Source organism: Bos javanicus, chromosome 15 (assembly GCF_032452875.1).
Source record: "Bos javanicus breed banteng chromosome 15, ARS-OSU_banteng_1.0, whole genome shotgun sequence".
Lineage (NCBI taxonomy): Eukaryota > Metazoa > Chordata > Mammalia > Artiodactyla > Bovidae > Bos > Bos javanicus.
This window is the reverse complement of record NC_083882.1, coordinates 48,901,248-48,973,336: the sequence shown is the minus strand read 5'-3', so window position 1 is coordinate 48,973,336 and position 72,089 is coordinate 48,901,248. Positions and strand designations below refer to the sequence as shown.

The 72,089-nt window shown below is 37.3% G+C and overlaps 4 protein-coding genes and 4 pseudogenes across 4 annotated transcripts; all 8 read left to right on the top strand.

Moving 5' to 3' along the window:
• Nucleotides 1-3,892: 3,892 nt before the first annotated feature.
• On the top strand, nucleotides 3,893-4,971 carry LOC133260995 (olfactory receptor 52Z1P-like). Its single transcript, XM_061439605.1, has one exon. The coding sequence runs from the start codon at nucleotides 4,012-4,014 to the stop codon at nucleotides 4,969-4,971; it is 960 nt and encodes a 319-aa protein (XP_061295589.1). The 5' UTR covers nucleotides 3,893-4,011.
• Nucleotides 4,972-7,986: 3,015 nt separating this feature from the next.
• LOC133260994 (olfactory receptor 51I2-like) lies at nucleotides 7,987-10,687 on the top strand. The gene is made up of 3 exons (XM_061439604.1): nucleotides 7,987-7,990; nucleotides 9,302-9,568; nucleotides 9,981-10,687. The coding sequence occupies exons 1-3, from the start codon at nucleotides 7,987-7,989 to the stop codon at nucleotides 10,685-10,687; spliced, it is 978 nt and encodes a 325-aa protein (XP_061295588.1).
• Nucleotides 10,688-16,156: 5,469 nt separating this feature from the next.
• On the top strand, nucleotides 16,157-17,151 carry LOC133261298 (olfactory receptor 52A1-like). The gene has a single exon (XM_061439800.1). The coding sequence runs from the start codon at nucleotides 16,157-16,159 to the stop codon at nucleotides 17,093-17,095; it is 939 nt and encodes a 312-aa protein (XP_061295784.1). The 3' UTR covers nucleotides 17,096-17,151.
• A 3,611-nt stretch (nucleotides 17,152-20,762) lies between these two features.
• On the top strand, nucleotides 20,763-24,283 carry LOC133260993 (olfactory receptor 52A5-like; annotated as a pseudogene).
• Nucleotides 24,284-34,681: 10,398 nt separating this feature from the next.
• On the top strand, nucleotides 34,682-35,636 carry LOC133260992 (olfactory receptor 52A5-like; annotated as a pseudogene).
• A 6,912-nt stretch (nucleotides 35,637-42,548) lies between these two features.
• Nucleotides 42,549-46,707, top strand: LOC133260991 (olfactory receptor 52A1-like; annotated as a pseudogene).
• Nucleotides 46,708-56,906: 10,199 nt separating this feature from the next.
• On the top strand, nucleotides 56,907-57,989 carry LOC133260989 (olfactory receptor 52A5-like). The gene has a single exon (XM_061439602.1). It carries the CDS (start codon nucleotides 57,033-57,035, stop codon nucleotides 57,987-57,989), a length of 957 nt encoding a protein of 318 aa, XP_061295586.1. The 5' UTR covers nucleotides 56,907-57,032.
• A 5,760-nt stretch (nucleotides 57,990-63,749) lies between these two features.
• LOC133261297 (olfactory receptor 52A1-like) lies at nucleotides 63,750-66,022 on the top strand (annotated as a pseudogene).
• The last annotated feature ends 6,067 nt before the right edge of the window (nucleotides 66,023-72,089 follow it).

Sequence of the window (72,089 nt, the reverse complement as noted above, 5' to 3'; positions counted from 1 at the left end):
AGATTCTCTGTGATGCTGACAAGTCCTACCATGCGACCAATGAGAGAGGGGTGAAGCCAAAGAGCCTTCAATTTTCAAGGTAAACAAGATGACAAAATCCAATTTTAAATGCCTTCTCCAAAGTGTATAGTTCTTCAATATGTGGCATTGACAACTCAAATTTTCAGATGCCTCCATGGAGACAAGATATCATTGCTGTGGTCTGAGTCTCTGATACATAAAGGAAACTTGGATATTTAACAGTATGTATTAACTAGGGTGTCCAGGAGTTCTTGCCAGAGCAAAAGCCACACAAATTGTAAAGCAAGAGAAAATAAGAGTGCTTCTCCCTGAGGGTTATGTACCAGAGCCAGCTCCAAATAATCTCTGTGACAGGAGTTAAATTCAGTCCCCCGGGGGTGATGATCTTGGGTCTGAGATATGCTTAGAAGGAGATATAAATAGACAGTTCCAGATTTCCTATTTAGATTTGGGGCAACTCAACTAGTTAAATATCTTCAGGAGCTTAGAAAGTATAGGTAAGTAAACTGAGTAATGTTTAGTTAAAACACGTAGAAAAAGATAGCAGGAAAAAAAAGCCAGCAAACTGCAAAAACAGCTCATTCTTTCCAGAACTTAAATATCTTGCATTTCTTTCAACTCTGACCTATGAAATATTAGACATTAATTGTATGTGACCTGCAATTGCAGTTTCTTTGTGTGTGTGTGTGTGTGTGTGTGTGTGTGTGTTTTATTAAATGGGCACTCTGCAAAGAGCAGAAATATATATTTTTTCTTTTAAAATCTGTTGATGTCATTTTTCTTTGATATGAAGATTTGAATGTTGTGTTTAGAAGATTAAGCTTATATTCCAAAAGTTAAAAACAAGGTTCACTAGTTAAACAAGCTTAGTAATTAAATATAATGTATATATGCACATGCATGTAAATATATGCATGGATTTTTCCATAGAATTTAGTGAATATGTAATATATGTCAGGTTCTGGACTAGGCAGATTAATAAACTGAAACAGAGATTGTAACTGCCTTCTGTATGTAACAAAGATGTTGCATCAGCGATGGAACAAGAATAAGACTCCATTTCTAAGCCCAAGTGTTCATGACTATGCTGAACCACCTTCACCTTACAAAAGTAAAATGCCAGATTTGGAGTGAAATTATCAATTGAGACCATATGTCCAATAAGTCTTGGTCTTTCTGGGTACCTTAAACCAGTTCAGTAGCTGTTTAGTAGATCATAAGACTGAAGTCTAGAAAATTAAGCTTCTTCAAAGTAACAATTGTCTTGGTCTTAATGATGATCATTTTGCATGTGCCCTAGTTTCATATTTTGAGGATAAAAATATATCTGAGTTATATATCAACCACCATAAAATACTAACTACAGAATTTATTCACATTTTTAAAATTGAAGTATAGTTGACTTACAATGCTGTATTCTTTTCAAATGGACTGTGAAGTGATTGAGTTTTATATACATATACATATATATTTCATATTCTTTTCCATCATAGGTTATTACAAAATGTTGAGTATAGTTCCCTGTCCTACACAGTAGGTCTTTTTGGTTTATCTATTTTATATATAGTATTCTGTATATGTTATTCCCAAACTATTAATTTATCTCTCCCCACTCCCCCTCCCCCCACCCCTGCCCTTCATTCCCCTTAGGTAATCATAAATTTTCTGAGTCTGTGATTGATTCATATTTTAATTGATGTTTATTTGTAGATATCTTACTAAACTTCAAATTAAGTAACTTGTTTAATAGTCATGTAGTTAGAATATGACTTCACCAGTACTTGAATACAATTCTATGTGGCCCTAGAACTACACTGTTTCTATTAACCACATGCTGTCTGTGTGCACATGTTCAGGCCCAGTCAGATTATGCCATCAGTAATATTACAGAGTAATACCCTGATCCCCAGACCTACAAATTAATAACTGCAGGTTATAAGACTACAGTTAAAGCAGGTCATGGATGTCCCCAAAGATCACCAGGGCAGTTAGAAGAAAGATAGGAAAATTTGTTTTCCTTCCTTCCCATCTTCATTTCAGTGTTTCCTTCAATCACATTCCTCTTCTCTCCCCCATCTCTAATGTCCTGATGAGGCCCAACTCTAAGTCCCCACCCTATAACTATACTTCACTCATATACAGGGCTCTGGCATAGATATGTGCCAGACACACTTCAAAATTAACCTTTACTCTCATTCTCTGAAATATAAAAATCTATCTTAAAAGAAATTTCAAGCAGTTAATTTGGGCTATATGTTAAATGGTTGAATAATTGGTTTATTAAATTAAAAAGTAGATCAATAGACATAAGAATCTCAATTTTATTCCAGCATTTTTAAAGAATCACATATCAGTTAAGAAAAGGCCTAATGGGATGACTATTTGAGTATTTTATATTCTAAATTGTAACTCAAGAAACAGGGGTCTGAACATTCTAATCAGTCAGTCACAAAGTTGCTCAATCATGTCTGACTCTTTGTGACCCCATGGATTGTAGCCGGCTAGGCTCCTCTGTCCATGGGATTCTCCAGGCAAGAATACTGGAGTGGGTTACCATTTCCTTCTCCAGGGGATCTTCCCAACCCAGGGATTGAACCGAGGTCTCCCACATTGCAGGCGGATTCTTTACCATCTGAGCCACCAGGGAAGTCCAATAGTTTAAATTGGAACATTCCAATAGTATAAAGCAATAGGTCAGGATATGCAACACTTAATGAAAAATAAACATAGTAAAGTATACTGTTCAATGATTAATATACTGAACTGCAGTAGAATCAAGGAGTGAAGAGGAATCTGTTTCTAAAGCTCACATGCCTTCTCGGAAAATAAGAAATTTAACTAATTTGATTTGAGAATAGGGACTAGGGAAGAAAGTAATCCACTTATTTTATACATGTGTCTATAACTGTACTTGCAGCTATAGGTTTATGTGTATACACACACAAACACACACACATACTGTGTCTCCCAGCCTGCCTTTTGACTCAGCATCTTCCTTGTTTCTATCCGCCCTCCTTTGGAACTAAAGAAAATTTTGGTGAACAAATAACACCCTTCTCTTTTTCTGAAGAACTGTGGACCCTTGCTTTATAATGTGAAATCATTGTGGTTTGCTGCTGTGGTGATATTTAGAAATACAAAATATATAGTCTAATTTTCAGTCAGTGATAGAAGTGAGATAGAATATATTTTTTCCTTTACCAAATGCTAGGCAAGTCTGTCTAAGAAGCCAACTCAGTCTAGCATTGTACATAGTTTGAGTTTTCAATGTGCATCCTACAATTTTAAAAAATGTATTGAAGGATCAGGATCACTCTGATTCACTTGTGTATCCTCAGTGCCTGGCATAGGGCTTAGCATCAAGCTGTTGGTTCATTAATGTTGAAGAGGGCATATACCTTGAAACCTATTTTGTCAACCTCTAGTTCCTTCCCTCTTCCATAAGCTGTATACTTCAATTTAACATCTGTCTATTTTACTCAGGGACATGATCAGTGAACATTTTGATAACATGTTTTTGTAACTAATTTTATTTTGATAGATTGTGTTAGATGGTGGTTTAGTTCAAAGCTTTCAAATTCACTTTGGCTGATTTTGAATCCAGTGGGACCTAGAGCAAGAGTCTAAAAGCTTTGGAAATTTTTTTTTTCCATCTTATAGGCATAACAACAACAGCCATGTTATGGATTATCATAAAGGTATTTTCAACAGGTTAAGGTGAAAACTTAATAAGTTAATATATGTAAAGTATTATGACACATATTATACTTTTACTAAATATTAACTGATATCTTTTTCAAGATACAAGATTCAGTTATTCCATGGAGGGAATCAAGAGTGCAATTTTAGGCTAGTTAATTATCTTTCATAATAACAGATCAGAAAAGAAATCTGATCAGACATCACAGGGACTAAGGTGGTGCACCTGAACCTGAGCTCAGCCCTATGGTCTTTCCCTGAAGGTCCTGGGTCTGGAATAAGCAGTCACAGATGGCTCCTTCCTCTTACAATTACACCAGTCCTCAGGATATGTGGTACTTCCTAATTGGAATCCCAGGACTAGAAGATGTGCACACCTGGATCTCCATCCCCATCTGTGTTATGTACATTGTTGCTCTTGCAGGTAACCTCTTCTTAATCTTCCTAATTGTGACCGAGCAGCATCTCCATGAGCCCATGTATCTCTTCCTTTCCATGTTGGCTTTAGCAGATGTCCTGCTCGCCACATCCACAGCCCCCAAGATGCTGGCCATCTTCTGGTTCCACTCCACGAATATATCCTTTGGTAGCTGTGTATCCCAGATGTTCTTCATACATTTCATCTTTGTGGCAGAATCTGCTATTCTCCTGGCCATGGCATTTGACCGCTATGTGGCCATCTGTTATCCACTGAGATACACTGCGATCTTAACCTCCTCAGCCATTGGGAAGATTGGCATAGCAGCTGTGGTCAGGAGCTTTATTGTATGTTTTCCATTCATCTTTCTGGTACATGGACTTTTATACTGTGGGAGAAACATCATTCCCCATTCCTACTGTGAGCACATGGGCATTGCCAGATTGGCTTGTGACAATATCAATATCAACGTCATTTATGGCTTGACTGTGGCCCTGCTGTCTACAGGACTGGATATAATGCTCATCATTATGTCCTACACAATGATCCTTTGCACAGTGTTTCAGATACCTTCCTGGACTGCGAGATTTAAGGCCCTTAGCACATGTGGTTCCCACATCTGTGTCATACTTATGTTCTATGCTCCAGCATTCTTTTCATTTATTGCCCATCGCTTTGGGGGTAAAACCATTCCTCATCACATCCATATATTAGTAGCAAACCTCTACATGGTGGTGCCCCCAATGCTCAACCCCATTATCTATGGAGTAAGGACCAAACAGATTCAGGACCGAGTGATTTTATTTTTCTCCCCCATCATCATATGTCGTTAAAAAAAAAAAAAAAGGCTAAATATTGGGTATTTCTGAATAGAACACTCACTGCCTAAAAGTCTGTTTCAGTGAGGAATGGGAATAAACGAAATTCACAAAAACATTAAAACACACCAAAAACTGTTAGGATCTGCCCCAAAATGCCAATGCCAGTGCATTTTTCCTAAAGTTCTTAAAGAGTTTAAAAAAACAATATTTTAAATTAATGTCATTTTCAATTCTCCAAGCTAAACATTCTATTATCATGTCTTTTAACTTATTCTTAAGGACACATAAAGATAACAGTGAACAAGAGAAACATATTTTAGGACTCAACCCAGACGGGCTTTTACTGTATAGATCAGGGGAGTAGGAGTGGTGAGAGGCTGTACACTTTTTATAAACATTCTGCTGAAATTCTGATAAAATAAATTCAGCTGAAATACAAAACTTTCCTGCTAAAGTCAGCAAATACTTGGATGAGTAGCATGAAGCCACCATATTATAGTTATTTTTGTCTGTACCCATTTCTTAAGCTAAAACATGAGTTCTGAAATCAGATATTTTCTAATTCACTAATATCCTATAAAGTCCATTATAAAAAGTAGGTACATGGTATATTTGGATTCAATTTTTCTACATATTGGGGATTTTAGGCCCAAATCATCAATGAAGATTTCATGGAAGGACTAGAAGATTGGAAAGGTTTATACCCAGGACAAAAACAAAAACAAAAAACACAAAGGCAATTAAAGATCAAAATATTTACCCAGAATCTTGTATAAAAAAGGCTTTAAACACACCAAATGTAATTATCTATAAATTGTGTCTGAGTGAGTGAGTGAAGTCACTCAGTTGTGTCTGACTCTTTGTGACCCTGTGGACTGTAGTCTACCAGGCTTCTCCATCCATGGGATTCTCCAGGCAAGAATACTGGAGTGGGTTACCATTTCCTTCTCCAGGGGATCTTCCCAACCCAGGGATTGAACCCAGGTCTCCCGCATTGGAGGCAGACGCTTGTGTCTAGATTTCACCTAATTCTTTCTATTTTATTAAACATTTTTATAGTCTCTGCTTTTTCAAGACCTAATATCCTGTCATGAGAATATGAAATTTGACATTACTTGGGGATTCCCTTGTGGCTCAGACAGTAAAGAATCTGCCTGCAATGCAGGATACCTGGGTTCCTTCCCTGGATAGGGAAGATCCCCTGGAGAAGGGAATGGCTACTCACTCCAGTATTCTTGCCTGGAGAAGCCCATGGACAGAGGAGCCTGGTAGGCTACAGTCCATGGGGTCAAAAAGAGTCAGAGATGACTAACCAACTAACACTTTCACACTTTTTTCAATTTTACACTTAAATAACTAAATAAGAGCTTTGAGGCATTCTTTTGAATATTTGCAAATTTTCCAGTTATTTTCCTCTTTTTCTATAACACACCTATATATAGTAGTCAACATAAGAAATGAAAGGATGTTTCCTTGACCTTTGAAGTCCTGAATTATGATTTGACATATATTATATTCACTTTAATTTCAGCAAGGGAGTACATTTTAGAGATGATATTTTAGTATCTTTCTTATTGGTTTGATAATTAAATAAATACATCATATAAGGGATTTAACATTTAAATTTTAATTTGGAGCATGATAATAACTGTTATGAATATAGACACTAAAAACCCAAGTCACCAAACTGAATCTAGCCCTACTGCCAATAATCTATAGAAAAATGACTTCACAGAAAATGACATTAAATAAAATCTTGACAAGAGTTGCACAAAGACACTTCTGGTTCAGTGGAAAGCTCTTCAAGGAATGAAGGGCAGGAAGAGAATAAACAGATTTGAGCATGATGACAAAATATTTGTTTAAGTGGCATAAATCTTAAAACACAAGGTTTCTTTATACTTGATTACAGCAGTGGAGAAATAAGAAAATGTCAATTTCACATCTAGAATGTATGAAATATGATAAGAATTAAAAAAAAAAAAAAAAACACTTGAATCAACATTTCAACGTTAAAGAAACTTTCAGCTTGAGGGTTAGGGTGTTTGTAGATGCTAGAAAGGAATTGGCAATGGCACCCCACTCCAGTACTCCTGCCTGGAAAATCCCATGGATGGAGGAGCCTGGTAGGCTGCAATCCATGGGGTCACACATGACTGAGTGACTTCACTTTCACTTTTCACTTTCATGCATTGGAGAAGGAAATGGCAACCCACTCCAGTGTTCTTGCCTGGAGAATCCCAGGGATGGGGGAGCCTCATGGGCTGCCATCTATGGGGTCACACAGAGTAGGACACGACTGAAGTGACTTAGCAGCAGCAGTAGCAGCAGCAGAAAGGAATTAGGATATTGTTGTCTGTACTTCTCTCCTAAATTCATCTCTGAACTGTTGTCTTGGAATTTTTGAAGGGGCCTGTGCTCATTGTATATTGTTCATTATTAGGTTAATAATTCTTGAAATTATAATGTATAACCTGTAAATTCAATGTAATGTAAGCCTAATTAAATACATATTGAAATACATATCTGATGTTTCTGAGAATAGTCATGTTTGGCTAATTGCTCCTGGAAGAGTCCTGACTCATCTTGCCTCCCCTGCCAATCAGTTAAGCACATATAAGGAGAGGTAGCAACTATACCCACGGAGAAGGCAAAGGGAGACCACTCCAGTACTCTTGCCTGGAAAAATCCCATGGACGGAGGAGCCTGATGGGCTGCAGTCCATGGGGTCGCACAGAGTCGGACACATCTGAAGTGACTTAGCAGCAGCAGCAGCAGCAATGGTATCTACAGCCCAGTGGGAAGGAAACAGCGGGAGAGACATGCGTGAATTGATGTGCCTGCTCTCAGTTCCACCTGAGTAAGTTCCTGATATGTAGGACCAGCTGTAGTTAAGCCCAATGTTGTGCTGGTTCTGGTTTGTACCAGTTTGAGGAAGCTGGTTACAAACATATCACATATCGGCTCTGCAGTATCATGTTGGTTGCTTGAAATTGCTCAGCATGGGAGTATTCAAAGAAGTTGGCAATGGGTACAGGTCAAGGCATTTTTATTCAGAGAACTGATTGGTAAACATTTACCATCAATCGAGTGGTTATACTTTACAAAAAGTGCTAGCTCAATAGGAGAGGAAGACTTCATCCTCACTCACCACACCCATCCTTGAGCCAATCCTGAAATCTATCTTTGACCGCTATCTTAATACACAAGGCTCTGTTACAAGTGAGTAGAATTTTAGTGTGTTATAAACTGGTCCTGAGCCCTAGTACCACCATCACACTCAGCTTGTGATATCCTGATAGCTTTGGTGATATTCTCAACTTGGATCCCAGATTTCAACAAGAGACACTGACCCTCCTGCAAAATACAGAGAATGGTTCCCCATTGTCCATGGATAGCAGGTGGAGAAAGAGTGAACTGGTAAGTTTAAAAAAAGACATTGGAAAATATTAAGAACTGGACGAAACTGTCCCTCTTTTCTAATATATTAAATTGTTTTTATTTCATGTGTTGAATATTTGAAAACTGAAAGTGTTACTCACTCAGTTGTGTCCAACTCTTTGCGACCCCATGGACTGTCCATGGAATTCTCCAGGCAAGAATATTGGGATGGGTAACCATTCCCTTCTCCAAGGGATCTTCTTGACCCAGGTATCAAACCCAGGTCTCCTGCATCGCAGGCAGATTCTTTATCATCTGAATCATTTACTATGTTCCAAATATAATCCAAATCTAATAGTAAACAGCATATATTATGTTGTATTATTATTATTACAGTGTTTATATCACAATGTTGGATCTCAGATAACTTAAGTGACTTTCCCAAGGCTATAAGTCTATTAAAAGAACTATGAATTATCTTTATTATTTTCTTGCATTAATTTTGCTACTAATTTAATCTTGCTCAAACTACAGAAACCTAACAGATCCTTCAGTTATCAATTTCCATGTAAAGCTGTCATCTCTATGCTTATTACCATTGCCTTTCACCGCTATAAATAATCCTGCTTGATATTTCTATTAATGCACAGATTTCTATTAAACAAAGAAATGTTTAGCTTGTAGTTCATGTAGGATCACACTTCCACACATCTAGTCAGATTTATCTTCCATATACTGTGGTTTGCATACGCTCTTGTTTTAGAAATAAGCTTTCCATCTCTTTTGTAAGAAAATACCCTCAGTATAACTGTCAGGAGCTCAGGATTTGATGTATAATAACTAACAACTTATTTTCCAGTGTCCATGTGCTTCTCAGTATCCTTGGATGAAGTCCCATCATGACATTTACAATAGTTCCATTGAGTTCACACCTGCAACATTCACTCCTGTTGGATCCCAGGGCTTGAAGCAGAGCACATCTGGATATCTATACCATTCTGCCTGATGTACACTATCATTTTCCTAGGAAATGGCATCATTCTTCACATCGTCCGGTTTGATCCTGCTTTGCACCAACCCGTGTACTTCGTTCTGGCCATGTTGGTCTTTGTGGAACTTGGTGTCTCTGTTTCCGGGCCCACTGTGTTGGGCATTTTCCTCTTTGGCATTAATAATATAAGTTTTGGTGGTTGTCTGCTACAGATGTTTTCCATGCATTCTTTTTTTTTTTAATTTTATTTTTAAACTTTGCAATATTGTATTGGTTTTGCCAAATATCAAAATGAATCCGCCACAGGTATACATGTGTTCCCCATCCTGAACCCTCCTCCCTCCTCCCTCCTCCCTCCCCATACCATCCCTCTGCGTCGTCCCAGTGCACCAGCCCCAAGCATCCAGTATTGTGCATCGAACCTGGACTGATGACTCGTTCCATATATGATAGTATACATATTTCAATGCCATTCTCCCAAATCATCCCACCCTCTCCCTCTCCCACAGAGTCCAAAAGACTGTTCTATACATCAGTATCTCTTTTGCTGTCTCGTATACAGGGTTATTGTTACCATCTTTCTAAATTCCATATATATGTGTTAGTATACTGTATTGGTGTTTTTCTTTCTGGCTTACTTCACTCTGTATAATGGAATCAGGCATCCTACTGGCCATGTCTGTAGACCACTTTGTGGCCATATACAGCCCACTGCGATATACCATCATTCTGACAATTCTCCGCATCAGCAGGATGGGTGTCACCATTGCCTTTCACAGTGTGGTGCTCGTGTTCCCACTGCTTCTTCTCCTGAAGCGTCTGTTCTTCTGCAGCCACAATACCCTCACACACTCTTACTGCCTCCACTCAGATCTGATCAAGTTGCCCTGTGGAGATACCCACCCCAATAGCATCTTGGGTCTCTTTGTCATTTTCTTTACATTTGGGCTAGACTCATTGCTGATAGTGATTTCTTGCATGCTGATTCTTCATACAGTACTGGGTATTGCTTCTGGGGCAGGACGGTGGAGGGCTCTGAACACCTGTGTGTCACACACCTCAGCTGTGCCTGTGTACTATGTGCCCATAATCATTCTTTCCCTGATACATCGCTTTGGGCACCATTTACCTCTATTCTTCCAGACCGTCATGGCCAGTGTCTACCTTTTCTTCCCACCTGTGGCCAACCGCATTGTTTATAGCATCAAAACCAAGGAAATTCTCAGGAGCATTGTTCGACACTGTCTGAAAAGAGGGGTGTGGTATCTCAGAGGATACTCTGAAAACACAGGAACTTGGATCAGAGCTATTGCCTGGATATTAGACTTTCAAATGGGAAAATTATATAGTGCATGATTTCTTGTGAGTGAACTATAAACTTTAGTAGATGAAGAGAAATAGCTCAACTCCTTCCTCCTGATAATAGAGAATACCATTACCCTGAAGTATACTACAGAAAGAAGTATGGCATCTGGGTATGTCTTTTTTTTTCTGTGAGGACATCATTTTACTGTTGAATCCTTGAATATTTTATTCATTTGTTTTTCTCCCTGGAAGTAGGTAGATAAGTACTAGGAATTTTGTTTGTTTGTTTGTTTCCTGGTACATGTAATTTAGTTACATGTTTTGTGAGTGAAAAGAATCAAGACACAAGAGTATGAATTGTATTATTTCATTTATATAAAGCTTTAGAATAAGTATAACACTTAATGTAAAGAAAATCAGAACAGTGGTTACTTCTGATGGATGTAGAGGTGAGAAAATGACTGGGGAAACATATGATGAAATCTCTGGGAAGATATACATGTTCTATTTTATATAAGTTACATGCATGTACCCATTTGTCAAAATGCTGGAGCTAAACTAAGCCTTGTGCACTTTAGTGTATGTCAAAATTACCTGCAAACCTCTAGTCAATAATGATAAAAAGATAATAACAATAATAATTGGGTTGCACGGTGGGTGAAATTATGGAAAGGTATGAGAATGGTATATTGTTAATATAACAATGAAAACTTGTTGAAGCTGGTTGATGGGTAGATGAAAGTTCATTATAATAGTCTGTTCACTCTCTATGTTGCAATTTTTATAATTTTTTTTTTAATATACTAATGGAGGATTCCTATCAAGATGGTGGAGTGGGAGAAAATAAAATTCACCTCTCTCCCACAAAGAAATCAGAGATATGTCTACATGTGACTGTTCTATACATCAGTGACTCTTCTGCTGTCTCGTATACAGGGTTATTGTTACCATCTTTCTAAATTCCATATATATGCGTTAGTATACTGTATTGGTGTTTTTCTTTCTGGCTTACTTCACTCTGTATAATAGGCTCCAGTTTAATCCACCTCATTAGAACTGATTCAAATGTATTCTTTTTAATGGCTGAGTAATACTCCATTGTGTATATGTACCATAGCTTTCTTAAAAATAAAAAAAATTTATATATATATATATATATATATACACATGTAGAGCAATTCTTGCTGAAAATTAACTGCAGACTGGTAGAAATACTCTTGTAGCTACTGAGGCTTTAAGAAAAATTGCATGGAAACATGGAAGTGGGTAATAAGAGAGGACACATGAGATCAAGTCAGAACCTGTGCCACTGTAAGGGACATGGAGGGGGATTAAATGGGTAGAAGCCCTCCCTGGGGAGTGAGTGGTTTGAGTCATATATTGGGCACTGCCAACTGCAGCCCTGAAGTCTGACACCAGGACAAAGACAAGTCCTTTTGGCTGGCTGGAGGGCTGGTGGGACTAACAGGATGGCTGTGGGAAGCCTGGACTCTGCTCTTGAGGAGCAAGTGCACACATGCTTGCTTACTCCTGAAGCATGGCAGAGAGAGTGGATTTGTTCACCTGAATTATGTAGTAGTAGGGTGTGTGTCCTCAGCCACCTCTGACTCTTCAGCACCCCATGGGCTGCAGGCCACCAGGCTCCCCAGTCCATGGAGTCTTCCAGGCCAGAATACTGGAGTGGGTTGCCCTTTCCTTCTCCAATTTAGTAGTAGACTGGCTCCTTATCAACAGGAAGGTACATAGAGAAGAAACAAGCTGATGCAGTCCCCTCAGGCAGGGCCTGTATGACTCAGCTTTTATATTTTTCCCTCTAGATGATTTTGACTTTCCACAAACTACAGTGAATACCCACATATATCATTCAGTCTTGAATGATAACCAGTCAGTTAAGAGGGGTTACTGTCTTAGAACAAAGTGAAGTGAAGTCGCTCAGTCGTGTCTGACTCTTTGCGACCCCATGGACTGTAGCCTACAATGCTCCTCCATCCATGGGTTTATCCAGGAAAGAGTACTGGAGTGGGTTGCCATTTCCTTCTCCAGAGGATCTTCCCAACCCAGGGATCGAACCTGGGTCTCCTGCATTGTAGCCAGATGCTTTACCATCTGAGCCACCAGGGACGTCCTTATAACAAAAGTTAAGTGTAAAAGGTGAAATGTGGCATCATTTATATATGTATATTTTCTGCTTTTGTATACTTTACTCAATGTATTTTTTTCCCATTTTTCAAATATCTGTCTTTAAAAGTACTCAATTCAGTGAAATCATAAAAATGGAATAGGATATTTTTAATAGCTTAGTCTTTAAATTTTCAACGTAGTTGAAACAACATTCCACAGTAGTAAATACTGGTAATCCCCATGATAATCCCATAAATTAGATACTATTATTAATCTCATTATACAAATTAAGAGTCTAAGAGAATTTATGTAAATTTTTCAAAGCCACACAATGAAAAATTGTTCTTGCCAAAACCAAGTCTGCAATTTTGTGTTAAACAGTTGAATCAGACTTAAGTCCAAAATCTAGTTTTTTCACTATTAATATCTATGGAATGTTGCTAGTGACTTGACCTGTTTGAATTTAGTTTTTTTCATTTGTAAACAGAATGTAAAACAGTTTAGCTTTGATGGTTTAAAGATTAAATGATTCATATAAAGCAGTAAGCATAATTTCTGGTAGAATTTGCTCAAAAAGTACTTTCCCACCAAATCTGATAAAAGTCTATGAATCACACAGCCAAAATTCAAAATGTCTATATATTCTGATTTTTAGGTTCAGTAATATCACAATGCTGCTGCTGCTGCTGCTGCTAAGTCGCTTCAGTCGTGTCTGACTCTGTGTGACCCCATAGACGGCAGCCCACCAGGCTCCCCCGTCCCTGGAATTTGCCAGGCAAGAACACTGGAGTGGGTTGCCATTTCCTTCTAGAAGTCATAAATTTGAAAAAAGCTCCATATAGTATACTATACTATGTGATTTACATAGATTAAGATAATTTAATCTATAGAAAAAGATATGAAGCCACTGCTAGTTTTTCTTACATGGTGCAGCTACAAAAATGGAAACATGGACAACAAATATCATGCCTCATACCACAGAAATAGTAAGTGGCAGAATCCAGATTAAAAACTAGGCAACTCAAAAACACATTCTTTAACCAATCGTATAATGAGGAATATCATAAAATAATTAAATATCATTAAATTCAAGTCCAGTTTAAATAATGAAATATGGAGAATATCAGGAAATTATATAGACCATTTTCTCCTTTGATATTCATAAGAACACCATTTATTGACCTCTGTTTCCTCTAATTATGGTCATGTAATGATCATATCTAAATGATTGTTTAAGAGGATCATTATAAAATGAGTCTCTGCTTAACACCAGTCTATCTGACCAGAAAGTAAGTCTAATTGGTTTTACTCTGCTGAAGACCAAGACTGCTAGACTGGTGTATGCTTCATAATGAATGCATATCTGTACTTTTGGTAAACAAATTAGAATTTATGATCCTTTAAAAAATATCCGGTAGCCTAATCACCCCTTAACCACCCCCAAAATCTAGATAGGTATAGACCTACGCATGAAGATATTTGCAAATATTACAGTAAAGTTGGAAATAAATCTTTTTTTTTTCTTTAACCCATCTTGGAGTTAAATGACATGCCCAGGAACAGTTTATCATAGTATGAACTAAAATTTCAATATGAAATTTTTGCCCTATGAACCTGGACTGAGTGAGAACATCTCAGCTAGAGAAATTGTTATATGAGTTGGCATAATGAAGGTGCTAAATAAATTATCTCAAGTAGATAGGATTGCAAACATGTTTGCATAGTTTGAGGCTGAAAAGGATCCAGGATAAAACTGTAGGGAGTATAAAATAGATAAGAGCGGAATAAGTGAAGGAGATGAAGAGGCACCAAGTACCAGATATAAAGTGAAAAAGCACAAGGACATAAATTACAGCACAGGATATATCATTAATATTTTATAAAACCTTTGGTGTATAATCTATAAGAATATCAACATGTCTACATTTAAGCGGACTTGAGGTTAATTTGCAGATGAGAACATAAGAAAGAAAGTCAACTAGCTGAAAGTAAACTTGTATATATAAATTTTTTTGTATTTAGCCTGTGAGAGAAAAGAGGGGAGCGAGAAGGTATCTTATCTGCAAGTTATAGAAATGATTTCAGGGAATATTACATGTGAATGAACCCAAGAGGAATTAATTGAAATCTCTTGGGTCCCTTGTGGTACTCTAGTGGCTAATAAATCCCTGATTCAAAGTTCCCAACTCTGCTTTCTCCAAACATGCATTAGGGGGTGTTAAAATTGGTGGCTAGCAATTTTCCTCCCCAATTTGAACCAATAAATTTACGCTGTACCCAAGAATAACTCAGACTTTGCTCAGAGTTTTGTTGGGCAATGAGCACACAAATATCATCTCAGGCAGAAATGGAGAAGAAGAGTGTCTGTATCCAGAGTGAAAATAAAATATGAAGAAATATTCCAGTTTTTCACATGTTACATATGGCCCCAGAACCAAATCGATTAGAACGCATGACACTGACTCTGTGCTGATGTAGAGGGGACAGATATAAGAGGCACTGCAGAACAGAACACGAGGGCATGAGACTGCAATCTCAGGTGGAAGAAAGAATGAGCAATGAGAAATCGTGGGTGAAGAACAAACAGTACTTCTCAGGTATCAGGCAAGAGCAGCAACAGCTTCCAATAGTTATTGACAAGTAAGTCCTCCTTTTCCTAAGTTAACTTCCATAATATTCCATTATCAGTTTTTCACAATAATCAGTGGATCCCATCAGTCCTGAACTCACTTATGTACACCCGCCTGTCATCCAGGATTGCCACAAATATGTGAATCTGAATGGTCTTTTCTAACTCGACATTCTTTTGAAAAATCATTCAGTCTTATACAGAACAGATAATATAAATAACCTAGTACATTATGCTCATTGATGTCAACTGTTTTTATCTCTATTTTTCTTTCATAAGGAGCCATTTAAAATAAAATACTAATCAGAGTCTGAGAATCTGTTCATGCAAACTGTTCCTGACTTAAAGACAATTGAGGATAATAGAGTGATTGAGCAGTAGCTAGAATGTACAGTATGGAGGGATTCATCAAACTGATTAAAATGCAATCTACAAACAAAATGAACAAGTCTATTATTTTTTCTTTGTCCGCAGGTCTGGAAAGAAAAAAACAAGTCAGCAATTTATTCCATTACTCATGTGATTTGGTTGGTGCTACTGAGGTTGGCTGGCCATGAACATAATGTCTTATTGTGGTATAGTGTTTGTGGATGGACTTCCTAAACAGTGATGTGGCTTGTGAATCTGTATTTTCCCTTCAGTTATATGAAGGAGATGGATGATATGATCTCAGAGTTCAGTTAAAATCAGAAAATCTGAAGACTTGGCATAAAAATAGATAGTACAATAGCACAGACTAATTTGTTTGCATCTGGAAATGCAAAGACACTATGTCCATTTCCAACATCACAGTCTTCATGCCTTCTGCGTTCATGCTAATAGGGATCCCAGGCCTGGAGTCTGTGCAGTGCTGGATTGGGATTCCATTCTGTGCCATGCATCTCACTGCTGTAATTGGAAATGCCTTGCTTCTGACCATCATCAAATCGGAGCCCAGCCTCCATGAACCCATGTACATTTTCTTGGGCATGCTAGGAGTCACAGATATTGCTCTTAGCACCAGCATTGTGCCCAAAATGCTTGGAATCTTCTGGTTTCATATACCAGAGATATATTTTGACTCTTGCCTGCTTCAAATGTGGCTCATTCACACATTTGAAGCCTTTGAGTCAGGCTTCCTCCTGGCCATGGCCCTGGACCGCTGTGTGGCCATCTGTTATCCACTGAGACATGCTTCCATCTTCACCCCCCAGCTAGTCACCCAAATAGCAGCTATGGTAACACTCAGGGCTACCATTTTTGTGACCCCCAGCCTAGTACTGATAAAATACCAGCTGCACTTTTTTCATACAAAAGTTATCTCCCACTGCTACTGTGAGCATATGGCCATTGTGAAACTGGCTGCAGAAGATGCCAGGGTCAACAAAATCTATGGTTTGTTTGTGGCTTTCACTGTTGCTGGGTTTGACCTCATATGCATCTCATTGTCCTATGTACAGATATTTACCACAGTTTTTCGTTTGCCCCAGAAGGAGGCTAGGTTGAAAGCATTCAATACTTGCATCGCTCACATCTGTGTCTTCCTCCAGTTCTACCTCCTTGCCTTCTTCTCTTTCTTTACACATAGGTTTCGTTCTCACATCCCCCCTTACATCCACATCCTCTTTTCTAGCATTTACTTGCTGGTCCCTCCATTTCTCAATCCACTTGTCTATGGTGCAAAAACCAAGCAGATTTGCATTCATGTGGTAAAAATATTCTCTTTTTAAAATCCACCATGATTTATAGTTTTGTTGTTTCTTCTTTGTACCATCAGTTCAGTTCAGTTCAGTTCAGTCACTCAGTCATGTTCGACTCTTTGCAACCCCATGAATTGCAACACGCCAGGCCACCCTGTCCATCACCAACTCCCAGAGTTCACTCAAACTTACATCCATCGAGTCGGTGATGCCATCCAGCCATCTCATCCTCTGTTGTCCCCTTCTCCTCCTGCCCCTAATCCCTCCCAGCATCAGAGTCTTTTCCAATGAGTCAACTCTTCGCATGAGGTGGCCAAAGTATTGCAATTTCAGCTTTAGCATCAGTCCTTCCAAAGAACACCCAGGACTGATCTCCTTTAGGATGGACTGGTTGGATCTCCTTGCAGTCCAAGGGACTCTCAAGAGTCTTCTCCAACACCACAGCTCAAAAGCATCAATTCTTCAGCACTCAGCTTTCTTCACAGTCCAACTCTGACATCCATACATGATTACTGGAAAAACCATAACCTTGCCTAGACAGACCTTTGTTGGCAAAGTAATGTCTCTGCTTTTTAATGTGCTATCTAGGTTGGTCATAACTTTCCTTCCAAGGAGTAAGCATCTTTTAATCTCATGGCTACAATTAACATCTGCAGTGATTTTGGAGCCCCCAAAAATAAAGCCTGACAGTTTCCACTGTTTCCCCATCTATGTTACTTCAAATAAAAATAAAGCAAAAGCATGTAATTTGAGATGCTTAAGTTTTCTCAAAAGTTGTCTTAGGAAATCTGCCAGGGTGACAGCTAGTTCTCACATCCTCACAGCCCATGAAAACTATCAATGAATAGGATTATGGATCCTATCAGGGTAGTGAGAATGAGAAGTGTAAAAAGTACAAAATAATGAACAATATTTCACTTCCTTTTCTTTTTTCCTTTTTGCCTTTTAGATCTGGCTGAGGTTCCTCTTCTAAGAAGTCTTCTCCAGATAATTCAAAAATTATGCATTTATCACAGAATTTAAATACACCCAAGTCTTAGTGTTCTGTAGTGTCTAGGTACTCAGTGAAAGCAAGTTGTCTACTCTTGTTTCTTGAAGATGTCAGTCATAAAAAATCAGAGAAAGTGTATCTTAACATGTTCTATACCAAACACAAAATAAAAACAAATTTTATGGATATGATGAGATAATGATGTTTAAAATTTCAATGAATGTTCAGGGTTACTCAGGAGTGATGAAAAACATGAAAACTCAGGGGTTCTATTTTACATATCAATCATTTTTCTGAGCCCTCTAAGGTTATCTTTTAATTCACTGGATTATCCAACACCTACCATATGATAAGTATTATGCTAGAGAAGAGTGGCATAATGGTAAATTTACACTGTGCTTCAGTTTCGTGAATTTGTAATTGGTATTAATATTTTTATGGGTTTTGTTACTCAGGACTCCACAAGAGACAACATTTCTAGTAGGCCCTGGGTATTTTCTAGTAGGATTGACTTCAGATAGAGGAAGAGATCTGATGATGGTGATTTTTCAGCCATCAGTGGCAAGAATTGCCTCTTCTGTTACTTGGTGGAGGCTTTCAGGTAAGGTAGCAAAATACATTGACCCTTCTGGCTATTTGCAGTTCCTCAGCTAAATGTTCACTTTGAGAATAATAATATTTGGCATATCTCCTCCCTCTTCTTCTTCTTGATAGAGAACCATCCATAAGCTTCAGATCTTTTGTGTTGACTCTCTTGGCATGGTATGTACTCCAAGTGGGAAAGTTGTCCTGACATTCATATCATCCTGGTTTGATGGGAAAATCAGCCTCTTTTGGGATTTAGTGAGCAGGTCCATTTTGCTTTCATACTAAGCTATATCCTTACACTTAAACAGTATAAAGATACAGATGAAAAACAAATGCAGTCTTGCTAATTGTGACAACATGGCTGGACCCAGAGAATATTATGCTAGATGAAATGCAGTAAGAGAGAAAGATATCTGCTGTATAATTTCATTCATATGTGGAATCAAAAAAACATCAGAAATGTACAAACAGAACAAAACAACCTGTGGCAGATTCATTTCGATGTTGGGCAAAACTAATACAATAATGTAAAGTTTAAAAATAAAATTAAATTTAAAAAAAAAAAGAGAAAAACAACAACAGACTCACTCATAGATACAGAGAATAAACTGGTGGTTGCCAGAGGAGATGGATTAGGGGGCTGGATGAAATAGCTAAAGGGAATTATGAAATAGAAACATCCAGTTATAAATGAATAAAGTTATGGGATGTAATATACAGTGTAAGGAATATAATCAATAGCACTTTAATAATTTTATATAGGGACAGATGATTACTAGATTTATCATGGAGGTCATTTCGCAATGCATTTAAATATCAAATCACTAAATTGTACACCGTAGTGTTATATGTAAGTTATACGTCAATAAAAATTGAGATAACATTTGGTCTTCCATCTCCATTTCTATGTATAATTTCTAAAATTGCCAAAAGACTATATTAGAATTCTCCAAAAAACAAAATATGAGGAGACATCAGGAAGGCACTAATTCTACACTCTCTTGTATATGAAATAAACACTAATATCAGCCTTAAAATTTCCATCCTATCATAGTAAAGAACCATAATGCAACTGTTCCAGAACAGTTTTTATGTCAGAGTAAGTGAAATCATTTGACTCTTGATGCTTGATATTTTATGGTTTCAAATTTGCTGTTTTCAGCCAAATCCAGAGGCGAACAACTATCATTCATCTGCATACAGAAACATTATAATCAAACAATTTCTCACAATAAGAGCCTAGATGGACTTTGACAAGACTATTTGAGATGAACTCAGCCAGTCCATCTTGACTCCATTAACTCTGAAAACTTAAGTAAGTCATAAAACTATGATCTTCTGTGGAATCATTCCTGAGATAGTGTCTCCTGAGCTGTTAGAGGGTAATATACAATAATGTTTAAGTCAGGGCTTGCATTGTTCTTAAACAGTTGCCATTAACTTTTACATTATCTTCTGATAGTATTAGAATTCCTGGATTCTTTTAGGGCCTTTACCTGTAGGAGGAGGAAACTTTTAAGGAAAGACGTGACAGACTGACTTGTTAACATTAACGTGACCGTTTACTGCACACACTACCCATCCTCTGCATGCCTCCTCTCTCATTGATGCACTGTGCTTCCCACTGCTATTTTTCCTACCTTCACGTTATTTTTGGTATACTAATCCTTTTGTATTAAAGTCAGATTCCCATGTAACATTTGTCATTTATTAATTGCTTTGTCTATTTGTTCAACCCCTGAGACCAACTGCTTTTTCAATGCATATCCCTATACAGTGCTGCGGTAAGAGGGAAAACCACAGATCACTTACTTTCACATAAAAACAAATTTAATACTTAGAAAGGCCTCATGTCTAAATGTTTACACCTCTAACCCACTTTTGTAAAAATACTAAGGACAAAGGGACATATTTCCACCAAAATAAGTAATGAGAAGCAAAATCTTATTTTAAAATATTTGAGTAAAAATTAAAATTTTAAATTCTTGTTAAAGTGGCAAAAGCCTTTGAATGTAGTTATTTCTAAGGGCAACTCTGTTACTTTGGTGGGTGGTTGACACTCTGATACACATTGTTTTTTTCCTGTTCGCTGGTATCAATCAGCTGACCTGAATCACCATGGGCCCAGCTGGGAAAAGATGCACACAACCAGCTCTCCTAATGCAGGGTGAGCTAGCCTCACATGTAAATGTCCTCAATGCTACACTATTTCAAGGACGGATTATGGATAAGATGGGGTCAGAGCATTTGTCAATGGAAACAGAACAGGACTATGAAACAGGGCCAGACCCAATTACACAGAACAAATCCAGTGTGACTTCAAGAAAAATCACACTGGCCTCCAGGTAAACACAAACAATACAGTCTTGTGAGACTTTTCCTTGTATGAAATAGAGAACGGGAGATTTCCCCCTTTATCTTCTAGCTAATAAGTCTTAAAATCCTTTATCCAAGGCACACTCTTTGTGCCTTAACTCAACTAAATAAATACCTGCCATGAACAATATATCCCAGTGGGAAGTTACTATAGATATTGCAAATGATATTAAAATCCTTGAAAATGTATATCAACATTTCATGATAATTCTGAACATAACTGAGGCAATTGGATGAGGGCTGGTTTGGATACAGGAACTACTTGTTTCAACAAATTCACATGGAAGATTCTCAGAAAATAACAGATGATTGAGGGTTCTGAGGTGAATTTCCCAAGTCATCCCTTTTCATGGGCCCAAAACTTAAAAATGAGTGTTTCTCAGATTGGAATTAAATTACAGAAATATTCCTTTTTTCTCGGTCAGCAGGTCTATACTGAGTAGTCTGTATATCTCAAGATGTTTTTATGTTCCTATATTGGTATATTATTTTTATAAATAAGTACCATTGACTTGTTTTGTCCTCTCCTGGGGCACTGTCTTCTTTTAGAAAATTTTAAAAGGGGGATCATTTTGGTTCCCAGTTCCAAAGTGAAAGCAAAGTTTAAGAATTTCTTTTTAAGAGACACAAACACTGATAATGAATCTTGTATATTCTGAACCATAAGATGCTTTTCTTTTTTTCACCCTTGTCACAGGTGAACCTAAGAACTCACCATGAATTTGTGAAGATGAATTGTCCAGGTGCACCATGTACTATGAAGTATTCATCTTTACTAGCTGAAGCAGCAAAAAGTTTCCGACTCTATTACTTCTATGGGTATTACCACAGGTGATAATTGGTAAGTCTCTGGGCTTGAAACTCTGCACTGAGTATTGGGAAATGGAGAACACAAATACCATGTGATCCAATAAAATGCCAAGATGATTTTAAAATATCTGTAGAATCTTACAGTTCAGTTGAGTGTTCAAACCTAGGAAGACTGAGTCTCCTGATTTCCAGAAGGTTTCTAAATCAGTTAATGACATAATGGGTGTTACATTTTAATGAGGTTGACAACTGGGAGGGCCTCTAGAGAATATTCTGGGCAGATAAATGGATGAAAAGCTTATTTGTTAACAGGTTAGCAAATAATACCCTTTTAGGCCAGGAAAGATTCACGGGGAATGAGGCCCTTGAAGTCATTCATGTGACATGCTCATCAGGTATCTAAAGTTATGGGAAAGAGAGGATGAACTTCTATGGATTAGCATTTGGCATTTAGTGACAGAAAAATACATTCTCCTATATATTTTACAAATTATTTACATGAACTAAGTCATTGATTCCTCTTAATCACATTAGAATGTATTTCAATCTGTGAGCATTGTTTTAGCAACAAAAAAATGGAGACAATTTGAAGTTAAGTTCTATAACTGGCTCTAGATTGTGCAAAGTAAGTAGTGGCATCCAGGATTTAAACTCTCTTGACTAATTTCAGATTCCATTCAATAAATCATCATGATCCATGGTTGATGGTATTTTTTGGAAGACTGATTCTGGATTTTTATGAAAAATTAAGAAGGAGGCATTTTGGTATTCAATGTAAAGATAGCCTATGTGATATTTGGAGTTCTTGCCACATGGCAAGCTATCTCAGGAAACAGAGTTCTCTATCAGTGGAGGACTTGAGCTCAATGAGGGAATGTCAGAGAATTCATAGAGGGAGAATATTTGTGAGGTGTTTGTAGTTTGGATTTGCTGCTGCTGCTAAGTCACTTCAGTCCTGTCCGACTCTGTGCGACCCCATAGATGGCAGCCCACCAGGCTCCCCCATCCCTGGGATTCTCCAGGCAAGAACACTGGAGTGGGTTGCCATTTCCTTCTCCAATGCATGAAAGTGAAAAGTGAAAGTGAAGTCGCTCAGTCGTATCCGACTCTTAGCGACCCCAAGGACTGCAGCCCACCAGGCTCTTCTGTCCATGGGACTCTCCAGGCAAGAATACTGGAGTGAGTTGCCATTTCCTTCTCCAGGGGATCTTCCTGAACCAGGGATCGAACCCAGGTCTCCCACATTGTAGGCAGACTCTTTAAAGACTGAGCTACAAGGGAAGTATAACCCTAATCTAAAGTATGTTCAGCTAAAATAAATGAATTTCTTCTTCTCTTTAATTCATTACTTTTTGACAGGAATTAAAAGATGACACACCGTGCTGCTCCTGCTGCTAAGTACCATATCACTTCTTACATCTACTAATAAAGTTATTATGCTCATATTTCATATCCAATGGCTCAGTCTGAATGCCCTCTGTACTAACACTCATTGGGATTCTTGGTCTGGAGTCAGTGCACTGTTAGATCGGGATTCATTCTGTGTTATGTACCTTGTGGCTGTGATTGGGAATTTCCTAATTACAGTGATAATCAAATATAAAAACAAACTCTCTCTCTCTCTCTCTCTCTCTCTCTCTCTCTCTATATATATATATATATATATATATATATATATATATATATATATTAACCATGTGGGGAGCCACAGGCATGCACTTAGCACTTTATTCTCCCCAGTGTTAGGCATCATCTGGTTTTAGTTGACAGAAATTTCTTTTGAAGCCTGTCTTCTACAAATGTGGCTTCTTCATTCATTCCAGGGAACCAAATCAGGTGTCTTACTGGTGATGGCCCTAGATCACTATGTGGCTATCTGTAACTCCTTGAGACATGTCAATGTCTTCTCCCAACAATCCTTGACTCACATTAGAGTTGGGGTGGCACTCAGGGCTACTATTCTTATACCACCATGCACAGAGCTTATCAAATATTGACAAATTCTACTGAACAGCAGTCATCTCCCATGCTTATTGTGAGCACATGGCCATTGTGAAGCTGGTTACAGAAGATGTAAGGATCAACAAGATGCGTAGTCTATTTGTTGCCTTCTGTGTCTTAGGATTTAACATAATCTTTATGTTGTTTTTTACTCAAATCTTTATCACTATCTTTCAATTTTTCCTGAAGTAGGCAAGATTCAAAGCCTTTAATATATTCACCACCCGCGTTTGTGTCTTCCTACAGCTCTATCTCCTTGCCCTTTCTTTCTTCACACACAGGTTTGGTTTTTACATACTGTCATATGTTCATATCCTTTTATCTAAGCTTTACCTGTAGTTCCACCTTTTATCAACCCAATCATCTATGGAGTGAAGAACAAACAAATCTGTGACCATGTATTAACAATATTTGTATACCCCAAATATCTTGGTCACAGTGGATCTTTCTAAAGAGAATTTAGGTTAGTTCTAAGTAGAAATTTCAATATGATAAAAGATAGATATTGTACAAACTTCTATGTTCAAAAAAATACTTTAAATCCCAGATGGTCATATTGAAGGGGATATTTTCAAATCTTAAAATACTGAAAACATTAGCTTACTACTCTTAGAAGAAGTAAAATTCATTTAGGTTCATATTTTACATGGTTGCCATTATTCTTATGATTTTAGACTGGGCTTCTCTTGTGGCTCAGCTGGTAAAGAATCTGCCGCCAATGCAGGAGACCTGGGTTCAGTCCCTGGGTTGGTAAGATTCCCTGGAGAAGGGAAAGGCTACCCACTCCAGTATTCTGCCCTGGAGAATTCCATGGACTATATAGTTCATGGGGTCACAAAGAGTTGGACATGACTGAGTGACTTTCACTTTCACTTGGGGCTTCCCTCCTAACTCAGTTGGTAAAGAATCTGCCTGCAATGCAGGAGACCCTAGTTAGATTCCTGGGTCGGAAAGATCCGCTGGAGAAGGGATAGGTTCAGTTCAGTTCAGTCACTCAGTCATGTCTGACTCTTTGCTACCCCATGAATTGCAGCACGCCAGGCCTCCCTTTCCATCACCAACTCCCAGAGTTCACTCAAACTCATGTCCATCGAGTTGGTGATGCCATCCAGCCGTCTCATCCTCTGTCTTCCCCTTCTCTCCTGCCCCCAATCCTTCCCAGCATCAGAGTCTTTTCTAATGCGTCAACACTTCGCATGAGGTGGCCAAAGTATTGGAGTTTCAGCTTTAGCATCAGTCCTTCCAATGAACACCCAGGGCTGATCTCCTTTAGAATGGACTGATTGGATCTCCTTGTAGTCCAAGGGACTCTCAAGAGTCTTCTCCAACACCACAGTTCAAAAGCATCAATTCTTCAGTGCTTAGTCTTCTTTATGATCCAACTCTCACATCGATACATGACAAATGAAAACCCATAGCTTTGACTATATGGATCTTTGCACAGTAATGTTTCTGCTTTTTAATACATTGTGTAGTTTGTCATAGCTTTTCCTCCAAAGAGCAGGTATCTTTTACACGGCTTCAGTCACCATCAGCAGTGATTTTGGAGTCCAAGAAAATAAAATATAAAACTGTTTCCAATGTTTCCCCATCTATTTGCCATGAAATGATGGGACCAGGTGCCATGATCTTCATTTTTTGAATGTTGAGTTTTAAGCCAATATTTTCACTCTCCTTTTTCAGTTTCACCAAGAGGCTCTTTAGTTCCTCTTTGCTTTCTGCCATAAAGGTGGTATCATCTGTATATATGAGATTATTGATATTTCTCCAGGCAATCGTAATTCCAGCTTGTGCTTCATCCAGCCTGGAATTTCACATGATGTACTCTGCATATAAGTTAAATAAGCAGGGTGACACCATACAGCCTTGATGTATTCCTTTCCCTGTTGGAACCAGTCCATTGTTCCATGTCTGATTCTAATAGTTGCTTCTTGACCTGCATACAGATTTCTCAGAAGGCAGGTCAGGTGGTCTGGTATTCCTGTAGCCTTAAGAATTTTGTACCGTTTGTTGTGATCCACACAGTCAATGGCTTTAACATTGTCAATGAAGCAAAAGTAGGTGTTTTTCTGGAATTTTCTTGCTTTTTCTATGATCCAGCGGATATTGGCAAGTTGATCATTGGTTCCTCTGCCTTTTCTAAATCCAGCTTGAACATCTGGAAATTCTTGGTTCATGTTCTGTTGAAGCCTAGCTTAGAGAACTTTGAGAATTGCTTTGCTAGCGTGTGAAATGAGTGCAATTGTGTTTGAACATTCTTTGGCTTTGCCTTTCTTTGGGATTGGAATGAAAACTGATCTTTTCCTGTCCCATGGTCACTGCTGAGTTTTCCAAATTTGCTGGCATATTGAGTGCAGCACTTTAACTGCATCATCTTTTAAGATTTGAATCCTAGCTCAACTGGGATTCCACCACCTCCACTAGCTTTGTTTGTAGTGATCCTTTCTAAGGCCCACTTGACTTCACACTCTAGGATATCTGACTGTAGGTGAGTCATGGTTTTTTGGGTCATTATCTCATTTATATAGTTCTTCTGTGTATTCCTGCCTCCTCTTCTTAATATCTTCTTCTTCTGTTAGGTCCATATCATTTCTGTCATTTATTCTGCCCATCTTTGCATGGAATGTTTGCTGGGTATCTCTAATTTTCTTGAAGAGATTTCTAGTCTTTCCCGTTCTATTGTTTTCCTCTATTTCTTTGCATTGATCACTTAAGAAGGCTTTCTTATCCCTCTTTGGTATTATTTGGAACTCTGAATTCAGATAGCTTTATCTTTCCTTTTCTCCTTTGCCTTTGGCTTCTCTTCTTTTCTCAGCTATTAGTAAGTCCTCCTCAGAGAGCCATTTACCTTGCAGTTCTTTTTCTTGGAGATGGTTTTGATCACTGCCTCCCATACAATGTTATGAACCTCTGTCTATAGTTCTTCAGGCACTCTGTCTATGAGATCTAATTTCTTGAATTGCTTTCTCACTTCCACTCTATAATCAGAAGGAATTTTATTTTGGTCATACCTGAATGGCCTACTGTTTTTTCCCTACTTTCTTCAATTTAAGTCTGAATTTTACAATTAGGAGTTCATGATCTGAGCTGCATTGAGCTCCCAGTCTTGTTTTGCTAACTGTATAGATTAAGAACAAAAACAGCATCCATAGTTAATTAGAACACACTCTTCCAGAGGAATATATTTTAATACTCTTACCCAGTTTGAGTTTTACCTATATTTGAATGTTTACTATAGAACTGAAAATATCAACAAATAAATTCCACTGCATTTAAAAATCAACTACTGCAAGTGTCTATAGGAAAGTAACTGTGTTTAATTTACACTTGTATTAATGATACATGGACTTCCCTGGTGGCTCAGCTGGTGAAGAATCTATCTGCAATGCAGGAGACCAAGATTCCATCCCTGGGTTGAAAAGATCTGCTAGAGAATGGAATTGCTCACTCTAGTATTCTTGCCTGGAGAATTTCATGGACAGAGGAGATTAACAGGTTGTAGTCCATGGGGTCACAAAGAATTGGAAATGACTGAGTAACTAACACTGATAATACATAGGATAATTCCTGAGACTTTCTAGAACTTCAGTAAAAATGGAATTGTATAATGACAAATTTAAATATTTCTCTGGTGTTTATCAATGGTATTCAAGAGCAACTAACCTGGAGGCTTTAAAGCAACATGTAGCACCATCTTACAGAGAATCAGTGTACTAGAGAGTTTATTCCAATATTATTAAGGTAAACAATGATGGTTGGCTTCCCTGATGGCACTAGGGGTAAAGAATCCACCTGCCAATGCAAGAGACTTAGAGCTGAGGGTTCAGTCCTTGGGTAGGGAAGATTCCTTGGAGAAGGGCATGACAACCTGCTCCAGTATTCTTGCCTGAAGAATCCCATGGACAGAGAAGTCCTGTGGGCTACAGTCCATGGGGTTGCAAAGAGTCAGACAAGACGGAAACAATTTAGCATGGTACAACATGGCAAACAATGATGGTGCTTGAATGAATTAGTATACCATCTTAAAATAAAGTATGGCCATCAGTCAAAGCTGTCATGTGATAAACTGACTTCTAAAACAAAGACCAGATTTTTTTAATTTAATTTATTTTAATTGGAGGCTAGTTACTTTACAATATTGTAGTGGTTTTTGCCTTCAGATGTTTTTTTCAGTCTGTGCTATTCCTCTGCCCACACAACTTCATATTCTCAGAATTTTGTCCCTGTAGAGATCTGGTTTAAATTTTCTTCAATCAACCTTTAAGACTGAGGACTAAGAGTTTTTAAGAAAAACCTAGTAAACAGGGAGAGATATCTGGTCTCTAATTTTAGACTGATGTTTAATTCTCAAAAGAAATAATCCAAAAAAACGTCCATTTTAATAAAAAGAAGAGAGCATATTATTAAAGATGTGTAGGTAGAATACAATTTGGAATGACTTCTTATTAATTAACACATAAATGGAAATGAACCATAATGTATTTGGGTTTAATAAAATTTTGTAACATGAACTATATGAAGTAAGACATGAAAATATACCATGTAAGAAGGAATAAAAAATGTATTAATGGATAATCAGACATACATAACAGATACATGACTAAATAAACAGCAAAAATTGACTATATGTTTTCTACTGTATTGTCATAGGATTTAAGATTTAAGAACACACATAAGCTGAAAATGAAGGCATAGAGGAAGAAATTTCATGCCAGTGGTAAACAAAAGGAGGCAAGAGTAGGCATAATTTTATTAGTTAAAACAGGCTTTTAATTAAAACTATCACTGAGATTTCCCTGGTGGTACAATGTTTAGGACTCTGCACTTTCACTACCATGGACCCGGGTATGATTCTGGTAGGGGAATGAAGATTCTGAAAATCTTGCAGGAAGACCAAAAAAAAAAAAAAAAAAAAGTCACAAAAAGCAAGTTAGTTAGTGTTAGTTGCTCGGTTGTGTCTGAGTCTTTGAAACCCTTCAGGCTCCTCTGTCCATTGGAATTCTCCAGGCAAGAATACTGGAGTGGGTTGCAATTCCCTTCTCCAGGGGCTCTTCCCAATCCAAGGATTGAATCTGGGCTTCCTGCGTTGCAGGCAGATTCTTTACCACCTGAGCCACCAGGGAAGCAAAACATCACATAATATTAGAAGACTGAATTCATCTTGAAAATGCATTACATGTACTAGACAACCCAAATATATGAAGCAAACTAAAGGGAGACTTAGACAGCAGTACAAATATAGTAGGAGACTTTGATACCCCATTTTAAGTAGTGGATGGGACTTGCAATTCATATCAGAATTTGCCTCATTGAAAGGAAATGTCACAGAATACTTACTTAAGTAGAATCCATTGGGGTAGAACATGTTTATATTTAAATAGACTTTTAGACTTATTTGCCAATGAGGGCAACAGAAATGGAACTCAGCCTAAAAAAAAAAATGCTGTGTAAAATCTCTGTACTTAGCCTGTGGAAAAAAGGAAAAGGAAGAATAAGGAGGTATAAGCAAGTTTTAGTAAAGACTTCAGGGATATTACATGTAGATAACCCAAGCGGGTATAATTAAAGACTCCTGGACCTCTTGTAGTTTAGCTAGTGGCTAATAAGTCCCTTATTTCATGTTCATAACTCCTCCTTCTCCACAAATCCATTCAGTTCAGTTCAGTTCAGTCACTCAGTCGTGTCCGACTCTTTGCAACCCCATGAATTGCAGCACGCCAGGCCTCCCTGTCCATCACCAACTCCCGGAGTTCCCTCAAACTCACGTCCATCGAGTCGGTGATGCCATCCAGCCATCTCATGCTCTGTCTTCCCCTTCTCTTCCTGCCCCCAATCCCTCCCAGCCTCAGGGTCTTTTCCAATGAGTCAACTCTTCGCATGAGGTGGCCAAAGTACTGGAGTTTTAGCTTTAGTATCAGTCTTTCCACTGAACACCCAGGACTGATCTCCTTTAGAATGGACTGATTGGATCTCCTTGCAGTCCAAGGGACTCTCAAGAGTCTTCTCCAATGCTACAGTTCAAAAGCATCAATTCTTCGGTGCTCAGCTTTTTTCACAGTCCAACTCTCACATCCATACATGACCACTGGAAAAACCATAGCCTTGACTAGACGGACCTTTGTTGGCAAAGTAATGTCTCTGCTTTTTAATATGCTATCTAGATTGTTCATAAGTTTCCTTCCAAGGAGTAAGCGTCTTTTAATTTCATGGCTGCAATCACCATCTGCAGTGATTTTGGAACCCCAAAAAATAAAGTCTGACACTGTTTCCACTGTTTCCCCATCTCTTTCCCATGAAGTGATGGGACCAGATGCCATGAATTTCGTTTTCTGAATGTTGAGCTGTAAGCCAAGTTTTTCACTCTCATCTTTCACTTTCATCAAGAGGCTCTTTAGTTCCTCTTCACTTTCTGCCATAAGGGTGGTATCATCTGCATATCTGAGGTTATTGATATTTCTCCTGGCAATCTTGATTCCAGATTGTGCTTCTTCCAGCCCAGCGTTTCTCATGATGTACACTTAGGAAACATTAAAATTGGTGACTAAAAGCTTTCTTCTTCTAGTCAAGCTTGATAAATTGATGCCATGCCCCAGAATAACACAAACTTTGTTTTGGGTTTTGTTGGAGAATGAACACAGAAACATGATCTCAGACAACCTGATAAAAGATGAAGAGTATCTGTATTTCAGAAACAACAGAAAATTATGAAAGATTGTCCCAGAGAGGTGAACTCATTGCAGATGGCCCCAGCACCACATGGATTAGAGTTCCTGACATTGATTAGGTGCTCTTACAGAGGGTGCAGATGAAAAAAAGAGGCATTGTAGGCCAGAATGTAAAGGAATGAGACTGCAATCTCAGGAGAAGGAATGAGTTGATTAGCAATGAGAAATAGTTATATGAAGAACTGGTATTACTTTTCAGATATCAGGCAAGAGCAGCCATGGCTCCCCACAGCAACTGACAAGTAAGTTCTACTTACAAGTAATGAAGTCCTAAGTTTACCACTATATTAACTGCCAACTTTTTCAATAATAATCACTCCATCCCATCAGTCCTGTACTCACTTATGTACATCCACCTGCCATCCTATTGTCTATGCTGTCATCTGATGCTCACATGCCAGCTTCTTATCTTTGAATAAGTCAGATACTATGTTCATACTTAAAGGAGTCCTATTCTCATTCTGATCTTTTCTAAAAAAAAAAAAAAAAAATACTTTGCCCTTATTAGAAGGAGTCAGCCATCTATGGATCAGAGAGTCACTGAACTAAGCATTGGGGATCAAACATGCCAAAATCAAACTAGCTAATTCTATTCACTGACTGAGTCTATTCTAACAATGTCAGCTGATACAGGGTTCCTGTCATGAAACGGCCTAGCTGACTTCATTTTTTCACTTGATGTTTATCAGCATAAATCATGGCTGTCCCTGCATTTCTAGTATGTTTGCTAATATTCAATATTGTTGATAGTTCAGTATCCTGTTAACTGATAGAACTTGCTGATATAAAGTAACTAGGTCTGTATTTGTCTCCTTTGAGAAACCTGTTCTTTCATTGTTTATTTTCTTACTAATCTAATATCTTATCCTTGAGCTTAAAAAATGATTCATCTTCCAAATTATGTATATTTCATTAAGAATTGCTGCTGCTAAGTCACTTTAGTCATATCCGACTCTGTGCGACCCCATAGACGGCAGCCCACCAGGCTCCTGTCCCTGGGATTCTCCAGGCAAGAACACCGGAGTGGGTTGCCATTTCCTTCTCCAATGCATGAAAGTGAAAGTGAAAATGAAGTCGCTCAGTCATGTCCGACTCTTAGCAAACCCATGGACTGCAGCCCACCAGGGTCCTCCGTCCGTGGGATTTTCCAGGCAAGAGTACTGGAGTGGGATGCCATTGCCTTCTCCTCATTAAGAATTAATGAGCCCATATTGGACTAATTTCATTATCATGGGGGTTATGACCACTGTAAACCAAGAAATTAGCCTCAATTTGCCCAAGTTACCCACATACTCATTTCCCCATATTCAGTAGTTATCAAGAATGAGTCCTCCTGTCCCTATTATTTCTGCTGCTGATTTTCTTAAATCCTAGAGATTCCTCCTTATGTACTAATATGTATTTCAGAATTGCAACTATTTTGAGAATACAACCATTTTTAATATTTCAGGTGAATAAATATAGGCAAACCAAGAAACTTTGACCCAGGCTTGCCAAAAATATGTGCATTTGAATGATCTTTTCTTGCTCTTTTTGCATTTTTTTGAAAAGTCATCCAGTCTTATACAGAAGAAATAACATGAATAAATATGTAAGTATATTATTCTCATTGATGACAAATGTATCTTTTTCTCTATTTTCTTTCATGGGGTGCCTATATTAAATTATGCATCAGAGTCTGAGAACCTACTGGTCCAAACTGATTGTATCTGATTTAAAGACAAACTCTTGCCTAAAAAATTCCATGGATGGAGGAGCTTGGTGGGCTACAGTCCATGGGGTCACGAAGAGTCAGACATGACTGAGCTGACTTCACGACGAAGAATTAACAGTCTTGAACAGTAACTAAAGGATACTCTATGGAGGGATTCATCAAACTCTGATTAAAATACAATTTACAAGCAAAATAAACAAGTCTAACTGGTTTGATGTTAGAGAACCCCCCAAATACTTTAAAAGTTTAGGTTCTTGTAATCAGGCTAAGTAGAACTGGAGTCATAAGTAACACTAGTGTTTCAGGGTTTATGCTGCACATGAGGTAATGTGGTTTCCACAGCCTATGAATTCAAAAAAGGAAGCTATTTGTCAACTGGCTATCTTATTGAATTTTTAAAAGGCAGAAGGGCTGTTTTGCCACCTTAGATTTTGAAATTATTTGATTTAAAATAGTACCTTTATGTTTTATATTCTTCCCTTTTCAATATCTTCCACAGTCATCATTTCTGCTTAGGACACAATTTTTCAGTGAAAACTGTTGATTCACAATTTCACCATATGTCTCATTTATGTAATTTTGTACTAATTCTTTCTTTTTTGGAGTGCCCTTCTTCATCTCCTTTATCTGGCTACTACTTACTGAAAAATGATTCGCCTTAATAGCCAGATTTATTCTGCCCATTTTGATTAAAGGTACATAAATATTCATTCTTATTCAGTTAAAGGCTATTTTCCCCAATGTAAGACTCTAGAATAATGGTTAGCAACCAGGAGTGGTATGCCCCACCTTCCATATCTAGGGGATACTTGGGAATGTATGGTATATATTTGGTCATTATGACAAGAGAAAGCAATCAACATCTTGTGGGTAGGAGCTAGGGATACTGCTTAAACTTCCACAAAACAGAAAATCCACAACACAAAAATCTATCTGACTTAAAATGCCAATTTTGCTCTGACAGAGACTTAGCTCTAGAAAAATATCAATTAGATAAGGTAAGGAAGATAAAGACTCTGATGCTGGGAGGGATTAGGGGCAGGAGGAGAAGGGGACGACAGAGGATGAGATGGCTGGATGGCATCACTGACTCTATGGACATGAGTCTGAGTGAACTCCGGGAGTTGGTGATGGACAGGGAGGCCTGGCGTGCTGCAATTCATGGGGCTGCAAAGAGTCGGACACGACTGAGCGACTGAACTGAACTGAACTGAAGGAAGATAAAATATTTTAAAATTCTTAAAGATCTCATATATTCATATATAACATGCAATATATATATATATATATTTATGTGTGTGTATATATAAATAAATGGTATATGCTAAATTTGAATCCCAGTCTCTAAGCAGCAGATAGGTTAGAGAGCCGTAGTTAGACTGGAAACAATAGTTGCATATTTCATCTTGTTTATCTTCTTTATCATTTATTCATTCATGGGTACTAAGGTTGTTTCCACCTCTTGACTATTGAAAGTAATACTACAATAAACATAGATGAGCTGGGTCTGCATATGTCTCTTCACTATCATATTTTTACTTCCTTTGGACATACAAACAAATGTGGAAATATTGGATCATACAGTATACCCTTTCTGAATTTTTTATGAACTTCAAAATTGTTTTCTATAGGTTGAAAAATTTATGTTCCCACTAACAGTGAGCAAATGTTCCCTATTCTCCATATCTTCATCAACACTTGTTCTCTGTTGTCTATTGATGGAAGATCTGTAGCAAAGTGATATCTCATGGTAATTTTGATTTGCATTTCCTGGATAATTAATTTGTCTAGCTATCAAGAAGAAGAAACTCCTGCCATTTGTTACAATAATAATAGACATTAGAGATATTATGTTAAGTCAGATAAGTCAGACAAAGAGAGACAAATACTACATCATAAGATTTATATGCAAAGTCTTTAAACAAATGAACTCAAAGAGTAAAATGGTGGTTACCTGGGAATGAGTGCTCAGAGAACAGTGGGCATATTGTTTCAGGTTACAAACATGCAGATAAATAAGTAGATAAATAACACCTGAAGATCTAATGCATGGTATAGTTTTATAGACATTATTATACTATAAACATCAAACATGCTAAGAATCTATTTCTTATTTATTATCACCATAAAAAAGAAAATATAATTATATGACATGGAGAGATGCTACCTACACTACAGTGGAAATCATATTCCAATATATGAGTGTTTCAAGTCACTGTATCATGCACATTAAACTTACAAAATATTATGTCAGGTATATTTCAATAATAGAAAAACGATAAAGTGGTATCACCCAAATCTAAAGTATATTTAGCTAAAATAAATGAATTTCTTCTTTGACTTATAAACTCTTGACAGGAATCAGAAGATTACACAACATACCACTCCTTGATTCTACTAATCAAATCAACATGCTCATATCCAATGGCTCAGTCTTCATGCCTTCTATATTAACACTCATCGGGATTCCTGGTTTGGAGTCAGTGCAGTGTTGGATTGGGATTCCATTGTGTGTCATGTACCTTGTAGCTGTGATTGGGAATTCCCTAATAATAATGATAATCAAACATAAAAACAGCCTGTGTAAACCTATGTACATTTTTTTGGCCGTGTTGGGGGCCACAGACATTGCACTTAGCACCTGTATTCTCCCCAAAATATTAGGCATCTTTTGGCTTCATTTGACAGAGATTTCTTTTGAAGCATATCTTCTGCAAAAGTGGCTTATTCACTCCTTTCAGGGTGTTGAATCAGGTGTCTTGCTGGCGATGGCCCTAGATCACTATGTCGCCATCTGTAACCACTTGAGACATGTCCCTGTCTTCTCAGGACAACTTTTGACTCACATTGGAGTTGGGGTGACACTCAGGGCGGCCTTACTTGTAGCACCATGGCTGGTATTTAGTAAATGTCATCTTAAATTCTACGAAACCACAGTCATCTCCACACTTATGGTGAACACATGGCCATTGTGAAGCTGCCTACTGAAGATATACGGATCAACAAGATATACGGTCTATTTGTTGCCTTCTCTATCTTAGGATTTGACATAATTTTTATTATTCTGTCCTATGTTCAAATCTTTATTACTGTCTTTCAACTGCCCCAGAAGGAGGTGATATTCAAAGCCTTTAATGCATGCATTGCCCACATTTCTGTCTTCCTACAGTTCTGATCCTTGGCTTCTTCTCTTTCTTCACACATAGGTTTGGTTCTCATAAACCACCATACATTCATATCCTTTTATCTAACCTTTACCTGTTAGTTCCACCTTTTCTCAACCCAATCATCTATAGAGTGAAGACCAAACACATCTGTGACCATGTACTAACAATATTTGTATTCTCCAAACATCTTGATCACTAGTGGATCCTTCTAAAGAGAATTTGTGTTAGTTTAAATAGCAACATTCATGTGCTAAAAGCCAAATATAAAATTTCTACACTTGAAAAAATGTTAATTCTCAGATGCTTATAATTGAGATATTTAACAAATCATCAAATACTTATGAAATTTGATTTATTATTCTTACAAAGAATAAAATTCTCTTGAATTGTGATTTCAAATTGTTTTATTTATTCTTCTGTTCTTGGCTTGTCCCTTGAAATCTAGAGCTTTTCTCTAGACCTACATAAATAAGTGAATTGCAGAAGACACTTATTCTAGGTAACTCCCAAGGACCATGTCACATATTCATATTTTCAAACTGTTAATACAACCCATAGTTGTCTTTTGGTCATATCTTGTTTTCTAATATTTGTTTCTGAATCTATATTTTGACAATTTTTAATAGCATCTACTTTTGTTTTGCTGTTCTTGTTGTTCAGTTGCTAAGTCATGTCTGACCTTTTGCAGTCCCATGAACTGCAGCATGCCAGGCTTCTCAGTCCTTCAGTGTCTCCTGGAGTTTGCTCTAATTCATGTCCATTGAGTCGGTGATGCCATCCAACCATCTCATCCTCTGTTATACCCTTCTCTTGCCCTCAATCTTTCCCAGCATCAGGGTCTTTTCCAATGAGTTGGCTCTTTGTATCAGCTAGCCAAAGTATTGGAGCTTCAGCTTCAGCATCAGTCCTTCCAATGAACATCCAGGTACTTTTTCTGAAATACTGAGATGATATATATATATATATATATATATATATATATATATATATATATATATAAAATATATATATATATATAAAATCAATAATACCACATATGATCAACATAAAAACTATATGATATAAACTAAAGTCTGTAAACATTGAACTTTTTGAGGAAGAAATATAGCACAAAATAGGACTGATGAAAATAAATTAGGCTTATTCAGAAGTAATATTTTTAAGGAAATAAAATTATCATCAGTACTTAAATAAAACACACACTTCAGAAGGCACACATTTTAATACTTTTTCCAGTTTGAGGTTTGCCCATATTTGAACGTTTAAGTTATAGAATTGAAAACATAGACAAATAAATTCCACTGCATTTAGAAATCACCTACTGCAAGTATCTAGAGGACAATATTTGTGTCTTATTTACACTTTTATTAACAATGCATCAGACTTATTAGAACTTCAGTAAAAATGGCATTGTATGACAAACAGTTTAAACATTTCTCTGGTGTTTATCAATGGTATTAAAGAGTAACTAATCTGGAGACTTTAAAGTAACATGTAATGCTATCTTACACAAAATCAGCATACTAGAGGGCTTATTCCAATATTATTAATGTAAACAAAGATGGTGCTTTGAATGAATCAGTATATCATCTTAAAATAAACTATGGCCCTCAATCAAACCTGCCATGTGAGAAATTGACTGCTAAACAAATACTTCAAATATTTCTTCACTCTTTGCTATTCCTCTGTCCATGCATTTTAATCTTCACCCAGGATGCTGTACCAGTAGTGATAAGGTTTAAATTTTCTTCAATCAAACTTTAACACTGAGGACTCATAACAATTTCTAAGAAAAATCAAGTACACAGGGAAAGAATCTGGTCTCTAATTTTAGACTGATGCACAGTTCAAGAAAGGAGTTACCCAAGAAAACATCCCATTACAATAAAATGAAGAGAGCACAATATTAAAGATTCAGAGGTAGAAAAAAAAATTGGAATGGTATCTTGTTAAATAATGCAGAAATAAATTTGAGTCACAATGTATCTGAGTTTAGTAAAATTTTGCAAACATGAATTATGTTGAGTGACAGACTTTATTTTCTTGGGCTCCAAAATCACTGAAGATGTTTCTGCAGCCATGAAATTAAAAGATGCTTGCTTCTTGGAAGAAAAGCTATGACAAACTTAAACAGTGTGTTAAAAAGCAGAGACATTACTCTGCTGACAAACATATGTATAGTCGAAGCTATGGTTTTTCCAGGAGTAATGTATGGATGTGAGAAAGTGAAAGTGAAGTCACTCAGTTGTGTCCAACTCTTAGCGACCCCATGGACTGCAGCCTACCAGGCTTTTCCACCCATGGGATTTTCCAGGCAAGAGTACTGGTGTGGGTTGCCATTGCCATGTGAGAGTTGGACCATAAAGAAGACTAAGTGCCAAAGAATTGATACTTTTGAACTGTGGAGTTGGATAAGACTCCAGTGCATCCCTTGGACAGCAAGAAGATCAAACTAGTAAATTCTAAAGGAAATCAGTCCTGAATATTCATTGGAAGAACTGATGCTGAAGCTGAAGCTCCAGTACTTTGGCCACCAGATGCAAAGAGCCGGTTCATTAGAAAAGACCCTGATGCTGGGAAAGATTGAAGCCAAGAGGAGTAGGAGACAACAGAGGATGAGATGGTTGGATGGCAGCACTGACTCCATGGACATGAGTTTGAGCAAGCTCTGGAAGATGGTGAAGGACAGGGAAGCCTGGCGTTCTGCAGCCCATGGGGTTGCAAAGAGTAGGACATGACTGAGCGACTGAACAACAACAGCAAAAGACATGAAAAAATCCAGTGAGAGAATGAATAATAGTAATAATAAAAACTTTTAAAGGATAATGAGTCATATGTAAAAAATATAAGTAACTAAATGAAAATTAAAGTATATGTTGTCTATAAGAATGCCATAGGATTTAAGACTTAAAACACATGTAGAGGCTGAAAGTGAAGAAATAGAAGAAGAAATTTCAAGCCAATGGTAAGCCAAAGAGGGAGTAGTGGATATAGTTTTTTTAGTCAAATAGGCTTTTAATTAAACTGTCACTGGGAATTCCCTGGCAGGTCAGGGGTTAGGACTCAGTGTTTTCACTGCTGTGGGTCAGGTCAGGACGCTAGGATTCTGCACGCCCCATGATGTTGCCAAAAAAAAAAAAAAAAAGTTGTCACAGAAAGCAAAGATATCATGCAATATTTAAAGGTTGAATTCATATGCAAATTTATTATAAACATTAGTGTGTCAAATATATGAAGCAAACATTAATGTTACTAAAAGGAAAAATAAATAGCAACACAAAAATAGTAGGGGTGTTCAATACCCCAGTTTTAATAGCAGATATAACATATCAGAATTGCCTCATTGAAAGGAAGGATATTTATTTAATAGAATTTATTGGCACCAGAGCATATTTACATTTAAGTAGACTTTTGACTTATTTGTCAATGAGAACAGAAGAAGGGGAACTCAGTCTTTAAAAAAAATCGGTGTATATAATTATTTCCATATTTAGCCTGTGGAAAAACAAAACAAAAGAACAAGGAAACTGTACTAAGGATTTCAGGGATATTAGTATGGATGAACCCAAGTGGGAATCATCAAAACTTGCAGGACCCCTTGTGGTTTAGGTAGTATCTAATAAATCCCCATTTTGTGTTCATAACTCCTCCACAAATCCATCAGGAAACATTAAAATTGGTGGCTGGCAACTTTCTTCTATTTAAGCTGAATAAATTGAGGCTATGCTCCAGAATAATACGGATCTTATTTTGAGTTTTGTTAGAGAATGAACACAAAAGCATGATCTCACATAGACTTATAAAAGATGAAGAACGTCTGTAATGCACAGACAACAGAAAGGCATGAAAGATTTATCTCACTGATATCCATCCATTGCAGATGGCCCAGCACCATATGACTTAGAGTTCCTGACACTGACTGGGTGCTGTTACAGAAGGTGCAGATAGAAACAAGGGGCATTTCAGGACTCATAATGGAAAATAATAGGAAGAGTTACGAATTCTAAACCATAGGTGACAGTGATGTGAAGCTGACTGCACGCTTCAGGCATCTGGCAAGAGCAGAGCCAGCTCCAACAATTGTCAAGTGAGTCTCACTGTTCTCAAGTTTATCTCCATAACTTTTCAATACCAGTTTTTAAAATAATAATCACCCCATCTCATCAACCTTTACTCACTCATGTACTTCCCACCTGATACCCAACTCTCTCTACTTGTCTGATCATGCTCAAATGTTGCTCCTTCCTCTTGAAAAAGTCAGACACAGTGTTTGTTCTCAAAGGACTCCTATTCTAATTCTGATTATCCTTTTTGTCTGATAATCTAAGAAAGAAAATTTGACTGCTATTATAGTCAGTGATGTAAAGCTTGATCATAAAATTAGTCACTGGGGAGCAAACCTATGGGTATTCAACAGCTTACTTTAATGACTAGTCTATTCTAAATATGAAAACAGATACAGGGATTCTACATTAAAATTATCTCTCCATTCTTTTACTTGAGATTTAGCATCATGAATCACAACTTCTTCCTGCATTACCATCCTACCTGTTGACTTTCAATATAGGATTATTTTATCAGGAGATTACTGATTTACAGAAACTTTAGAGGAGAATCTCTGAGAGATTACCTGAGTTTATATTTACAGAATTACGAACATGCCTCTAATGTGTTGTTCTGAGAATTTCCTGATTCTAATTACATAATATTTAACAACTGATGCATTCAATTAGAAAAGAACATTAACATAAGGCATGAACCCAGGTTCTCAGAAAAATTAGTTCTCAGTGAATTGAGAAATAATGAAAATTTCCTCAGTTTCTCTGTAGCCTCTGCTGAGTTACCTCTGGTGCCCCAACACCATCCCTCTGCCTTCCATTTCTAATTCTATGTTTAACTCCTTTTAAGGAACATATTCACCCCTTCAGTCTTTCACTCCTTCACTGTTAATTTCTTATGTCTGGGTTCACAAAAAAAATGATGCAAGGATTCCAGATTATCTATTTCATTAAGAGTTGAAGAGGCTATATTAGCCAGATCATATGGTAATGGTAGCTGTGAATAAAGTAAAAACAAGGCTTTATTTCAATTAAGTAACATGTTTACCCATGTTTCTATATTCTTTAGTTGTTAAAAATGATGTGACAAAGGTTTAGATAAATAATAAATGATCATAAAATGACAAATGATAAAGGTTTAGCTAAATACATACCAATACTATCCCCACCACTGCAGAGGAAGACATTCATTTTCTACTGCTTAGTTTATGTTTGCCTTTTCTTATCAACTTTGTAGACTATCAGCTGATCATATAGATGTGGATATTCTTCCAAGAATTCCATTCTGAATCACTAATCTAACCTTATATAAATGATGATCCCAAAATGTCTTGATTATTATGGTTTTATATTGAGTACTAATTGAAGATATTGTAATAACTCAAAACTTATACTTTTTTAAAGATTACTTTGGATCTATCACCTTGAGTTTCCTTATAAAATATAGAATCAGTTTCTGAATTATTGGCAAAATATGTGTTAGGATTCTTATAGGATAAATTGAAAGGAACTGACATCTTAACAATATTCCAAGATATATATAGGTGACAGGTCTCTGTTGCTTTAGTTCTTATCTACTGTCTCTCAACAATGTTTGTAATTTTCAGGACAGAATTTTGTGTTTTATTTTATTGTACACAGAATTGAATCTTAATGTAACATGTTTTTATTCTCTATTACTAATTATTATTTTTTACTTTCCAGTTATTTTTTCCAGTAACAAGAACTATTATATAACAATTATATGATACAAAACACTTTTCATATGAAACTTATATCTTATAACCTTGTTAATATCACTTATGACAAAGGCCATTACTTTTATTAATATACTCTTTAAGACTTTTCAAATTAAAAATTGTGCCCATTACAAATAAAGTATAAATTTGGCATCATGTGTGTCAGCCTTGCACACAAATAAAAATATTACCATTCTCTGATCCAATATTCTATTCTTCTGGGAGTTATGAACCCATTCCAGTATTTTTGCTGGAGAAATCCCATGGACAGAGTCTAAGACTGGTGGGTTACGATCCTTGGAGTCGCAAACAGTTGGACATGACTTAACAACTGAGTACATCAATTCATAAAATAAGAGTTATAGCTATTTATCAGAACCTTATCATAACTTTTAATTTCTAATTGAGTTCTTTTAAACCATTGGATTAGTGAAGATTCTCCAAAGTAGCAGAGCCAATAGGATGTAGATGGATAGACAGATTTATTGATGGATTTAGAGACACAGAGAGATTGATAGGGCTTCCCTGTTGGTTCAGCAGTAAAGCATCTGCCTGCAATGCAGGAGATGGGGGTTTATTCCTTGGGTGGGTAAGATCTCCTGGAGGAGGGCATGGCAACCCACTCCCATATTCTTGCCTGTAGAACTTCACGTACATAGGGGACTGGTGGGTTACAGTCCATAATATCTCAAAGAGTAGGATACAACTGTTAACATGCATGCACACATGTAATAAAAGAACATTATAGGTTCAGATTTTTCTTTCCAGAATTCCTTCATTGAAAGGAAGAGTCAAATATTTAAAATATTTATTTAAGAAAAATTAAAAACATTTGTTTTGATTACATTTAATTAAAAACATTTAAAAACTGAATTCATTGGCAAAGGAGCATGTCTATATTTAATTAGACTTTAGACATTTTTTGTTAATGAAAACAGTATAAAAGGAACTCTATATGAAAAAAAATGGTGTATATAAATGTCTCTTATTTAGCCTTTTAGGAAAGAGAAGAGTAAGGAGGTGTCTGCGAGTTGTGGTAATGCTTTCAGGGATAATAGGTGTGGGTGAACCCAAGATGACATAACTAAAATCTGCTGGGTCTCCTGTGGTTTGACTGCTGGCTAACAAATCCCTCACTTAAGGGTTATAAATTGTCTTTCTCCACACATTCATTACCGATATTAAAATTGATAGCTAACAGCTTTCTTCTTCAATTCAAACTGATTAAATTGATGTTATGCCTCCAAATAATACAGATCATGGTTTTATTGGAGGAAGAACACAAAAACATGATCTCAGACAAACGTATAGAAGATGAAGAAGGTCTGTATTACAGAGATAAGAGAAAACCATGAAAGGCTGTCCCTGAGATGTCCACCCATTGCGGATGGTTCCAGCACCAAATGGATGTGGGATTTTGACATTGGCCAGGTGCTGTTACAGATGGTCCAGATAGAAAGCACTGCAGAATAAATAATAAAAAATGTTAAGAAGAGTTGGTGTTTGATAAGAGTTTAGTGTGGTTGATATGAAGGATAGTGCTCTTCAGATATCTGCTAAGAGCAGAACCAGTTTCCAACTTTTGACAAGTAAGCTCACTATTCCCAAGTTTACCTCAGTAACTTTACGTTACCAGCTATAATCACTCCATCCTATCAACCCTGTGCTCACTTAGGTACTTCCCACCTGCCATCCCACTATCTGTACCTGTCAGACCATGCTCAAATGTTGCCTCTTCCTCTTGAAAAAGTGACACCCTGATCGTTCTTAAAGGATTCCTATTTGATCCCTGATTATCTTTGAGACAGAAAAACTTTACTACTGTTAGAGTCAATGATGTATGAACTGACCATAAAATGAGTCATTGGGGTGCTAACCTACAGGTATCCAACAGCTTAGTTTAGTGACCAATCTATCCTAAAATACACGGTAACTGATACAGACTTCCTGCATTAAAGTGATTCTGGCTGACTTGTTTCTTTCACATGAGGTTAAGCACCACGAACCACAGCTGCTTCCTGCATTACTGCCCTATTTGTTGACACTCAGTATAGTGTTAGCTGATCATGAGTTTACTGACATAAACCAATTTTACTGAAAAGTCTATGAAAGAATGAAATAACCAAACCTTATTTTAACAGCTTTACTAATATTTCTCTAATACATGATTTGAGAACTTCTTGATTCAAAATATATAATGGTTAATGGATAATGATTTTGATCAGATAACTTTCATATAACACATAAGATCAAAACCTTTCAGAAAAAATTCAGTTATCAGTGAATTGAGTATGATTAAATTTCTTTGCTTATTTTAAATTTATCTTCTTAAACATTTCCCCTCTCAGCTCTCTTCCATTTATAGTTCTATATTTAATTTCTTTTAAGGAACATGTCCTTCCAAGCATTCATTTTCTATCAACTTCTTATGCCTGAGCCCACAAAAATGACCCATGTTCCAGATTATCTATTTCTCATTAAGAATTAATGAGCCTAAATTAATCAAGTCTCATGGAAATGATAGCTCTGGAAAGTTTAAATGCAAGAACAAAGTCTCTATTCTGATTGATTTACCCATTTACTCATGTTCCTTGGCTTCCCTGGTGGCTGGGACATCAAGAATCTGCCTCCAATATGAGAGACCTGGGTTCAATCCCTGGATCAGGAAGATCCCCTGGAGAAGGGAATGGCTAACCACTCTAGTATTCTTGCCTGGAGAATCCCATGGACAGAGGAGCTTGGTGGGCTACAGTCCATGGGGTCACAAAGAGTCGGACATGACTGAACAACTAGCACACACACAACAGATGTTCCTATATCCTTTAGTTATAAAGGATGAGTCCCTCCTTACCTCTACATTTGTCTGCTCTTCTCTTGCTTCCTCAAGGTCCCTCCACTCTAATTACCTTGTTATGTGTATTACAGAATTTATTTTATATATTTTAGCCACAGAAATTTAAGTATTTCCACTATTAGAAACAGCAAAAACTAACCACAGTTTTATTAGAAAAGTAAAAACGTAGCAAGAAATCTTGACCCAGATTCTGCAAATGTACACAGATTTGAATGACCTTTCCTAAAACTCTTCCTCACATTCTCCTGAAAAGACATCTCATCTGACACAGAGGCAGACAACATAGATCCATACATAGACAAAAACAGTTTGCTTTTAAGTAACAAAATGTATGTTTACTCTTTTTCTTAGAGAGCATTCTGCACTAATGTAACAGTTGAACTCTTACTAGCCCAGACCAGCTGTTTTTGACTGAGAGACAATTGAGATTAACAGAATACTGAATGGCACCCCACTCCAGTACTCTTGTCTGGAAAATCCCATGGACGGAGGAGCCTGGTAGGCTACAGTCCATGTGGTCGCGAAGAGTCGGACACGACTGAGCGACTTCACTTTCACTTTTCACTTTCATGCATTGGAGAAGGAAATGGCAACCCACTCCAATGTTCTTGCCTGAAGAATCCCAGAGACGGGGGAGCCTGGTGGGCTTCCATCTATGGGGTCGCACAGAGTCGGACACGACTGAAGTGACTTAGCAGCAGCAGCAGCAGAAGCAGTAACTGGAATGTGAAATATGGAGAGAATCACCAACCTCTGACTAAAACATAATTGCCAAGTAAAATAAACAAGTATACTTTTTTGGTGCACAGTTTTGAAATGAAATAACAGACAAGATAGCAGTTGATTCCCTTACTTAGGAATTTAGCCGGTTCTATGTAACATTATTTTTCTGGGCTCCAAAATCACTGCAGATGGTGACTGCAGCCATGAAATTAAAAGAGCTTACTCCTTGGAAGGAAAGTTATGACTAACCTAGATAGCACTTTGCCAACAAAGGTTCGTCTAGTCAAGGCTATGGTTTTTCTAGTGGTCATGTATGAATGTGAGAGCTGGACTGCGAAGAAGGCTGAGTGCCAAAGAATTGATGTTTTTGAACTGTGGTGTTGGAGAAGACTCTTGAGAGTCCCTTGGACTGCAAGGAGATCCAACCAGTTCATTCTAAAGGAGATCAGCCCTGGGATTTCTTTAGAAGGAATGATGCTAAAGCTGAAACTCCAGTACTTTGGCCACCTCATGCAAAGAGTTGACTCATTGGAAAAGACTCTGATGCTGGGAGGGATTGGGGGCAGGAGAAGAAGGGGACAACAGAGGATGAGATGGCTAGATGGCATTACTGACTCGATGGACATGAGTCTGAGTGAACTCAGGGAGTTGGTGATGGACAGGGAGGCCTGGCGTGCTGCAATTCATGAGGTCACAAAGAGTTGGACACGACTGAGTGACTGATCTGATCTGATATAACACAGTTGCATATCATATTTTTTGTTCTTGTGGATGCCTTTCCTAAAAAAAATGATGTGTCTTTATGGATCTTTCTTTTACCTTCTATATATGAATGAGTTGGATGATGTATTTTGAGCTCTACCAAAATCATATACACTCAGTACGATGACTTTGGATGAAATAGGAAGTAGGAGAGGTAGTAGCACTGACAGAGAAATGTTTTTTGTTTGCGTCAGGAGACCCAAGGACACTGCCTATTTCCAACATCATAGTCTTCATGCCCTCTGTGTTGACACTAATAGGGATCCCAGGCCTAGAGTCTGTGCAGTGTTAGATTGGGATTCCATTCTGTGTCCTGTATCTCATTGCTATGATCAGAAATGCCTTGCTTATGATCATCATCAAATGAGATCCCAGCCTCCATGACCCCAAGTACATTTTCCAAGGCATGCTAGGAGTCACAGATATTGTACTTCTTACCAGTATTGTGCCCAAGATGCTTGGAACCTTCTGTTTCATGTACCAAAAATATATTTTGATTCTTGCCTGCTTCAAATGTGGCTCAGTCACACATTTCAGGGCATGGAATCAGACATCTTGCTGGCCATGGCCCTGGACCACTATGTAGTCATCTGTTATCCACTCAGACATGCTGCAATCTTACCTACTTTCTAGCCACCCAAATAGCAGCTGCAGTAACACTCAGGACTGCCATTCTTATAACCCCATCCTTAGTACTGATAAAGTTCAAGTTTCAGTTTTATTATAGAGCAGTCATCTCCCACTCCTACTGTAAGCATATAGCCATTGTGAAACTTGCTGCAGAAAATATCAGGGTCAACAAAATCTATGGTATGTTTGTGGCTTTCAACATCACAGTGTTTGAGCCCACATTCATTACATTGTCCTATATGCAGATATTTATCACAGTTTTTTGATTTCCCCAAAAGGAGGCCAGGTTGAAAGCATTAAATACTTGCATTGCTCACATCTGTGACTTTCTCCGGTTCTACCTCCTTGGTTTCTTCTCATTCTTTGCACATAGGTTTGGTTCTCACATCCCACCTTATATTCACATCCTCTTTTCTGTTGGTTCCTCCATTTCTCAATCCACTTGTCTATGGTGCAAAGACCAAGCAGATCTGTATCCATAGAGTAAAAATGTTCTGTTTATAAAGTTTACCGTGAATAATACTTTCAGGCTTTTTCTTTTGTGCAATAGTAACAATCTTTCAAAACAAAACAACAAAAATCCGTGTTATTTGTGAATCCAGAATATTCTAATTGTTATTTTTTACTGTTGTTATTTTTAATTTGCCAGCATGTAAGCTGGTTTCCAGATTCTATTTGCCCATGACAATTATATGTCAGAAGGATTATGGACTCTACTTGGTTAATGAGAATAAGAAACATAAAACAATACAATAGTGAATATGTGTCTTTTCCTTTTCTTGCAGAAATTATGATGTAATGAAAAATTCAGGCAGGGATTTGTAGGTGCAAATAGTGTTATATTACTCAAATGGATTGTTTCATATTTATTCTGATATTGTGAAAAATTATTTAAGCTTTAAAACAAATGATTTGTGTATATGTGTTAGACTTCAACATAAAGCTTTAAAATAGTAAGAAAATAAATCCTTAGAAATGAAAACAAAAGATAGAAGAAAATCTGAGGAATTCCTGTAGGTTAAAGAAGTCTAAAGAGATATGAACTGGACATGGAACAACAGACTGGTTCCAAATAGGAAAAGGAGTAAGTCAAGGCTCTATATTGTCACCCTGCTTATTTAACTTATATGCAGAGTACATCATGAGAAACGCTGAACTGGAAGAAACACAAGCTGGAATCAAGATTGCCGGGAGAAATATCAATAACCTCAGATATGCAGATGACACCACCCTTATGGCAGAAAGTGAAGAGGAACTCAAAAGCCTCTTGATGAAAGTGAGAGTGGAGAGTGAAAAAGTTGGCTTAAAGCTCAACATTCAGAAAACGAAAATCATGGCATCTGGTCCCATCACTTCATGGGAAATAGACGGGGAAACAGTGGAAACAGTGTCAGACTTTATTTTTCTGGGCTCCAAAATCACTGCAGATGGTGACTGCAGCCATGAAATTAAAAGACGCTTACTCTTTGGAAGGAAAGTTATGACCAACCTAGATAACATATTCAAAAGCAGAGACATTACTTTGCCAACAAAGGTTCGTCTAGTCAAGGCTATGGTTTTTCCTGTGGTCATGTATGGATGTGAGAGTTGGACTCTGAAGAAGGCTGGGTGCTGAAGAATTGATGCTTTTGAACTGTGGTGTTGGAGAAGACTCTTTGAGAGTCCCTTGGACTGCAAGGAGATCCAACCATTCCATTCTGAAGGAGATCAGCCCTGGGATTCCTTTGGAAGGAATGATGCTAAAGCTGAAACTCCAGTACTTTGGCCACGTCATGGGAAGAGTTGACTCACTGGAAAAGACTCTGATGCTGGGAGGGATTGGGGGCAGGAGGAGAAGGGGACGACAGAGGATGAGATGGCTGGATGGCATCACTGACTCAATGGACGTGAGTCTGGGTGAACTCCAGGAGTTGGTGATGGACAGGGAAGCCTGGCGTGCTGCGATTCATGGGGTCACAAAGAGTTGGACATGACTGAGTGACTGATCTGAAATAGATATGATTATTAAATGCACTGTGTTGATCCTGAATCAGATTGTGGACAGTTAGACTATTTGTCTGCAGAAGGAAATGGCAGCCTACTCCAGTATTCATGCCTGGAAAATTCCATGGACAAAGGAGCCTTGTAGGCTGTAGTCCATGGGGTCACAGAAGGACTGAGCAACAAACACTTCACTTTCCCTCTCTCAATCTTATGAAAAATAAAATGGTTTCTTTCTCATCTTCCATTTGCTTGGGTTTTTGGTTGCTTAGTCACTAAGTTATGTCCAACTGTTTGCGACAACATGAATATACAAATAAATTAGAGTGGTCTATATTATACACAGCATGAGGGCTACTAGGAGGGGTAGAGAAAAAAAAGGGAAATGGCTAAACTCCTTAAAGGAAATGCCTAACTAGAATCTAAAAGCAAGAAAGCAGTCAAGTGGGGTGACGGGGGGGTGGGGGTGGTAGGGTGGGGAATGCACATTTGCATATGTAATATTAGTCGTGTAATACACGACACACTTTAATTATGAATAAATGCATAATAAATGGAACATTCAGAAAATAAATGCATAAAAATCCTACCAAATTTTCATAATAAGCATTTATTCTCAGAACAGTAATAATAATAATGACAATAATTTACATGATTTCCTAATGAGGGAATGTAGAGGAAGAGGTGTTCCAAACTCAAAAAACTTATTTCACAGCTATCAAATGATATTTCCTGCTTTTTAATTATTTTTAATTTATTTTTAGAACAGTTTAAGGTGTTTACCAAAAAGTTGAGTAGAATGCCGAATTCCAATATAAACTTTTTCCCCAGGATAAATATTTAACAACTATATTTGAGCTTAGTTGCCATCTTGATCATTAAATCACATCACCACAATTATTTTATGTATTCTAAATTTAAAAGCATATATCTATTAATTTTTTTAGTATGGTTTCTGTATACTATAATGAATCTTTTTTAAAATTTATTGAAATATAATTTACATACCATTTAGCACAATCTTTTAAGAGTATACAACTCTGGCTTTTGAATGTCCAAACAATTGGACATTCATCACTATTATCAAATCCCTGAACATTTTCATCATCCCAATAAAGATATTCCATCCCCCTTTAGCAGCCATTCCGCATTCTTTTGCCCCCATTTCATGGCACACATTACTTGACTTTTTGCATCTGTGTCTGTGATTTCACTTCTCTGGACATCTCATATAAGTGAAATGAAACAATATTTGACCTTTTATGACTGGCTGCTTTCACTTAGACTAATGTTCCCAAGGTTCATTTGGATTGTAGCATAAATAAGAGTTTCATTTATCTTCATATTTGAATGACATTCTAATGCATGAGATACCTGAGTCTACTCTTGCACCAAGGAAACAGAGCTCTGCCAGGGTCCAGCCCCGGTGGATCCAGGGAATTCGAAGGGGAGACGGCTTCGGCAGTCAGGATACGATAGAATTAAAGATATAAAGAGTGATCAAATAAGCATAGCTCAGTGAGAAAATGCAGTGGAGAAAAGAGGCTGAATAACTTGGTTTATGTGGAAAGCTAATAAAATTCCAAAATAAGGAATTTGTGTCACCTATGTAGGCTGCAGGCATCCTTCCATTCTCCCGAAGGAGAGGAGACACTAAGGCCTCCCTGGTCAGATCTTAGAAGCCCAGGCATAATTAGTAGGCTTGACGAGCCTCCATGGTCCAGATGGGAATTCAGCCAGAAGGTGAGAGAAAGAACGACATGGGGAGACCAAGCTTCAGTGAACAAGGCCCGCACTTTATTTTCCAAAGTAGTTTTTATACCTTAAGTTGTGCATAGAGGATAATGGGGGAAGGTCAGCAGTCCTTGATCCTTATCGAAGCCAGGCTTTCAAACTTATCATATGCAAAAGTTTAGGTGATTTACATCATCTTCTGGCCAGGGGCCCTGTCAACACTTTAAGATCCTTTCTTCAGAAAACTTATTTTTCTCTAAAGGTGATTATTCTAAAGTCAGGCACCACCCTCTGAAAGTATTAGATAAAGTTGCATTCCTATAGGGCAAGGGTGTGGTGGGCTATAACAAGAAAAGAATTAACTCAAGGGTCCAAGGTTACAAACATTAAAGCTACTACTTACATTCCTGTACACCAATTATATTAATCAATACACTGCCAGGGACACAGTAGGTAAGGGATATGGAAACTTAGCAGCAAACATTGGCCCAAAAAGTGAAAAACCCTTCACCAATACAATTTCTAATCAAACTTTTAACTGCTCAAAGGAATCTGTATTTAGACAGTTTAGAACATCTCATGTCTCTCATGGTTGGGAGGCTCTGAACAATCACATGTAGCTGGAAGAACCCGTTCAGGCAGTCTAGAGGACTTCTAAAGGAGTTTGTAGGTTGAAACACTCTTGTCACGCCCAGGAATTTTATTAACTGGAACTGTAAGTTAACTCTTTTTCAGAGTGAGGTGGTGGGGGACAGCCCCCCGTAATGTCAGAAGTGTAGGTGAGAGCACAAAGCAGTAAAGTAGGCAGATTCTGGTTTTGGGGGTAGATGCTTGAGAATTTCCAGGGGGACTCCTGAGGCTTGATACTGCCTTTGCGTATGCCAAGCCTCCTTCCTCATGACCTTTGCCACGAGCGGAGTTCCTCACGCTGGCTCCAGGCAGATCTCTCTCCATATAAGCTTTGCTATGATCCCTCTCTCTCTGCCTGGTAATGACATCCATTTTCACTCAGAAAACTCCACAAGGGATGTCCAGGCTTGTTTTTATTTTTCACATTTCACTCAAATTTATTTCTTTTTATTTGACTATGTGCACTGGTTTTGGGTTTTATTTCTCCGGTGCAGATACTCAGCTGTGGCTGATTTCAATCTACTGATGTGAATCGCTGAGTGCCCAGGTGTGAAGACATGCACATACCCTGATCAAGGCTGAGCTGGCTTATCTGTATATCTGCCTTCAATCCTATACCATTGCTTTTTCTAAGATGATGATGATTTTATTGCTGTTTAATAAGAGGATGTGGTCAGTGAGTCTCCTAATTCAAAAGGAATAGAGCTTCTAAATAGGACCTGACCCAATGACATAGGGCAAAACCAGTGTGATTTTAATTAAGGCCTTTAGATAATCCAGGGTTGATAACTTCTCTCTTGTACTTTTCAGAAAACTGAAATGTTTTCCTTCCTCCTTTTGATGCTAAAGTTTAAAATCCCTACTGTGAGTCATAAACCTTGATTAAACCAAGTAAGTATAATACCTGACATAAATAACAGTTTCAGGTTGGGAAATTGATATAAACTTTATAAGGACATAAAAATTTTGAAAATGTATACCATTTTTTCATGATCACTCTGAACATAACTGGGACAGTTTGGAGAGAGATGGTTTGGAATCAGAAAAGATTTATGTCACCAGATTTTGTCCAGAAGAAAATCAGAAACTGACTGGTAACTGAGGCTCTGAGGTGAACATTCCCAGTCAGTCCCAACCATGTGCATAAAGAAGAAATATTTGTACCCCAACTAGAATTAAATTACAAAAATACATATTTTCACTTCTCTTCCAGCATGTCCATGCTGATCAATCTGAATATCTCAAGATGTGATTGTATACCTTTATTATTTCATTATTTTTTTAATAAGCATCATTGATTTTTTTTTTATGTGTGTGGTCTTGGGACAATGTCTTCTCTTTTAAAAGGAGACTCATTTTATTTCCCAGTCCCAGAGTGAAACCAAAGTTTGAGAAATTTTTCGAGGTAAAAAACCATTAGAGAATAAATCTTGTATGTTCTGAACAACAGTGTGCCTTTTTCATTCTTGTCTCCAGTGAACCCAAAAGCTCACCAGGGACTGGTAAAAACCAGTCCCCCAGGTGCATGCTACAGTACAAAACATTCATCCTTCACTATCTGAAACATCAGATCATTTTCTGCTTTATGATTTCGACCTGTATCATCACAGAGGATTCCTGGTAAGTCTTTGGGTTTGAAATTCTGCACTGAGTGTGGGAAACTGGAGGCTTGCTTTTATTATATATATATATGTATATATATATATACACATACATACACACACACACACACACACACATACACACACACACAACTTGATTATATAATTCCAGGATAAAAAATATATAATCTTACAGTAATTAAGTGATGAAACGCTAGGAAGATGTGCCCTATGCTTTTCACAGCATTTCAGAATCAATTAAGCCATGCTTGGTGACAAACTGTTAAGTGAGATTGACAAAATGAAGGACCTTTAGAGAATAATATGCGTGCTGATAGATGAATGGAAAGCTTATTTGTTAAGAGATCAGGAAATTATACATGTTTAGACTAGAAAAGATGCAGGAAGAAAAGATACCCTTCAAGTAATTCAGTAGAAATCCTCTTTCAGATAAAATGCTCTTTTAATATCTGGAGTGATTTGTGAGAAAAAGGTAAAAGTTCATTTATTAAAAACTGGCATTTATTGACAGATCAATACATCTTATGTTTCCTTCCAAATATTTAGATGGATTATGTCATAGAATACTCACAATCACACTGTAATATGTTTCTATCCATGAATATGTCCTTAGTAATGAAATCAAAACCATGTAAAGTTTCATAACTGTCTGTGTTGAATTTAAACTCTGTTGACTGACTTCAGATCCTGTGCAATTCACTGCCGTGACTCATAGCTAATGTGTGTCGTTGGATTGCATATTTGGGAATTTAATAAGGAATTTAGAAGGAGCCCATTTAAGGATGTTGTACAGAAGATCTGTTTGACATTCAGACCTGACCTGAAATATGGCAAGCTATCTGAGAAAAGAGAGAGTCCTCTGTCACTGGAGGACTTGAGATAGAGCTCAGTGGGTGAATGTCAGAGAGTTCATTGAGGAAAAATTCCTGAGATTGTAAGGAGTGTGGATTTAGAGCCCTGAATTCCTTAAACCTTTTAGATCCTGAAATTCAGTTTGAATCAAAATTGGACCTGTATGTAACACTAATAATTCAAGTTTTATGCTATAAAGATGACCAAAGTATATTTACCCTTATGAATTTATGAATTCATAAGGGTAAGGCTTATGAATTTCAGCATTTAAGATATCTTTATTCTCTTTCTAAACAAACACATCTATGCACACAAAGTTCCTTTCAGCTTGTCTTTTGTCATTCATTGCTATAATTCTCAACCAAGGAACACTCAGCCTCATCCCTTCCAATTTCTGTTACATAAAGACAATGAGTCCAATGCAAAACAGATTTTGCATTCTTTTTATTCTTTTGTAGACCACATCTCCTCATGATATAATGTATGGACTGTCACAAATATCTTTCTGACTTAGTCTCCCATCCAAGTCTCATCACACTGAGCTGCCATGTCTTTCAAGCCATTCATCGAGCTGCTAGAAGATGAATTTTTTTACCTTCCAAAAAAAGATGATCTTAAATCCTAAAATGTTAAATCATTTGGTTTAAAACATTAACTTCATTTTTTATATTCTTTGCTTTTTATTATCCATAATTTCTGCTTATGAAATATATTACATATGAAACACATTTTTTTTTATATACAGCCCTGCCATAGCTCACAATCTTCTGTGGTTTTTGTACAAACTATTTTCTCTTTGAGTGCCCCCCACGTCTCTTTTATCTGATTATGATTCCACTGAAAAATGATTCCACTTCCTAGGCAAATTATTCTCCCAATTTGATTAAAGGCACATAACTGTTAATTCTTAATCATTAAAGACTGTCTTTTTTTTTTTTTTCCTGCCCTGTAAGAAAACAGGAGAAGGCAATGGCAACCCACTCTTGTACTCTTGCCTGGAAAGTCCCATGGACGGAGGAGCCTGGTAGGCTGCAGCCCATGGGGTCGCAAAGTCAGACACGACTGAGCGACTTCACTTTCACTTTTCACTTTCGTGCATTGGAGAAGGAAATGACAACCCACTCCAGTGCTCTTGACTGGAGAATCCCAGGAAGAGCGGAGCCTGGTGGGCTGCCATTTATGGAGTCACACAGAGTCAGACACGCCTGAAGCAACTTAGCAGCAGCAGCAGCAGTAAAAAAACAATACTTACCTGTGGTGGATTCATTTCCATATTTGGCAAAATCAATACAATATTGTAAAGTTCAAAAATAAAATAAAATTTAAAAAAATAACCAAGGAAGCCTTACTGTAGAAGAATATTAGGACTCATAAAGTTAGTGTCAGTGAAAAAAACTAATCTAAGAAATAGAAAGGGCTACAACATAGTAAAAAGCAAAGACATTGCTTTGCTGACAAAGATCTGTATGGTCAACGCTATAGTTTTTCCAGTAGTCACGTATGTATGTGAGAGTTGGACTATAAAGAAGACTGAGAGTCAAATTGATGCTTTGGAACTGTGGTATTGAAGACTCTTGAGAGTCCCTTGGACTACAAGGAGATCAAACCAGTCCATCCTAAGGAAATCAATCCTGAATATTCATTGGAAAGACTGATGCTGAAGCTGAAGTTCCAATAGTTTGGCCACCTGAAGTGAAGAACTGACCCATCGGAAAATACCCTGATGCTGGGAAAGATTGAAGGCAGGAGGAGAAGGGGATGACAGAGGGCTAGATGAGTGGATGGCATCACTTACTCAATGGACATGAGTTAGAGCAAACTCCAGGAGATAGTGAAGGACAGGGAAGCCTGAAGTACTGAAGTCCATGTGGTTACAAAGAGTCAGACATGGATGAGAGACTGAACAACAACAAGAAACAGAAAATGTTATTTGAGCCAAATTGAGGATTATAACTCAGGAATAGCATCTTAAAAAGCTCTCAGAACTTTTCCTCCTGTTAGAACTCAAAGCTACTGCTGCTAAGTCACTTCAGTCGTGTCCAACTCTGTGTGATCCCATAGACAGCCCACCAGGCTCCCCCGTCCCTGGGATTCTCCAGGCAAGAACACTGGAGTGGGTTGCCATTTCCTTCTCCAATGCATGAAAGGGAAAAGTGAAAGTGAAGTCCCTCAGTTGTGTCTTGACTCTTAGCGACCCCATGGACTGCAGCCTACCAGGCTCCTCCATCCTTGGGAATTTCCAGGCAAGAGTACTGGAGTGGAGTGCCATTGCCTTCTCTGAGAACTCAAAGCACAGTTATATAAATTTTTTGAGACAGACAACTGTACCTTAAAAGATGTTTTTTTGACAGTTTACATGATCCATATCTACAAATACAAAGTGGTGGGTTATTCTGAGCCCTTAGAGTTGGACATGACTGAGCAACTTTCATTAGCAGGCAAGAAAAACCCTGAAGACTTTGGAAAATGATAAGACAAAGCCACTCATAAGAGGCCCTGGAAGCATACGGTGTTATGGGTGAAGTAATCACTGAAGGGCAGAGACTAAGAGATGAATCTGCTCCTATGAAAAACAGCTGTATAAAATAAAAATGTTTACCTGGATAGAAATTGTAGTTTTAGTGGCTATAAGATGCCCAAGGCTTTAAGTAAAGGAAACATTAAATTTCATAGAGAGTTGTATGTTACTGCAAATAGTTAAGAAAAACTAAATATTCAGGCTAAATGTTTATTGATAATGAAAGGGAAGCATAGGAGGTATAGGTTGGTACTTGAAGTTGAATACAAGTGATTTGCACACAACAGGGCATAGTGAGAAAAGATCTAAAAGGGAGATCTTCAAGCTAAGGATAAAGGGTAACTTGAAGGATGATAGAGAGGACAAGAACCTGAGATTTTTCTTCAAGCTATCCTTCAAGCTAAGGATAAAAGGTAACACCCATTATCTAAAAAGAAATTATACAAATTAATTTATGTACAAAACAGAAACAGACTCATAGACTTTGAGAATGAGATTAGGGTTGCTGGGGAAAAGGAAGAGGGAAGGGACAGTTTGGAAACAATGTATACAGACTATTATTTTATAGTTGATAACCAACAAGGACCTACTGTATAGCTCATGGAACTATGTTCAGTGTTTTGTGGACGGAATTCTGTTCAATGTTATGTGGTAGCCTGGATAGGAGGGGACTTTGGGGGAGAACGGATACATGTATATGTAAGGCTGAGCCTCTTCACTGTTCACCTGAGACTATCACAGCATTGTTTGTTAATTGGCTATATCCCAATACAAAATAAAAAGCTTTTTAAAAATCAAAAATAAAATAAAATAAAATTAATGGATTTGTCTTATCAGAGTTTAAGAAACAGAAGGTAAAGATGTAGAGCTTGTCTTTGGGAAAATACTGAAAATTTGAAAAATTAGATTTAAAGCAGTCTGAGAGTCTATTGCAGAGGGATCCAATAATGAAGAGGCTAACCTAGAAAAAAAAAAAGTGAGTTTCAAAATGAAAAAATATTCTCATTAAACTTGTTTTCTGATTATAATCAAGCAGAATGATTTACCATTGGTATAGATCCTTCATGTCTAATCTAGGTACAGTTTAGTTTTTGAAATTCTTTACTCTGAATTAAATGAATTGTTCCCTCAATTTGAATTGGCGGGTCATAAAGACAGTACTGAGGGTGATTAGCAAACACAAGCTAAAGGGAATTTATTTGTTCCAGTATTCAAAGACTAGAAAGAAGTTATCCAGTCCAGTTAATTTTTCTCATTGAAAATGATAAAGGCATGCAGAAACATAGAATCTCATAATTGATCATTGAAAGACATTGGAAAAAGAGATTGAAAATTAGAGAGGAGCCATTGGGACCGATAAAATGGTATCCTCCTAATTGAACTAAAGTATGTTTTACTTAAATAATTTGTCCTTATTTTTAATTTTTTAGACTTAACAGGGAATAGGAGATGAAACAGCGATATCCCTACTTGAGTCTACTGACCAAATCGCCATGCTCGGACCCAATGGCTCAGTCTTCATGCCCTCTGTATTAACACTCATCGGAATTCCTGGCCTGGAGTCAGTGCAATGCTGGATCGGGATTCCATTCTGTGTCATGTACCTTATGGCAGTAATTGGGAATACTCTAATTTTGGTGATAATCAAATATGAAAACAGCCTCCATAGTCCTATGTACATTCTTCTCACTATGTTGGGGGCCACAGACATTGCACTTAGCACTTGTATTCTCCCCAAAATGTTAGGCATCTTCTGGTTTCACTTGATGGAGATTTCTTTTGAAGCATGTCTTCTACAAATGTGGCTTCTTCACTCATTCCAGGGAATTGAATCAGGTGTCCTGCTGGCGATGGCCCTAGATCGGTATGTGGCCATCTGTAATCCCTTGAGACATGCCAGCATCTTCTCCCAAAAACTCTTGACTCACATTGGGGTTGGGGTGACACTCAGAGCTGCCATACTTGGAGCGCCATGCCTGGTACTAATCAAATATCGTCTCAAATTCTACCGAACCACAGTTGTCTCCCACTCTTACTGTGAGCACATGGCCATTGTGAAGCTGGCTATTGAAGATATACGGATCAACAAGATCTATGGTCTATTTGTTGCCTTCACTATCTTAGGATTTGACATAATCTTTATCACCTTGTCCTACATTCAGATCTTTATCACTGTCTTTCAACTGCCCCAGAAGGAGGCAAGATTCAAAGCCTTTAATACATGCATCACTCATATTTGTGTCTTCCTGCAGTTCTACCTCCTTGGCTTCTTCTCTTTCTTCACACATAGGTTTGGTTCTCACATACCACCATACGTTCATATCCTTTTATCTAACCTTTACCTGTTAGTTCCACCTTTTCTCAACCCAATCATCTATGGAGTGAAGACCAAACAAATCCGTGACCATGTACTAACAATATTTGTATGCTCCAAACATCTTAATCATTAGTGGATCTTTCTAAAGAAAATTTAGGTTAGTTCAAAGTAGCAACATCAATATGCTAAAAGCTAGGTCTTCTACACATTTCTACATCTGAAAAAATATTTTAAATCTCAGATACTCATAATGGAAGGAGACACTTAATAAATCATCCAATACTTAAGAACTTTGGTTTACTACTCTAAAAAACTCTTATATTGTGATTTCCAATTGTTTCCATTATTGTTTTTGCCCTGTACCTTACAACCTAGAGCTTTCTCTTGAGTAACACTTAGACATGCACAGATAAGTAACTTGTAGAAAACAGCAGTTGATCCCAGATAACTTCTAAGGATCATCTCAAACATTCATATCTTCAAACTGTTAATCCAACACTTAGCTGTAATTCTGGCCATGATTCATTTTCTGATATCTCCTTGTGAATCTATATGTTGAAAATTTTAATGACATCTATTTTTGTCTATTTTTTGTCTGAAATACTGATATAAAAATAATGTAAAATCAATAATACCAATGACAACAACACAAAACCTATAGGATGTAAACTAAATTCTGTAAACATGGAATTAGTGGTATAAGAAAGAAAACACAAAAAAGATTTATAAAAATAAATTAGGTCTATTCACAGATAAAATGTTTTTAGGAAACAAAATTATCATAGGACTTAAATAGAGCACATCCTTCAAGAGGCATTTTAATATGTTAACCCAAATTTGAGTTTTACCCAAATTTGAAGGTTTAAGTTGTAGAATTAAAAATAGAGACAAATAAATTCCAATACTTAAAAATCATTTACCGCAAGTATGTAGAGGACAGTAACTTTGTCTTATTTACACTTGTGTGAACAAGGATAATACCTGAGACTTCTTAAAACTTCAATAAAAATGGCATTGTATAATGAACGATTTAACATTTCTCTATTTTTTATCAATTGTATTCAAGATCAATTAATCTGAAGGCTTTAAGATAACATATAACATTATCTTATCAGCAACATTATCTATCAGCATTATAGAGAGTTTAATCCAATATTATCAATGTAAACAATGATGATGCTCTGAATGAATTAATATATCATCTTAAAATATGAGCTAAAATCAAACCTGTCATGGGAGAAACTGACTTCCAAAAAAAGACTTCAGATCTTTCTTTACTCTTTGCTATTCCTCTGCCCATGCACCTTCATGTTCTCCCAGGATGCTGCACTGGTAGAGATCATGTTTAAATTGTCTTTAATCAATCTTTAACACTGAGGACTCATAAGAGTTTTTAAGAGGAACCAAGTACACAGGGAGGGACATCTCATTTCTAATTTTGGACTGATTTACAGTTCAAGAAAGAAATAAACCAAGGAAACACTTTACTACAATAAAGCAAACAGAACACGCTATTAAAGATATGGAAGTAGAAGAAATTTTGGAATGACATCTTGTTGAATAATGCAGAAATAAATTTGACCCATAAAGTATTTGGCTTTAAAAAGCTCTGTAAATATAAATCATGAACGAAAATGTGAAAAAAAATACAGTGAGAGAAGGAATACAAAACTTGTTAATGGATAACCAGATATATGTAAAAGATATATGACTAAATAAAAACTAAATCTAACTATATACTATCTACAAGAGAGTCAACGGATTTAAGAATTATGAACACATGGAGGCTGAAAGTAAATGCGCAGAAGAAACCTCATGACAATGGCAAACAAAAGGCAGGTATGGGGATGCTTTTATCAGACAAAATAAACTTTTAGCTAAAATTGTCAGCATGAGTTCCCTGTAGGTCCAGTGGATAGGACTTAGCACTTTCACTGCCTTGGGCCAGGGATTTGGTCCCTGGTCAGGGAACTAATCACTTCCCAGGTGGCTCAGTGGTAAAGAATCCCCAGCCAATGCAGGAGACACAGGAGATGTGGGTTTGATCCCTGGGTTGGGAAGATCCCCAGAGGAGGAAATGGCAACCCGGCTCCAGTATTCTTGCTTGGAAAATTCCAAGGACAGAGGAGCTTATAATCTAAAGTCCATGGAGTTAGTCTCTGGGCTATATTCCATGGGGTAGCAAAGAGTCAGACAAGACTGAGCAACTAAGCATGCATGCCGAGAATTAAGATCTTGTAAGCTGCAGAACACGGAAAAAAAAAAAAAAAGTCACTTAAAAGCAAAGACATCACATAATATTAAAAGGGAGAATTCACTATGAAAATACATTATAAATACTAGAGACCCCAAATATGTGAAGCAAGCATCAATATAACTAAAGGGAGATATCCACAGCCACACAAAAATTGTAGGAGAGTTCAATATGCCACTTTCAATAGTGAATGGAACATAAAATTCATGTCAGAATTGCCTCATTAAAAGGAAGGGTCACATAGAAGGAATTCTATTTAAATAGAATTCATTAGTATAGAATATGTTTGCATTTAAATAGACTTTATACTTATTTGTCAATGAGAACAACAGAAAAGAAATTCAGCCTATGGTGCTCTGGGAGGGATGGGGTGAAGAGGGAGGTGGGAAGGGGCTTCCGGACAGTGGGACACATGTATATACCCATGGCTGATTCATGTTGATGTATGACAAAAGCCACCATATTGTAAAGTAATTAGCCCCCAATTAAAATAAATAAATTAATTTAAAAAACCCTCAGCCTATTAAAATTATATCTCTGTACTTAGCCTGTGTGTGGTGTGGAGGTGGAGAATGGTAAGGAATTATCTGAAAGTTGTAGCAATGATTTCAGGGATATTGCATTTGGTCCCATCACTTCATGGGAAATAGATGGGGAAACAGTGTCAAACTTTATATTTTTGGGCTCCAAAATCACCGCAGATGATGACTGCAGTCATGAAATTAAAAGACAGTTACTCCTTGGAAGGAAAGTTATGACCAACCTAGATAGCATATTCAAAAACAGAGACATTACTTTGCAACAAAGGTCTGTCTAGTCAAGGCTATGGTTTCTCCAGTAGTCATGTATGGATGTGAAAGTTGGACTGTGAAGAAACCTGAATGCTGAAGAATTGATACTTTTGAACTATGGTGTTGGAGAAGACTCTTGAGAGTCCCTTGGACTGCAAGGAGATCCAACCAGTCCATTCTGAAGGAGATCAGCCCTGGGTGTTCTTTGGAAGGAATGATGGTAAAGCTGAAACTCCAATACTTTGGCCACCTCATACAAAGAGTTAACTCTTTGGTAAAGACTCTGATGCTGGGAGGGATTGGGGGCAGGAGGAGAAGGGGACGACAGAGGATGAGATGGCTGGATGGCATCACTGACTCAATGGACATGAGTTTGGGTGAACTCCGGGAGTTGGTGATGGACAGGGAGGCCTGGCGTGCTGCGATTCATGGGATCTCAAAGAATCAGACACAACCGAGTGACTGAACTGAACTGAGGTCCAAATAACCCAAGTAGGCATGATTAAAACCCCTGTGTCTTTAGCTAGTGGGTAATAAATGCCTCATTTTGTGTTTATAACTCCTCCTTTTCACAATTCCATTATAAAACATTAAAATCAGTAGCTAGCAGCTTTTTGTTTTAATTCAAGCTGAATAAATTGATGTATATCCCAGAATAACACAGATTTTGTTGTGAGTTTTACTGGACAATAAATGCAAAAACATTATCTCAGACAGACCTACAAAAAATGAGGGATTTCTGTATTTCACATAAAAAAGAAAAGCATAAAAGGTTATCTCAGAGATGGGCACCCATGGCAGATGGCCCAGCACCACATAATTAAAGTTCCTGATGTTGACTATGTGCAGTTACAAAGGTACAGGTAAAAGCAAGAGGTATTTCAGGACACATTCTGCAAAGGATAAGACAAGCTGAGGAGTTCCAAGCCATGGGTGATAGTGATATGAAAATGACAGTACTCTTCTTGTATCTAGTTAGAGCAGAACCAGCTCCCAACAGTTGGTGAGTAAGTCTCTTTACTCCCAAATTTATCTTCATAGTTTTTCATTACCATTTTTTTCAATAATAATCACCCCATCCCATCATCCTTGTATTCACCTGCATACTTCCCACCTGCTATTCCTCTCTCTGTACTTGTCAGATCATGCTCAAATCCTACATTAAAATTACCTCTTCATTCTTTTACTTGCATTTTAGCAGCACGAACCACAACTGCTTCCTGCATTACTGCCCAATTTATTGACTACTCATTGTAGGATTAGCTTCTTATGAGATTACTGACATAAAGCAACTTTATTGGAGAGTCTATGAAAGAAAGAAATAAGCTAACTTTATTTTCTCAGAATTATAAACATTTCTCCAATGTGTAGTTTTGAGGATTATTTGATTGAAATTTATGTCACTTTAACATTTAACAAGTAATGCTTTTGATCAGAAAAAAAATATTAATATAATTCATGACCCAGGTTTTCATAAAAATTAGTTCTCAGTGAATTGATAAATGATCACAAATTCCTCAATTTCTTGGTAGTCTCTGCTCAATTAGTCCCAATGTCAATCCTCAGTCTTCTATTTCCATTCTAATTTTAACTCCTTTTAAGGAACATATCCTTGCATTTCTTCATTTTCTATTAATTCTTTATGTGTGGGTTCACAAGAATGATGCAAGTATTCCAGATTATCTATTTCATTAAGAACTGATAAGCCCAAATTCTTATCAGTTCTTGCCTGGAGAATCCCATGGACGGAGAAGCCTGGTAGGCTGCAGTCCATGGGGTCCATTCAGTCGGACACGACTGAAGCGACTTAGCAGCAAGCCTAAATTATCCAGATCTTATAGTATTGGTAACTTTGAACTGTTTAAAACCACAAAACAAGGCTCTATTCCAGTCAAGGTAAGTATTTACACATGTTCCTATATCCTTGAGTCTTTAAGAATAGTCTTCTTACTGCTATGCATGACTCCTGATGCTTCTCTTGCTTCCTTGGAGATTGCTCCCTCTATGTATCTGTAATATACATTACAGTTATTATGGAATTTTTTAATCTAATGTAAGGGCAAAAACGTTAAGGATTTAAACTTTCAGAATTATAGGCAAAAATATAGGTTTACTAGAAATGTAAACTGTAGCAATGAACTTTAGCCCAAATTCACTAAATCTTTATGGATTTCAATAACCTTTATTTTAAACACTTCCTTCACATTCTCCTGAAGAATATTCTGTCTTACATAGGGACAGATAGTATAGTTTGATAGATGGATATATATATATATATATATATATATATATATAAAACTTTGGGTCACACGTACTTCTATCTCTATTCTCTTTCATAGTAAACTTTTCACTCTCATATATTGGTCAGAGTCTGAGTATTTGCTGGTCCAAACCAACTCTTTCTGATTTAGAGACAACTGACAAAAAACAGTAGCAAAGCAATTAAGTAGAATGTGGAGAAATTCATCAAACTTTGATTAAAATAAAATTTTCAAGAAAAATTGTTGTCTATTTTTTGGTCCAAAGGTATGAAATTAAAACAGTCAAGTCAGAAGTTTATTTTCTACCTTAGTTGTTTTGCTGGTTTTAAAATATTGTATAAAAGATTTTACTGTGGTACAAGAACTGTGGATTTCTACTTATGGGATATCTTTCTTAAAAAGAGTGATGTACATCTTTGGATCTTTCTTTAATACTTTAGATATGTAAATGAGATGGATGATATGATCTCAGATTTCTATAAAATCAGGACTCAATATGTTGACTTTGGGTGAAAATAAAAGGTAGAAAAAGAAGGAGTAGCTTTAACTGAAAAACATTTATTTGCATCAGAAGACCCAAGGACACTATGTCCATTTCCAACATCACAGTCTTCATGTCTTCTGTGTTGACCCTAATAGGGATCCCAGGCCTAGAGTCTGTGCAGTGCTAGATTGGAACTCCATTCTGTGTCATGTATCTCATTCCTATGATTAGAAATTTCCTGCTGTTTATCATTATCAAATCAGAACACAGTTTCCATGAGGCCATGAACATTTTCCTAGGCATGCTAGGAGTCACAGATATTGCCCTTTGTACCAGCATTGTGCCCAAGATGCTTGGAATCTTCTGGTTTCATGTAACAGGTTTATTTTGATTCCTGATTGCCTCAAAAGTGCTTATTCACACATTACAGTGCATAGAGGTGGGCTTCCTGTTTGCCATGGCCCTGGACCACTAAGTCGCCATCCACTGAGACATATTGCCATCTTCACCCACCCTTTAGTTACCCCAAATCAAGGCTGTGGTACCACTCCAGGCTACCATTTTTGTGTCTGCATGTGTGCTAAGTCGCTTCAGTTGTGTCCATCTCTGAGACCCTATGGACTGTAGCCTGCTGGGCTCCTCTGTCCATGGGATTCTCCAGGCAAGAGTACTGATATGGGTTGCCATTTCCTCCTCCAGGGGATCTTCCCAACCAAGGGACCGAACCTGCTTCTTTTACATCTCCTACATTGGCAGGCAGGATCTTTACCACTAGCGCCACCTGAAAAGACTCTGGTGCCTAATATTTATAAAGTTCTAGTTATAATCTTACCATACAAGAGTCATCTCCCACCCCTAATGTGAGCATATGGCCATTGTGAAACTGCTTGCAGGAAATTTCTGGGTCAACAGAATCTATGGTTTGTTTTTGGCTTTCACTGTTGCAAGAGAGTTCCAAAAACATCTACTTCTGCTTTATTGACCATGCCAAAGCCTTTGACTGTGTGGACCACAATAAACTGTGGAAAATTCTGAAAGAGATAGGAATACCAGACCACCTGACCTGCCTCTTGAAAAACCTGTATGCAGGTCAGGAAGCAACAATTAGAACTGGACATGGAACAACAGACTGGTTTCAAATAGGAAAAGGAGTACGCCAAGGCTGGATATTGTCACCCTGCTTATTTAACTTATATGCAGAGTACCTCATGAGAAATGCTGGGCTGGAGGAAGCACAAGCCACAATCAAGATTGCTGGGAGAAATATCAAAAAACCTCAGATATGCAGATGACATCACCCTTATGGCAGAAAGTGAAGAAGAACTAAAGAGTCTTTTGATGAAAGTGAAAGAGGAGAGTGAAAAAAAGTTGGCTTAAAGCTCAACATTCAGAAAACTAAAATCATGGCATCTGGTCCCAACACTTTATGGCAAATAGATGGGGAAACAGTGGAAACAGTGTCAAACTTTATTTTTCTGGGCTCCAAAATTACTGAAGATGGTGATTGCAGCCATGAAATTAAAAGACACTTACTCCTTGGAAGGAAAGTTATGAGCAACCTAGATAGCATATTCTAAAGCAGAGACATTACTTTACCAACAAAGGTCCATCTAGTCAAAGCTATGGTTTTTCCAGTGGTCACGTATGGATGTGAGAGTTGGACTCTAAAGAAAGCTGAGCGCCGAAGAATTGATGCTTTTGAATTGTGGTGTTGGAGAAGACTCTTGAGAGTCCCTTGGATGGCAAAGAGATCCAACCAGTCATCCTAAAGGAAATCAGTCCTGAGTGTTCATTGGAAGGACTGATGTTGAAGCTGAAACTCCAATACTGTGGACACCTGATGCGAAGAGCTGACTCATTTGAAAAGACCCTGATGTTGGTAAAGATTGAAGGCAGGAGGAGAAGGGGACAACAGAGGATGAGATGGTTGGATGGCATCACCGATTCAATGGACATGAGTTTGGGTAAAGTCCGGGACCTGGTGATGGACAGGGAAGCCTGGCATGCTGCAGTTCATGGGGTCGCAAAGAGTCGGACATGACTGAGCGAATGAACTGAACTTCACTGTGCAGGGTTTGGCCTTACATTCATTACATTGTCCTGTGTATATGTGTCACAGCTTATTCTTTTGACCCAGAGGGAGGCAAGGTTGAAAGCATACAATACTTGCATCGCTCATATTGGTGTCTTCTTCCAACTCTACCTCCCTGCCTTCTTCTCCTTCCTTGACATTGGTTTGGTTCTCATATCTCACCTTACATCCACATCCTCATTTCTAGCATTTACTTGGTGTTCCCTCCATTTCTCAATCTACTTGTCTATGGTGCAAAGATTAAGCACATTCTTATGCATATGGTAAAAATATTCTGTTCATAAAATTTGCTATGAATAATGCAATCAAGCTTTTCTCTTTGTGCATGGTAACAAAATTTCAAAACAAAATAAAACTACAAAAATCCATGTTATTGAAATTCTTTAGTTTTCTATGTAATTTTTATTGTTCTTAATTTGCCATCATAAGTCAGTTTTCATAATCTGGCATGACAGCTATGTGACATAGATTCATGTACTGTATCTGGGTAAAGAAATTAAGAAACATAAAAGAGTAAATACTGAACATAAGTCCTTTCCTTTTCTTGCAGAAATGGTGATGTAATGACCAATTCAGGAAGGAGCTTCTTGGTGAAAATAATGTTCTAAACCTCAGTTGGGTTGTTACACATTTATGTCTCCTTTGCATAAAACCATGTAAGCTGTACAAAGTATAATTTCTGTACTTATATTAGACTTTAATATAAAGTTTAAAATATAAAGTAAGTGAATCCTCAAAAATGAAACAAAACAAAGGACAAAGGCAAAAAGTCTGAGGAATTGCTGTAGGTTGAAGAAGTCTAAGGAGACATGAATATAAAATGCATTATATAATCCTGAATTGAATTTCAGGGAAGAAAAATATACATATAGGTCTTTGAACTATTTTTAACCTCAGATATGGACTAATACTTAGGTTACAATATTACTTCAGTGCTAAATGTCCTGATACTGTCTATAATACTACAGTTAGGCAGTAGACTATTTTTTCCTAGGAAAGCACATTTAAATATTTAGGAGCAAAGGAACACTATGTCTAAAATTTACTCATCAGTTCAGTTCAGTTCAGTCACTCAGTCGTGTCTGACTCTTTGCGACCCCATGAATCGCAGCACGCCAGGCCTCCCTGTCCATCACCAACTCCCGGAGTTCACTGAGACCCACGTCCATCGAGTCAGTGATGCCATCCATCCATCTCATCCTCTGTCGTCCCCTTCTCCTCTTGCCCCCAATCCCTCCCAGCATCAGAGTCTTTTCCAATGAGTCAACTTTTCGCATGAGGTGGCCAAAGTACTGGAGTTTCAGCTTTAGCATCATTCTTTCAAAGAACACCCAGGACTGATCTCCTTTAGAATGGACTGGTTGGACCTCCTTGCAGTCCAAGGGACTCTCAATAGTCTTCTCCAACACCACAGTTCAAAAGCATCAGTTCTTCAGTGCTCAGCCTTCTTCACAGTCCAACTCTCACATCCATACATGACCACAGGAAAAACCATAGCCTTGACTAGACAGACTTTTGTTGGCAATGTAATGTCTCTGCTTTTCAATATGCTATCTAGGTTGGTCATAACTTTCCTTCCTCATAAACACTTCATAAAAGTTGTCTAACTATCATATATCTATCCATATATCTATTGAATTGTTCAGTGGTAAAGCAAAATTGAGAAAAATGTAAAAAATATATATATAAATCTGGGTAAATTGTATAAGGAAGCTTCTTACAATACTCTTGACAAATTCTGTACATCAATGTAAGATGTGTTTGTATTAAGCACTGTTCTTTAAATATCTCAATTTAGCAATGGCTGCCATTATTCACTCAGTCAACCAATCAAGAAGCATCATTTATCTTTGATGTTGGCACTGTACCAACAATGTACCAACATTGTAGCAACAATTGTATCAAAGGTGTACCTTTGACATTGTACACCTAACCAATCATCTGATCTTAGTATGTATCTCTAAAGTATCCTCAAATAATTTATCTTCTCTCCATTAGTCACTATCTATTCTTTTTTTTTAGTCTTACATATGATCTTATGAAAAATAAAATACTGGGTTTTTCATCTTTCATTTGCTGGCAGTTTTCATTTAAACAGCATTATATTTTCAGCATAAAGTACCTGATGCATCTGTATCTTATTCCTGATATTTTGCATGCAAACACGTATTTTTTGCCTAGCTGATTTCTATCCTACATTTAGAATTTAGTTAAATGTTTCCTCTAAGAAACTTAGCCATTTTCCTTATTTTTTTTCTCTATGTCTCCTAATAGCGCTCATAGCATGCATCACAGCACCTCTTCATTTTTTCTGTGTGTAACTTCTTTTTTCATATAGGTCACATGTGTAATCTATTTGTATACTCCTGACTTACACTTACATATTACAATTTAAATATGAATAAATGTATATTGCATGAAAGATTTAGAAAATAAATGCACAAAAACTTCTACCAAGCTTTTCATAATGAACATTTATTCTCACAATCAGATCAGATCCGACCAGTCGCTCAGTCGTGTCTGACTCTTTGCGACCCCATGAATCGCAGCATGCCAGGCCTCCCTGTCCATCACCAACTCCCGGAGTTCACCCAGACTCACATCCATCGAGTCAGTGATGCTATCCATCCATCTCATCCTCTGACGTCCCCTTCTCCTCTTGCCCCCAATCCCTCCCAGCATCAGAGTCTTTTCCAGTGAGTCAGCTCTTCGCATGAGGTGGCCAAAGTACTGGAGTTTCAGCTTTAGCATCATTCCTTCCAAAGAAATCCCAGGGCTGATCTCCTTTAGAATGGACTGGTTGGATCTCCTTGCAGTCCAAGGGACTCTCAAGAGTCTTCTCCAACACCACAGTTCAAAAGCATCAATTCTTCAGCGCTCAGCCTTCTTCACAGTCCAACTCTCACATCCATACATGACCACAGGAAAAACCATAGCCTTGACTAGACGGATCTTTGTTGGCAAAGTAATGTCTATGCTTTTGAATATGCTATCTAGGTTGGTCATAACTTTCCTTCCAAGGAGTAAGCGTCTTTTAATTTCATGGCTGCAGTCACCATCTGCAGTGGTTTTGGAGCCCAGAAAAATAAAGTCTGACACTGTTTCCACTGTTTCCCCATCTATATTTCTATTCTCACAATAGAATAATTTAAATGTTTTCCTAATGAAGACATATGGAGGAAGAGTTGTTCCAAACTGAAATAACTTAATCATTTAATGTTTTCCTATTTGTGGAATGATAATTTTTTTCTACTATTAAATTAGTTTCAATTAATTTCCTTTACTTTTTGAGAGCTTAAGGTTTACAGAAATTTGAATAAAAAGCCAGAATTCCCATATAAACTTTCTCCACAGAATGAATGTTTAACAATTACACCTGAGTTAAGCTGCATTGTTTGTCACAAAATTGTGTCACCACATTTATTTGATATATCCTAAATTTAAAAACATATATCTAATATTTTTTTCTGTATGGTCTGCATACACCATACTAAGTTTTTTAATTTATTGAGATATAATTTTTATACCATATAGCACACTCTTTAGAGAGTATTAATCTCTGGTTTTTGACATATCCAAAAACCTGTGCAATTATCACTACTATCAAATTCCAGTACACTTAATAAAGATACTCCATCCCCCTTAGCAGCCACTCCCCATTCTCCAATCCCATTTCATGGCACACATTAATTGACTTTCTGTGTCTGTGATTTCTCATCTCTGGACATCTTATGTAAGTGAAATGAAACAATATTTGGCCTTTGAGTCTGGTTTCTTTGACTTAGAATAATGTTCTAAAGATTCATTTGAGTTGTAGCATAAATAAGAATTTCATTTACTTTCATACTTGAATGATATTCTACTGCATGAGGTACCTGAGTCTACTCTTGCACCAGGAAGCAGATCTCTGGCCATCTTATCCATAGTCCCCTTCTCTCTCTGCTTGGTAAGGATGTCCATCTTTATTCAAAAAATTCCACAAAAAATATAAGCATGTCTAGACCCTTTAGATTTATATTCCCCAGATTTCATTTAAATTTATTTCTTTTTATTTGATGATGTGCACTGGTTTTGTGTTTTATTTTTTTCTGGTACAAATCCTCAGCTATGGCTGATTTCAATCTGCTGATATGAATCACTGAGTGTCCAGATGCAAAGATGTACACACACCCTGACCCTGGCTGAGCTGGGTTCCTTCATATAACTGCCCTCGATCCTATACCATTGCTTTCTCTGGGAGGATGATAAGTTTATGGCAGTTTAATATGAGGATGTGGTCAGAGAGTCTTAATTCAAAGGGAACAGGACTACTGAATGGGGTCTGACCCAATGACACAGGACAAAACCAGAGTGACTTCAAGTCAGGTCATCAGGTAATCCAGGGTTGTTCACCTCTTTCTTGTATTCTTCAATGAATCAAAGTTTATTCCTTTCATAATATTAAAGCTTAAAATCCTATTGGAAGGCACAAAGTCTTCTTTCAACCTAGTAAATACCTGTCATAATAACAGTTTCAGGTTGGACAGTTGATATCAATTTGTGAAAATATATACAGTCCTTTCATAATAATTCTGAATATGACTGGAACAACTGAGAGAGACATAATTTGGATACTGGAAAGATTTGTGTAATCAGCTCTTGCATGGAAGAAGCCCAGAAATTGTAACTGAGGCTCTGAGGTGAATGTTCCAAAGTCAGCACCTATTAGGACCCTAAATAAGTCAGTGACCTTAAATAAGAAATATAGAATTAGATTAAAAACATATTATTTTATTTCTCTGTCAGTATGTCTATGCTGACTAGTATGAATATCTCAAGCTGTTTTTATTTACCTTTATTGTCTCATTATTTTTGTAAATAAGTGTCACTGATTTGTTTTGTCTGGTCTTCAGCACTGTGTTTTCTTAGGAATTTTTAAAAAGAGGCTCATTTTGGTTCCCAGTCCTAAAATGAAACCAAAGTTTGAGAATTATTTTTAGATGCTAAACCAACTATTAGAGAAAAAAATCTTGTATGTTCTGAATGATAGTGAGCTTTCTTTTCCATCCTTGTCCCCAGTGAAATTTAACACGCACTAGAGATTTGTGAAAACCAGTCCCCAGGTGCATCCTATAGTATAAAACATTCACTCTTCACATCTGAAACGTTAGAACATTTTCTCCTTTATGGCTTCTTTGTGTATTATCACAGATGATCCCTGGTAAGTCATTGTGGATAGAGATTCAGCACTGATTATGGGAAACTGAAGGGTTGGTTTCAAAAAGAATGAGTATGCCATGTGATCCAATATAGTTCCAGGATGAAAAAAAAAAAAAAAAAAACAATACAGTCTTATAGTAGTTGAGTGTTCAATCACTAGGGAGATGTGCCCCATGTTTTTCACAGCATTTTTGGATCAGTTAACGCTACACTTGATGACAAGTTGTAAAGCAAGTTTGAAAAAAGATTTTTGGAGAATATCTGTGTTGATAGATGAATGGAAAACCTGTTTGTTAAAAGGTCAGGAAATTACACATGCTCAGACTGGAAAAGGCGCAGGAAAAAAGATACCCATCAAGTAATTCTGTAGAAATGCTCTTTCACATAAAGGACTCATTTAATATCTCAAGATATTTGTGAGAAAAAGATAAATGTGCATTGATTAATAGCTGGCATTTATTGACAGATCAATGCACCTTATGATTCCTTCCAAATATTTAGATGGATTATATCATGTAATACAATCACATCATAATTTGTTTCTATCCATGATATTTCTTTATAATAAAGAAACTAGACAATGTAAAATTTCATAACCGAGTACAGGGCAGGCAAAGCTAAGTAGGACCATCCAGGATTTAAATTCCGTTGAGTGGCTTCAGATCCTTGACAATTGACAGCCACGACCCATGGCTAATGTGTATCATTGGAGCATATATTTGAGACTTTAAAATTTTTCAAAAAGAGGCAATTTAAGGTTCATTTTAAAGAATACCTATTTGTCATCTGGAGCTTTCCTAAAACATGATAAGCTATTTCAGAAAACAAAAAGAGTCCTCTATATTCACTGGAGTACTTGAGACAGAAATCAGTGGATGAATGAGATCAGTGGAGACATTCAAGAGGAAATATTCCTGAGATTGTAGAGAGTATGGGATTAGAGTCCTGGATTCCTTAAATCTTTTAGATCGTGGGATTTAGGCTGATTTAAAGTTGGAGTTGTAAGGAATACTAATAATTCAAATTTCGTGCTATAAAATGACTGAGGTATATTTACCCAGGCTTATGAATTTCAAGAGTTTAAGATATCTTTACTCCCTTTCTAAACACACAGAGTGTCTTTGAGCTTGTCTTTTGTCATTCATTGCTGTA

Excerpts from the sequence above, each read along its gene's own strand:
- LOC133260995 (XM_061439605.1), top strand. The coding sequence starts at position 4,012 with ATGGCTCCTTCCTCTTACAATTACACCAGTCCTCAGGATATGTGGTAC.
- LOC133260994 (XM_061439604.1), top strand. Across the intron at positions 9,569-9,980 it reads TTCCATGCATTCTTTTTTTT|TAATGGAATCAGGCATCCTA; the intron begins TTTAATTTTATT and ends CTTCACTCTGTA.
- LOC133261298 (XM_061439800.1), top strand. The coding sequence starts at position 16,157 with ATGTCCATTTCCAACATCACAGTCTTCATGCCTTCTGCGTTCATGCTA.
- LOC133260989 (XM_061439602.1), top strand. The coding sequence starts at position 57,033 with ATGCTCGGACCCAATGGCTCAGTCTTCATGCCCTCTGTATTAACACTC.